The sequence below is a fragment of the Triticum urartu genome, chromosome 2A, assembly GCF_056163025.1.
Source record: "Triticum urartu cultivar PI428250 chromosome 2A, HENAU_Tu73, whole genome shotgun sequence".
Lineage (NCBI taxonomy): Eukaryota > Viridiplantae > Streptophyta > Magnoliopsida > Poales > Poaceae > Triticum > Triticum urartu.
The window spans coordinates 685,963,273-686,034,598 of NC_141874.1; the positions used below are offsets into that span (position 1 = coordinate 685,963,273).

The following is a 71,326-nucleotide window of genomic DNA, read 5'->3' on the forward strand; positions in this document are numbered from 1 at the left end:
CTGGTCGGGGCTGTTAACGGGTTATCGGATCCAAAACCCGACCCGATAGCTTAACGGCGTTCCGTTACGGTGGATGTCACGTGTCAGTCACCCTTGACGAAAGCACTTCTGTGACGCGCGATTTATCGTCATGGAAGTGGACACTTCCATGATGATAATTTTGGTAATGTCATGGAACACTTCTACGACAGCACAGGTATGACTATCTTGATTCTGTCATAAATTTGTCATGGATGTACATGCATGACAGAAAACGCGACCTACTGTGACAAACACGTATCATCACGGAAGTGTATTTTTTTTGTAGTGTCCCTCATACGCGGGCGAGAAAGAGTAGCACATGGGAAGCCATTGTGGTGTTGGTCTCATGAAGGCCACTCTTCCCTGCCCGCTGAAGGCTTCACTTTCCGGGCTTCATGCTTGACTGGTGAGCTTGACGGACATTGTGAAGACATATTGTGGGAAACGAACCACACCGCAGCTAGCGATCATTTAGACTATGTTAAGAAAGCCTAGTCCAGCTATTGTTTAAGTTGTAATATGTAAAAAAAACTATAGTGAATTTGGTACGCTTTAGATGAAAATTATCTAATTTGTATGAAATTCATCTGTTTAACTTTCTTTTGAAATGTATGTGGGAACACACCGTGTCCATTTTGTGGGTCAGTGTTGGAGATGCTCTAAGGAAGTAAATGGTGTTTTTTTTCTACCATTAGCAATTTTGTGGAATTAGGAGGTATTTTGATCACCTTTAAGGAGCCACCTTTCACGAGACATTCATAGCGAGTAGATCCGCCTGCGATTATTTAAACTTGGTTAAAAACCCTAGTCCGGCTATTGTTTAGTTGAAATATGTTTAAAATTGCAATGAATTTGGTACGGTTTAGATGAAAATCCTCCGATTTGCATGAAATTCATCTGTTTAGTTCGATTTTTCTTTGAAATTTATGCGGGCAGATACTGTCTCCGTTCTCGGGGTCGGCGTTAGAGATGCTCTAAGGGAGTAAATGGTGTTCTGTTTTCTACCATTAGCAATTTTGTGGAATTAAGAGGTATTTTGATCACCTTTAAGAAGACACCTTTCACAAGACATTTATAGCGAGTAGATCGGCCTGCGATTATTTAGACTAGGTTAAAAAAAACATAGTCTGGCCATTGTTTAGTTGAAATATGTTTTAAAATGTAATGAATTTGGTATGGTTTAGATGAAAATCCTTCGATTTGCATGAAATTCGTTTGTTTAGTTTGATTTTGCTTTGAAATTTATGCAGGCAGATACCATCTCCATCTTGGGGGTCGGCGTTGGAGATGCCTTAAGGGATTAAATGTTTTTTTTCTACCATCAGCAATTTTGCGGAATTAGGAGGTATTTTGATCACCTTTAAGGAGCCACCTTTCACGAGACATTTATAGCGAGATCAGCCCGTGGTTATTTAGACTAGGTTAAAAAAACCTAGTTCGGCTATTGTTTAGTTGAAATGTGTTTAAAAAACGTAATGAATTTGGTCGGTTTAGATGAAAATCCTTCAATTTGCATGAAATTCATCTGTTTAGTTCGATTTTGCTTTGTAATTTATGCGGGCAGATACCGACTCCGTTTTGGGGGTCGGCGTTGCAGATGTTGTAAGGGAGTAAATGGTGTTCTGTTTTCTACCATAAGCAATTTTGTGGAATTAGGAGGTCTTAGGATCTTGTTTAGTTCCACATTGATTTCCATTTTTAACGATGAGCAGATGCCTGTCATTTTGTACCAAACGCACACTTGTATCAAACACACGAAAAAAGCGAACCAGCGAAGCAACTCTGTGATTAAATGGTTAGAAGGATAGTGATATTCCCAGTTCAAATCCTAGACTTACACTGGTACTCATTATTTTCTGGGTGGAAGGAGACTTTTCTGTCAACTATAAAGACGTTCAAGATAATATGCTGGCTTAGTCTCTCATAGGTGCCCATAGAGATGGGATGTGCGTGCGTGCGTGAGTGTGCGTTCATGGGATGAGTGTATGAGCCTTTGAAACAAGGTACACATTTTCTTTTAACGAGGCCATATATATGCCCCTACGGAAAATGGACTATTTGCAGACGATTTGATATATATCTTGCCTCCAATTCCTAGTTCTCTGACCACAGTATTTTCCTCTACATCCTCTCACGCGGTCTCTTTTGGGACGAGGGTCAGAACCAACCCACGGTGGCAGCTCGGCATCAGAACAAGGCTGTCATAGTCGCAATTGGGGTATTTCCGTTTATAGTTACAGGTTTGCTATTTCACATCTAGATGTGAAATAGTTATCTCATATCTAATTTTCTAACCACACAATTACATCAAGATTCGTATTCTTTTGTCCTTTTTTTTGTTTCTTTAGCATTTTTTTTCTTTTGGTGTTGTTTGCACACGCGTTGCTCACGTGAGGAGACCCCGTAGTGGCATGTAGGCCGTTTTTTGTTTTTTCCTTGCCTTGTGGTCGTGGATTGCCTCGGCGTGGGCTGCAGCCACGAGTAATTTTTTATTTCCTTTTTTGTTTCTTTTTCTCTTTCCCTTTTTCTGTTTTAATTTTTTATTTATTTTGTTTCAAATTTGTAAACATTTAAATTCTGTAATTTTGTTATTTTTTTTTCACTTCAATTTTTTCTTTTCTATTTTTTTAAAATTCATGAATTTTTTCATTGTTGTTAGTTGACTGTCCATCACCAAACAGAGGTGTTGTCAATTTTTTTGTCTCGGTTGCAAGACCACACTTGACTCGCTACTGTGGTTCGAGATTTTTTTTTATCCTTGTTGCAATACCATCCTTGACTTGCAACTAGCCTTTAACATTTTTTGTCTCAGTTGCAAGTTCACCCTCGATTCGCAACTGAGGCGCGGCCTTTTTTTGTTCTAGTTGCTAGTCCACCATCGACTCGCAACTAGAGCCCGGTCTTTTTTTTAGTTGATAGTCCAACTTCAACTCACTAGGGTTAACTTTTTTGTCCTAGTTGCAAGTCTATCATCGACCCGTAACTGGTCCCAACCTTTTTTGTACCAGTTGCAAGTCCACCCTTGACTCGCAACTGGGGCCTGACCTTTTTTGTGTCAGTTGGAACTCCACTCTCTGACTCGCAACGGGGTCCAACACTTATTTTGTCCTAGTTGAAGTTCACCCTTGACTCGCAACCGGGCTCCGACCTTTTTTTGTCCCAATTGCAAGTCCACCCTCAACTTGCAACTAGGCCCATAGTTTGTTGTTGTCTCAGTTGCAAATCCGCCCTTATCTCGCAATTTAGAATTCTTTTGTTTTCCATATCAGTTGCAAGTTCACCCTCAACTTGCAACTCGTATCATTGTTTTATATAATTCTCTTAGTTGCAAGTCCACCCTCGACTCGCAACTAGGGCGCGACATTTTTTTTTGTTCCAGTTACAAGTCCACCTTTGACTCGCAACTGGGCTCTGACCTTTTTTTTATCCCAGTTACAAGTCCACCGTCAACTCGCAACTGGGCTCTGACCTTTTCTTTTTGTCCCAGTTGCAAGTCCACTGTCAACTCGCAACTAGGCCCATAGTTTGTTGTTCCCAGTTATAATTCTACCCTCGACTCGTAATTAGGCACGTAATTTGTTTTATCCCAATTGTAATTAGGCACGTAATTTGTGTTCAAAAAATATTCAACAATTCAAAATTGTTCATAATTTGCAAAAAGGGTTTCAATTAATTTAAAAAATGTCTTCTAATCTAAACCCTGTACTGTGTTCTTAAACATTTCCCGTTTCATTAAATTGGCAGCATGTAATGGTTGGAGTGGTAGAAGAAGTTGTTCCCAAGATTGAGGTCTTCAGTTCCAATCGGCCAGATTCCTGTGTTAGGTAGCGTGTCACTTGTAATTCTTTTTAGCGCTCCAATCGGCCAGCCCGATGAAAGAAAGAAAAAACAAATAAGAGAACAAAGCGGTGGGCTGGACCAGAACTTAGATGTGAGATATTGATAATATCTCACATCTAGATGTAATATAAACAAACCCTTATAGTTATATTTATACCCATACATCTTAACCCCAACTTCCTGATCCCCGATCGTGACGATGCTGCCCTGTTTGTAATCGTTCAGCTTGCATACAAACCGATCCGATCTCCTCTGCAGTGATTTATGTGAAGCTCTGTAGGCGCCGCCGAACTCCCCCACCTTTTCGTTCCACAAAGCATCGTAAGTCCAACGGCCGGAAGGCGATGCGTCAGCCCAGCCGTCGGGGAGAGGGAACGGCAGGTCCGTGTCGTCGTTCCAGCACATGTCGCCACCGAACACGACGTTCTCCGCACTGCTCAGCGCCGTGACGGCGTGCTCAGCCTGCGTGTAGCGCTCCATGCAGTGCATCGGTTCCGGCGGGCAGGGGCACTCGAGCTGCGTCGTGGCTATGCGGATCGGCTTCATCGTCGTCGACCCCGGGCACAGGTTGATGTCGGCCTCCAGGTAGCTTTTTCCTGTCGCCGTAGTGGTGAACTTCCAGCACGCGTAGTTCTCCAGACGAAACTTGCTCAGCTGTGAGAAGTACAATACAGATATAATTTTTGCATTAGACATTAGCATGTGATTTTTCCAGAGGAATCATCGCCGCCGTACCATCATGCAGAAGTTCTTCTCTTTCTGTTGTTCCTGGGAGATGGGTGAAGAATGGTACTCTTTCCACCACGAGAAGCTCTGGAAAATCTTGAGAATGTATGGCGTCATTTCCTGGACAAGTCCAACAACGGTTAGATAAGTGAAGAATTTAAGCGGGTGAACCAACAAACGTTACTGGTCTTGCTGTTACCTGGAAGAAAATTACATCCGGTGAATGCTGATAGACGAGACGGCTGATGGCCTGCATCCTTTTATACACGACGACATCCTCGCGGGACCAGACGTTGTAACTCATGAACTTGATCTCCTTCTTGGGATCCTTCAAATGAATTTCAAATAACACAAAGTGAGGTGCAACAGCTCAAAGCTCCTCTGAAGGCCTATATAGCTAATAATAATCGGAGGCAGCAGAGGACACAAATAAGCAAATTTCACAAACCTTATTTTGAATTGGATCAACAACTCAAGATATCGACAAACGAAACTTGTCATACAAAACTAGTGCTTATAAATGTGGTGAATGATGGATCGTGTTACCATTTCTCCCAGTCGGATGGTTTGGAGGCGATGCACCTGAATCTTTGCCTTTGAATGATGATCCTAGCTTGATATAAACCGACCATTAGACCAAAGATCGTATATATAGAGGAGTACTAGTTGGGGAAACAAGTACAACCAGTCCGGTTTTAAATACGTACTTCCTCCTTCCATCTATATAGGGCCTAATGCGTTTTTTAAGGCTAACTTCGAACAAATATTAGAGCAATAATATATGACATACAACTTACACAAAGCACATCGTTAAATTCATGTGTGAAAGAAGCTTTTAATGATATAATTTTCACATTGTGCATGTTATGTACTATTAATCTTGTCAATAGTCAAATGCGGTGTTAAAAAACGTATTAGGCCCTGTATAGATGGAAGGAGGGAGTACGTGAAAACGAAGAGGCACCTCGTAGTACTGATTACTGGACTTCTCGTTATCGAAACGAAGGGTCCTGCGGAATGTAAGTGGTCATATCTGAAGAGTCTGAGCATGGACGTGCGCGGCTGCATGTAATTATGCATATACGGAATCCTAAGAGCTAGCCGAGTAGTAACAGTTCAAAGCTAACTATAACGAGAGATGATATATTCATACTGTGTATGGATCCACCTTCCATCGTTGAATTAAAATTTGTGCTAGGTTTGCTGCTTTTTGTCAAAGTTTGCCATGCTTCAGAGTCATACAGTACATCGGAGTAGGGTCTTCTCTTACTTTGTTGTGTAGCAGCAAATCCACTTTGAAACAAGTGCATTTTTTGTATGCATTTGTTGGACATAAAACTATTGAAAGGCCTACAAAAAAATGTATAGCATAAATTGAAAGGTTATACTCCCTCCGTCCCGTAATATAAGAGCGTTTTTTACACTAGTGTAGCGTCAAAAACGCTCTTATATTATGGGACGGAGAAAGTAATATTATACAAGTTTGGATCCAGTGCGGTCAAAATCATGGTTAATTGGGTTGTATAGGAATAAGACTTGGAGAAATATCAATAAAACAGGTATTGATTTTTTTAAAATATCTGGTCTGTAAAAGATCAATACATTGTAGCAAAACAGATAAAATCTGATGGAACATTCGCAAAAAAAAGGTGGGAGGGGGGATAAAATCCGATGGAAGCAACATGAACATATATATGGCATGTAGCAAAAATACATTGTTCAATTTTTTGTGAGTGATTATGTTGAATTTATCACGTCCAATGCATTCGACATAGATTATTTAAATGGCTTTTTGCGAATGCAGTAGTTTGATTGTGTTATGGATATCAAATATGTTTCCAGATGGGCTATGGTTTATATTACTTAGGAATAATCGTTTGCATTACAATTGCCAAAGAGTGAGTATGACACGGCATAACTTATTACGAGCCATGCTAGGGAGGATGAGATTTAACTAACTCTTATTTGATTTTATAAACATGTATTTAGAAAACCAAAAACATCGATGTTGGACAAAAGATCATCTTGTACAAAACATGTAATTTCGCCTCCATTGACTGAGAGTTAACTAATTATCGGTAGGTTTTACAAATATTTTCGTGCATATCAAAAAAAATGTTTGCTCTGGTGTAACGCCCTCGATGCGACTATAGCTCCCACGTGTCGAGGCACGACTTAGAGGCATAATCGCATTGAAGGCATATGTCGCAAGTTAGGCAATCTTCACAACATCCCATTTAATATAAATAACAATAAAGGGGAGATAACATAGTTGGCTTACACTCGCCACGTCAATCAAGTACATAAATAACATTACATCATCCAAACACTCATGGCCCAACTACGGCGCCAAAATAAAATAGAACCCAACAAGCGACCCGGTCCCAATCACCCCCAACTGGGCACCACTACTGATCATCGGGAAAGGAAACATAGTAATGTTGAGAGTCTTCGTCGAACTCCCACTTAAGCTCAAGTGCGTCTCCTGGAGCGGAATCATCAGGCCCTGCATCTGGTGTAATAGTAAACTGTGAGCCACAGGGACTCAGCAATCTCGCACCCTCGCGATCAAGACTATTTAAGCTTATAGGTAAGACAAGGTAAATATGTGGAGCTGCAGCAGGCGTCTAGCAGATATGGTGGCTAACTTATTTGCAAAAGAGAGCGAGAAGAGGAGGCAAAGCGCGAGCGAGAAACTAGAGAGCAACCTGCGCAAACATTACTCCAACACCGTGTCCATTTCCCGGACTCCGCCGAGAAGAGGCCATCACGGTAACACACTCAGTTGATTCATTTTAATTAATTAAGGTTCAAGTTATCTACAACCGGACATTAACAAATTCCCATCTGCCCATAACCGCGGGCACGGCTTTCGAAAGTTCAAAATCCCTACAGGGGAGTCCCAACTTAGCCCACGACAAGCTCTCACGGTCAACGAAGGAATAGACCTCCTCCCAAGACGTTCCGATCAGACTCGGTATCTCGGTTCTTAGAGACACTTCGACAGGTTAAAACAAGACCAGTAACACCGCCCGAATGTGTCGACAAATCCTGATAGGAGCTGCACATATCTCGTTCTCAGGGCACACTCAGATAGGTCAAGCTACGAGTAAAACCAACCCTCAAGTTTCCCCGAGGTGGCCCTGCAGGCTGCCCGGTTCGGACCAACACTCAGAGGGAGCACTGGCCCGGGGGGGTTTAAAATAAGATGACCCTCGGGCTCCGGAAACCCAAGGGAAAAAGAGGCTAGGTGGCGAATGGTAAAACTAAGGTTGGGCATTGCTGGAAAAGCTTTAATCAAGGCGAACTATCAAGGGGTTCCCATTATAACCCAACCGCGTAAGGAACGCAAAATCCGGGAACATAACACCGATATGACGGAAACTAGGGCGGCAAGAGTGGAACAAAACACTAGGCGAGAGGCCGAGCCTTCCACCCTTTACCAAGTATATAGATGCATTAAGATAATAAGATAATATAATGATATCCCAACAAGTAAATAAATGTTCCAACAAGGAACGGCCTCCAATCTTCACCTGCAACTAGCAACGCTATAAGAGGGGCTGAGCAAAGCGGTAGCATAGCCAATCAACGGTTTGCTAGGACATGGTGGGTTAGAGATTTGACATGGCAATTTGGGAGGCTTGAAAGCAAGTGGTAGGCATCATAGCATTGGCATAGCAAAAGAGCGAGCAAACTAGCATAGCAAAGATAGAAGTGATTTCGAGGGTATGATCATCTTGCCTGCACAGTTGTCAGAGTTGATTGGATCCTCGAAAGCAAACTCAACGGGCTCCTCGTTAGCGAACTCATCTCCCGGCTCTACCCAAACAAGATAAACAGCAACAAGGATACAATCAACCACGTGCAAACTCAAACAACGCAATGCAAAGATGGTAATGCTATGCGGGATGCGATGCGGGATGCAAAATGCAAGATATGACAGGAAATGCATGAACCTGGCCTCAACTTGGAATTCCAAGTGTGCCACTGAAAAGATGAGATGAAATCGCTTGAAAACGATATAAAGAACACCGGAATCGGAGTTACGGTTTGGAAATGGCAAGCGATTCAAAAATGACACCAGTCTGCGATTTATAGCAAGTAGCCATCTAAATGCAATGAGATGAACATGCTACAGCACCAAACATGACAACCAAATACATGCCAGGGATGCATACAAGATGCTTAACAAAAGTCTAGCACTGAGCTACGGCCAATTCATCCATTAACAGGTTCAAACAAGCATGGCAAAAATGCATATGACAAACAGATCTCAGACTTAGTGAAATTAACACTTGTCTGGAATTTCAGACCAGGTAGCCCTCTTCGGAGCCACAAAACTACATGCTACAGGACCTGAACATGGCAAGGTAAAGCATGGCATGGAGCTACTCAAAGAGCTTAACAAAAGTCCCTTAGTGACCTTGAGCCAAAAGGGATCAGAAAATACAATTGCAAGCATGTGAACGTAGCAAAAACATAATCACTTTTCAGACTTAGTGAAAAACTGACACATGCTAAAATATAACTCAAGTAGGCATGTTTACGAGCTCGATGCACTCACTACGGTGCAAGTCATGGCAAGACAAGCATACACCCATCAAGAAGGCACAAAATGCAAGCTAGACATGGCAAGAACAATAGCATAGCATGCATGAATCAACTACAACATCAACGGCAAAATTGCAAACAAGTTGACAATCTGCCCAGATTCACAAAGTAGCAAAAGTAGAGCTCGATTGACTCAAGCTAGGGTGCTCCATAATTGCAAACAAAGACATGGATGGATAGAGCACTACAAGATTAACAAAACATCCTTACTGATCATCCTCAAAAGAGGCACGAATCACTAGGGAACAACGTGAACATATGGCATCATGAGATAAACAGATCAAGGACTTAGTGGAATTGCTAAGTCCCTGAAAACAGAATTAGCAAGTGCACCACTTTACAAGCTTGCACTAGTCACCACACACATCACAAAAATACATGGGTTGTACCTCTGGAAAGATGACAAAACCCCTAACAAAACATATGTAGAGCATCAGGGCATAACATGCACACATTAATCATGGCAAAAATGACAAAAACCTAAAAGGAGTAGCAGATTTGATAATTAACTCAAGTAGCCCTCTTCTAACAGCATTTCGGGCATCAAGATGAGCTCAAATGAAAATGATGCAATGGAATGAAATGATGTACTCTCTGAGATGAACATTTTGATATGCTATATGCATGAATCGGAACTAAGGATGCAAAGTTACGGAGTTACGAACAAGAGCACCTGAACTGAAAATATCTAGGACTTAGACGAATTTGACCTTGGGTTTTTTGGATCTAGATCTCGCGCACGGAAATCGAGGAACTCCGGCGAGGAACTGTAGCTGCCGGAGAGGAGGAGGTTGCCGGCGACGAGGGGGAGGCCGGACGGCGGCGGCCGGCGGGCACGGACGCCGAGGTTAGCCGCGGGCGGCGCCTCGTGCGGCCGACGGCGAGGGGCGGTGCCGCGGCGCGGAGGAGCGGCGAGGCGCTGGTGCGGCGGAGCGGCGACCGGGACGGCGAGTGGCGGCGGCGGGCCGGCGGCGCTGCGGCAGCGGCGGAGGAGAGGGCGGCGCGGGCGAGCCGGTGGAGGCGGGTGCGGCGTGGGCCTCGGGGCCGGCCACGGGCCTCCCAGGCCGCGGCGGCGGGGTTGAACGGCGGCGCCACGTGGCGGCGCGTGACTGGGCGGTGGTGGCGGCGCGGACGCGTCCGGTCCGTCCGGACGTGTCCGGCGGCGGCGGAGGAGAAATTTAGGGTTCTGGGGGGAGAAGGAGATCCGAAAATCGGGGGGTGTTTAAATAGGCGTAGAGGGAGCTAGGAGATTCCAAATGAGGTGCGGTTTTCGGCCACGCGATCGTGATCGAACGCTCTAGATGATGGAGCAGAGTTAGGTGGGTTTTGGGCCAAATTGGAGGGGTGTTGGGTTGCAACACACACGAGGCCTTTTCGGCCCCTCGGTTAACCGTTGGAGTATCAAACGAAGTCCAAATGATACGAAACTTGAAAGGCGGTTTACCGGTAATAAACCAAGGCCGCTTGGCAAGTCTCGGTCCAATCCGAAAATGTTTAATCCCCACAAACGAAAGAAATCTAGAAATGACCACCGGAGGAGAACGAAACGCCGGAATGCAAAACGGACAACGGGGAAGATGCTCGAACGCATGAGAGGAACACGTATGAAAATGCAATGCACATGATGACATGATAAGAGATGCATGACAACAACAACAACACACGGAGACAAAGACCCGAACCCGAGGAAATAAATTAACTTAACGTCGGAAACGGCAAGAGTTGGAGTACAAATTGGGAAAGTAACATCCGGGGTGTTACATCTGGTCTAACAGTTTGTTCATTTAGTGAAAAAATTATAGTGTTTGTTTTTAGAGTTAAGATAATACTCCCTCCGATCCAAATTAATTGGCACGGCCTTTACAATGTACAAAACTTACATGGACATCAACATTAGATTGCAGAACCCCGACGTTGACTGAGAACTCAAATCTTCTCATGACAGGGATAAATGGCTAAAGCATCATGAATGCAGTGGTCGAATATCAGTACCCGCTATTTTAAACCTTGCATTGGGCTAGCTTGGTCCCCCCTCGCCCAATTGTATTTGTCACGGCGATGGAGAATTGGCAAAATTTAGAAGACTATCATCTCTTCCAGGAACCCTTTTCACTTCCAAGTTTAGAAAACTCGAGCTGCTCACATAGGATATCATGTATGAATTCTAAACTCACATTTGGTGAGACTACTTAACGCATATTCAGCTTACCACTTCCTTCTTCCGTTCTCATCATCATCTTTTATGTACACACCACAACCTTGTGACCCTTCCTTAACGGTTTTGTCTTCTTTACTTCTAGTGGTTTGGCGTTGTGAAAATGCATCTGCTCAGTGTCACACCTTCTTTCTTCGATACCCATAGTCACTCCTACCTAGCCAGGACGCCTCGATGGCTCGATCATGCCCTAGTGGAGACTGTGTTTCCAAATATAGGTCTTGGAAAATGGATGCAAAATGGTGGTTGAAAATTGGGTAGACATTGTGTTGGAAGGTGGAGTTTTTTTAAAAAAAAAAATCTAGAATATTACTTGAAAGTTTGACTTAAGATAAAAGAAAAAGAACTGGGTTGAAAAAAAATATGGGAACAGCTGGAGCGCCTATTCAGCGCTTAAGGCGCACCTGAATGGCGCTGGCCCTCACGCGGAACTCTCGCGGCCATGGACCATAGAGCAGTTTGCATGCTGGCTACTGCTCGCTCACGTCCTTTTTTTTATCTCTCACTCACTTCGTTTTTTTTCTGGCTCGCCTGCTGGTTCATGGAAAAAACCCTACGGTTTTCTTATAGATTTGAAAAAATACACTAATTTTAAAGAATTTACAAGGCTTTAGAAAGTACATGAATATAAAAGTATTTCATAATTGATTTTCTTTACTGGATTTGAAAAGTGTACAAATTTTTTATAGTACATGAAACTGAAAATATGGCGAGCACAAAAATATTCCTGACTTAAAAAATGTTCAAGAATTTGAAAATTATTCGTGGGCATAAAAAAATTATTCTCGAACTACAAAAATCTTCAGAATTTTTTAAAAAATGTTAATGAATTCACAATTGTTTGCAATATTAGAAACTATTCTCAAATTGAAAAATTTCATGAACATAAAAACCTTCACTTTTTAAAAAATATTTTATTTCAAAATTTTAAGCTCTCAAAAAATGAAAATGAAAACTGCGAGAAACCAAATGAAAGAGAAAAATCCGTAGGACAGAGGTCGTTGGCCAACGCCAAATAGCGAATTCCGGAGTAGCGTTCTCTACTTGGGTTAGCTATGTCACCGACCCGGCGATCTTTTCTTCGTCCTTGTATGACGACGTAATGAGAGCTCCTCTTCGGCGCCTTGTGCACAGTTGGTATTGCTGACGCTCGGACGTGAAGCGTAGCGGCCCGGCCTAGCAAACGCGAAGTTGGTTGCTCATTCCGCTCCCTCGCTCATATTGTCTAAAAAAACTTGCTCTCTCGTTCCAGATGCTCACTCCGGAAATCTTGCTAGTTGACTCATTGGCGGTTGAGTGCTGATGTTTGGAAAAAGTTATAAATTTACAAAAACGTAAATTTGATAAAAGTTCGAAAATGGAAAAAAGACAAAAGTTCATGAATTTGAAACATTCATAAAAAATGAAAAAATAACATGAACTCGAAAAAGAAGATCACACATCCGGAAAAAAATCATGGTTTCAAAACAAGTTCAGAAAATAAAAAAAATCACGAGTTCAAAAAAATGTTCGCGGGTTAAAAAAACGTTCATAAATTTGAAAAAGTTCATAGGGCCAAAAAAAGTTCGCGGATTTGAAAAAAGTTCGTGAACTCGAAAAATTCCACGAGTTCAGAAAAAGTTCGCAGATTTAAAAAATGATGAATTTGAAAAATGTCCTGGGTTAAAAATTAGAAAAGGGAAGAATTCTCGCAATTTTCAAAAAAATCACAAGTTCAAAGAAATGTTCAAGAACCAAAAAAAGTTGTGACTTGAAAAAAGTTTGCGGCTTCAAAAGAATGTTGGAGAATTTGGAAAAGGTCATGAATTTGAAAAAAGTTTGCGAATTTAAAATATAGTTCATGTATTCAAAAAAAGTTTGTGAATTTAAGAAATTTCACGAATTTGAAAACTGTTTGTGAATTAAGAAAAAAGATGGCAAAAATGGAGAAGTGAAAAAGGAAGGAAGGAAGGAAAAATGAAAAGAAAGAACAGCCAAACTAAAAAATAGAAAAGAAACCTAGATGGGGAAGCATCTAGAAGCTTCTTAAAAGCAAACAATGAATGTAAAAATCTGGCACGCTTGCGGAACCCTAGCGATGAGTGGGTGCACAGAAAAGCATTAGCCGGCTTAGCCCACGAGTGAGAGGGGTGTGCGCCGGTTTGCAAACCTATAACTGATGTTGAGGGTGTCGAATAGGATTTGGGCTAATATAGCTATGCGAGTTTGCTAAAAAAGGGCCAACGCTAGGCGTAGGCGGATGTAGATTGAAAATGATTAACCGCTTTCAACGTCGTTCGATGCATCAGCTCGTAACCATGTGATTCTCTATATTCTGCTTTTGCTTCTCGATGCTCATGGCCCTCCTCGCCGGTCACTGTCTGTGGAAGCGTCCGGGTGTGTCCACGGGCATTTGATGGGTCAGATTTGTCAAGTCCAGTTATAGATACTCTTACATAGGCAACGTCCTGAGATACGTGGTTTAATCCAACTGTACTTTGCCTTTGCACGCTTGATTTCCCTTTTGTTTGGCCAAACACGTATGCAGTTAATTAAATTGTATTTGATCATTATCAATTCCGTGTTTTAACCTATAGTGTCTACCATCCCATACATATTACTACCTGAGATGTGTTAGCCTCCCCAACTCAGTCAGAATGGCTTAACTAACTCTGTCATGATCTGCATTTCCTCTCTTTTCTATCTGATCAGGTGGCTGATCAAGCTTATCAAGATCGAGGTGAGGCTACTGGCAAACGATGCCATCGTGGAGAAAGCGCATCCCGGTAGCCACTAGCCAGACGCCCATGCTGGTCGGGGACCGAAAGGCTGCCCGCGATATTCCCTCTTCAATTCTGTAGTGTATTTGCTTTACTGTACGATAAGGTAAATGCCTCGCACAAGTAATTTTCTTTCCCATATGCTGCAGATGATACTCCTACTACGTACGTGCTACTGCTGTCTCATTCTTTGTCAGGCGCAGCGCTTTCCGGGCATCAAAGGAAGCGCCGGGTGCCAGGCCGGAAGCATGCCTCCAAAGAAGGCCAAGAACTGGGAGTTGCAGTGGACTCGACTGTGATTGCGTACTAGGATTGTACCACTCCGGTGGTAGTGCTAGCTTTCTTTCTAGCGAATCTGCTGCTCTGCAATCCTGGTTCAGGTTTTGCGTCACCGACAGGTAATGGACGTCGACAGCGCCACTGCGCCAGATGCACGGCATATCCCCCGACGAACTGAAACGTAGCAAGGGCATCTTTAACGGAAATCCACACATTTCCTACCGCATCCGTTGCGGACAGAAAGGACCAGTCCGTAGATACTGATGTGTGAGGGCGCCGTTCAACGCTGGCCCTATATTTTCACAACAACTCGAATCAACAAAGCGAAATTTGATATAAGCATGACATATTTCATTGAAACCAGGATAATTTGTACATAATATCGTCCGATGAACTAAAAATCTTAAAATAAAACACTAAACCAGCATATACTTCGCGGTGACCTCATAGGTCATGCCAGGAGGGCTGGCGGCTCCTCCACCATCATCGGCGCCCGATCCGGCGTCATCGTCGGGCTTCGGGCGACGGAAGGTGGCAACATCGCGGCAGGGCTCCCGGCGGCCGCCTGACGCTCGCGGATGATCCTCTCCGCTTCCTCTCGGGTCGTGCGCGGTGCGGCCGCGGCCACCAAAGACGTGGGCTGGGGGAGAGGGAGCCGATCGTTAGACGAGGCGTTGCTGGCGGCGTCGATCTCGACGAGGGACCATTCCTCTCTGTACCTGGCCATCTTCGACGTCATTACCGAGCGGTCCAGGGCCCAGGCGTACACCAGGTTCGGGTCCGCCGCGATCTGTGGTGGGGGGACGTCCGAGTCCGCGAACTTGAACCGGCACGCGGTGTCGCGGCTGTCCCGCCAGCACTGTTCCCGGTCGGCGTACTCCCGCGTTGTCATGCGCTCCAGGAGGACGAAAAGCTGCCGCTGTCGAGGTAGTGGAGAAGGCAACCACACGCCTTGGGCAGGGGTGGCGGCGCTCCTCCTTGACGGCGCGCTCGGGCGGCGGTAAGCGGCGCTCCTCCTTGACGAAGGGCCGAGGCGGTGGCGAGCGGCGCTCCTCCTTCACGACGCGTCGGGGCGGCCGCGAGAGCCTCTCCTCCTTTACGCGGCGTCTGATTTGGACGTGACGGCGAAGAGTGTGGAGGGGATGCCCGCTCCTACTTCACGAGGAAGAGCTCCCCCGGCGTTGGAGCCGGGCCGTTGATGTGGACGACAGAACGACCGAGTATCAGCTCCATCTGTTCTTCGTACTCCACGTTGGTGGCGGCGTAGACCTGGCCCGACACCGCCGGCGCGGGCGGCGGCTAGTCCTCCTGTTCGCCGGAGGAGATGACAATATCTGCCCGCGTCGAGTGGCCGCCAGCCGATGAGGACGAGGCCTCGGAGTTGGAGGGCAGCATCGCGACGATCCCGTCTTGGAACCACATGCCAGCGCTGACGCCCTGGACTTGCCCATCGCCGGAGATGTGGAGGAAGATTGGCGGGAAGGGGAGAAGGAGGAGGATGCGATGTGGACGCCCCCGGAGCGCGGTGTAAATAGCCGCGGCCAGGCCATGAGAAGGGCCAGTCGTCCGCTTCAATGCGGCGCAGTGTGGCCGGAGTCGGTTCCTCGAGAACCTGCGCTCGCATTGACGCGGCGGCTGCTGCCGAGAGGTCGCTTCAGCCAGCGCCGCCCCTCCCTCACTCTGGTCACATCGCGGCATCAACTGCGGGCGCGTCACGTGCGGTGGACCGGCATGAATGCGGCGTGGTAAGCGGCGCGTGCATCGGAAGAAAAGCGCGGGAGAGGACGACGAGGGGTTTGTGGGTTAGGGCGCACTAGTAGAAAACAGGGCTTTGGTCCTGGCTGGGTCAGCCCATTAGTCCCGGTTCAGTCTAGAACCGGGACCAATGTGGGCATTGGTCCCGGTTCGTGAGCCCAGGGGGCCGGCCGGGCCACGTGGGCCATTGGTCCCGGTTGGTGGAATGAACCGGGACCAATGGGCCTCGCTCCTGGCCCACCACCATTGGTCCCGGTTGGTGGCTTGAACCGGGACCAAAGGCTCCCCTTTAGTCCCGGCTCATGTCACCAACCGGGACCAATGAGGTGCCTATATATACCCCTCGCTCGCGAGCAGAGCACCCCAGTGCTCTGTTTTTCTCTGGCCGAGGGGGAGAGGGCTTTGTGGTGCTCTAGCTCACCTCCTATGCACATGAGGTGTTCGATGGAATGCCCGAGCCACACTACTTAAGCTTTCTCCACTCGAAGCTCGACCTCCAAACTCCATTTTCCTCGAGATTTGTCTAGATTTAGCGGTCCGTCACGCCCCGTCCCTGTCTTCACCGCCGTCGATCACCCGCGCCGATTTCATCACCGACACCACCGTGGTGAGCCTCTTGTTCTTATCTTCTTTTTGAAAGGAAAAATATTCTTACTTGTATGTTTAGATAGATACTTGTATCATTTTCTTACATTTATTATTGCATCTTATATAGTGCGATGGTTTTGGTATCCGCCCCCGTCGGCCCTCGTCCTGTCTATGATTCAGATGTGGTATGTATATTATCTTTATAACTATTGGTTCATTTATTGTTTATGAAAATTATGCCGACCAACGTGACATAGATTTTATTTATCTGGGATGTATGTGAATCGGAAATGCCAACCGACCCTATTGTCGAGAGGTTAAATTTAGTTGAAGAAGAAAACAATTTGTTGAAGGAAAAAATAAAAAAATTGAGGAGGAGAAGATGATATTGGAGTTGCATGTTGCGGATGTCGTCGATGATCACAAGATCAAGATGGATGCAATGCGCTTGAAGATTAGAAAGATTAGAAAATATGCCATTCATACCGAGGCTTGGTATCATTATGCCGTTGGATCAATTGTTACCTTGGTTGCGATTATGATCGCATTTGTTTTCGCATTGAAATGTTTTACATAGTTTTAATGTATGGTTTAATTAATTAGATGCTCTGGAGAGCTATATGTTGTTAGATGAGAACTATGTATGCACTTTGGTTTTAATGTGATGATGAACTTCTATTAATTTGGACACTTAATTATATATAATGCACGCAGATGAACTGGCAATGGATGTACGGTGACAGACACACCCACGAGTACATTAAGGGCGTGCATGAGTTTCTCGATGCGGCTGAGGCAAACAAGCAGAATGGTTTTATGTGTTGTCCATGCACTGAATGTGGGAATACGAGGTCTTACTTTAACCGTAAAATCCTTCACTCCCACCTGCTTTACAAGGGTTTCATGCCACACTATAATGTTTGGACGAGGCACGGAGAAATAGGGGTTATGATGGAAGACGGTGAAGAAGAAGACTACGATGACAACTATGTGCCCCCTGAATACGGTGATGCTGCAACGGGGGGAGCTGGTGAAGATCAAGAGGAACCAGACGATGTGCCCAATGATGCTGCAACGGGTGAAGCTGCTGAAGATCAAGAGGAACCAGACGATGTGCCCGATGATGATGATCTCCGCCGGGCCATTATCGATGCAAGGACGCAATGCATTAGTCAAAAGAAGAAGCTGAAGTTCGATCGCATGTTAGAGGATCACGAAAAAGGGTTATACCCCAATTGCGAAGATGGTAACACAAAGCTCGGTACCGTACTGGAATTGCTGCAGTGGAAGGCAAAGAATGCTGTCGCTGACAAAGGATTTGAGAAGCTACTGAAAATATTGAAGAAGAAGCTTCCAAAGGATAACGAATTGCCCGACAGTACATACGCAGCAAAGAAGGTCGTATGCCCTCTAGGATTGGAGGTGGAGAAGATACATGCATGCCCTAATGACTGCATCCTCTACCGCGGTGCATACAAGGATCTGAACGCATGCCCGGTATGCGGTGCATTGCGGTATAAGATCAGGCCAGATGACCCTGGTGATGTTGATGGCGAGCCCCCCAGGAAGAGGGTTCCTGCGAAGGTGATGTGGTATGCTCCTATAATACCACGGTTGAAACGTCTGTTCAAAAACGAAGAGCATGCCAAGTTGATGCGATGGCACAGTGAGAACCGAAAGAAAGATGGAAAGTTGAGAGCACCCGCTGACGGGTCATAGTGGAGAAAAATCGAGAGAAAGTACTGGGATGAGTTTGCAAAGGATCCAAGGAATGTATGGTTTGCTTTAAGCGCGGATGGCATTAATCCTTTCGGGGAGCAGAGCAGCAATCACAGCACCTGGCCCGTGATTCTATGTATGTATAACCTTCCTCCTTGGATGTGCATGAAGCGGAAGTTCATTATGATGCCAGTTCTCATCCAAGGCCCTAAGCAACCCGGCAACGAAATTGATGTGTACCTAAGGCCATTAGTTGAAGAACTTTTACAGTTGTGGAATGAAAACGGTGTATGTACGTGGGATGAGCACAGACAGGAGGAATTTAACCTAAAGCCGTTGCTGTTCGTGACCATCAACGATTGGCCCGCTCTCAGTAACCTTTCGGGACAGACAAACAAATGATACCACGCATGCACGCACTGTTTAGATGACACTGAAAGTATATACCTGGACAAATGCAGGAAGAATGTGTACCTGGGCCATCGTCGATTTCTTCCGACCAACCATCAATGTCGAAAGAAAGGCAAGCATTTCAAAGGCGAGGCAGATCACCGGAAGAAGCCCGCCATGCGCACCGGTGATCACGTGCTTGCTATGGTCAATGATTTACACTACGTAATCTTTGGAAAGGGTCCCGGTGGACTAGCTGTTTCAAATGACGCTGAGGGACACGCACCCATGTGGAAGAAGAAATCTATATTTTGGGACCTACCCTACTGGAAAGACCTAGAGGTCCGCTCCTCAATCGACGTGATGCACGTGACGAAGAACCTTTGCGTGAACCTGCTAGGCTTCTTGGGCGTGTATGGGAAGACAAAAGATACACCTGAGGCACGGGAGGACCTGCAACGTTTGCACGAAAAAGACGGCATGCCTCTGAAGCAGTATAAAGGTCCTGCCAGCTACGCTCTTACGAAAGAAGAGAAAGAAATCTTCTTTGAATGCCTGATCAGTATGAAGGTCACGACTGGCTTCTCGTCGAATATAAATGGAATAATAAATATGCCAGAGAAAAAGTTTCAGAACCTAAAGTCTCATGACTGCCACGTGATTATGACGCAACTGCTTCCGGTTGCATTGAGGGGGCTTCTACCGGAAAACGTCCGATTAGCCATTGTGAAGCTATGTGCATTCCTCAATGCAATCTCTCAGAAGGTGATCGATCCAGAAATCGTACCAAGGCTAAGGAGTGATGTGGCGCAATGTCTTGTCAGTTTCGAGCTGGTGTTCCCACCATCCTTCTTCAATATCATGACGCACGTCCTAGTTCATCTAGTCGACGAGATTGTCATCCTGGGGCCCGTATTTCTACACAATATGTTCCCCTTTGAGAGGTTCATGGAAGTCCTAAAGAAATATGTCCGTAATCGCGCTAGGCCAGAAGGAAGCATCTCCATGGGCCATCAAACAGAGGATGTTATCGGGTTTTGTGTTGACTTCATTCCTGGCCTTAACAAGATAGGTCTCCCTAAATCGCGGTATGAGGGGAGACTGACTGGAAAAGGCACTCTTGGAAGAGACTCAATAATATGCAGGGACGAATATTCTTGGTCTCAAGCACACTACACAGTTCTACAGAACTCTACCTTGGTGACCCCGTATGTCTCCAAACACCCGGAGCAGTGTGACGATTGGACTACATGTGAACACATCAGGACTTTCAGCAGTTGGTTGGAAATATGTCTCAGAGGTGACAACACTGTTTGTGATGAGTTGTACTTGTTGTCCAGGGGACCATCTTTGACTGTATTGACTTACAAAGGATATGAGATAAATGGGAATACATTTTACATGATCGCCCAAGATCAAAAGAGCACCAACCAAAACAGCGGTGTCCGCTTTGATGCAGCAACCGAGAGCAAAAAGGATACATATTATGGTTACATAGTGGACATATGGGAACTTGACTAGGGACCTGATTTTAAGGTCCCTTTGTTTAAGTGCAAATGGGTCAATCTGTTAGGCGGCGGGGTACAGGTAGACCCACAGTACGGAATGACAACAGTGGATCTGAAAAATCTTGGGTACACCGACGAACCGTTCGTCCTAGCCAATGATGTGGCACAGATTATCTATGTGAAGGACATGTCTACCAAACCGAGAAAAAGAAAAGATAAGGAAGCGAATACATCATACGATGAGCCAAAGCGCCACATAGTTCTTTCAGGAAAAAGGGACATCCTGGGAGTGGACGGCAAGACAGACATGTCTGAAAATTATGAAAAGTTTCATGAAATTCCTCCCTTCAATGTCAAGGCTGACCCAAGCATCCTGATAAACAATGAAGATTATCCATGGTTACGGCACAATAAGCAAATGACACAAGCGAAGAAAAAGTGAAGACTTTCTCCCGCAACTTTGTAACACACAAACATGCTACCATTGTCCGTTTTGTACATGCACATGCTATGTGGGTGAAATTATGATACCATCCCAACTTTCAACTTTTTCAGAGTTCATTTGAAATGCTTTCATGTCTTATGGTTCGTCCCTCGTAATACCATGACCATTAGTCCCTGGCCCATGCCAACTTTCAAACCGGGACTAAAGGGTTGGTCCTCATTGCGGGCCGAGTTTAGTCCCACCTCGCCAACCGAAGGAGGCTCACACCGGTTTATAAGCCCTTCCCTCTCTGCCTTGTTGAGCTCCTCTCAAAGTGAAAATAGATACCCTAATAGAGAAAAGTTTAACCTAAATTCATAGTGAATTTCTCTGAAATTCATAGAAATTTACTAGGAATTTAGGTTGAATTTTCTCTATAAGTGCATCTATTCTCATTTTTTTAGTAAGTTAATCACAAACTTGTGATTCAAACAATTTTCAAAGAATTCAAATTTTAACTATTCAAATTTGAAAACTAATGGCACTAACAGAAAGTTTATAATTTTTCTAAAACTAATGGCACTAACAGAAAGTTTATAATTTTGCTAACCTAAAAGCAAACAGAATTAAAAATTAAAGCAAAAAACAAAAGAAAATAAATAATGCAAAAAACAAATAAAAAAAACAAGAAAAAACTATTTTTATAGTAAAGTTAATCACAAAATAAAATAAATAAAGCAACAAAGAAAACAAAAAAACTAAAAAATTGTTTTCAAATTTGAAAACTAATGGCACTAACAGAAAGTTTATAATTTTTCTAAAACTAATGGCACTAACAGAAAGTTTATAATTTTGCTAACCTAAAAGCAAACAGAATTAAAAATTAAAGCAAAAAACAAAAGAAAATTAATAATGCAAAAAACAAATCAAAAAACAGGGAAAACTATTTTTATAGTAAAGTTAATCACAAAATAAAATAAAAAAAAGCAACAAAGAAAACAAAAAAACTAAAAAATTATTTTCAAATTTGAAAACTAATGGCATTAACAAAATTTTATAATTTTTCTAAAACTAAAAGCATAAAGAATTTAAAAATAAAGCAAAAAACAAAAGAAAATAAATAAAGCAACAAAAAAACAAAAAAAATGCCACCTACTGGGCCACCACGGCCTGAATACGACTAGAAACCCTACCATGGGCCAGGATTCAGGCCCGCAGCAGGCCCAGTAGGCCCACAGGCATTGCAGTGACAGATTAGGCCCGAAAGCCTGCAGTTGAGAGGAGCTCGGGAGGGTGGGCGCAGCAGCGCTTATAAACCACTCCCGAGCCCTCTCAACTAGCGAGGTGGGACTAAACTTTTGGGCGCGGGGCACCACAAGGCCATTGGTCCCGGTTGGTGGGAAGAACCGGGACCAAAAGGGGGCATTGGTTCCGGTTCGTCGCACCAACCGGGACCAATGGACCCCTTTGGTGGCCGCCGCTTCCGCCCTTTGGGCTGCTGAAAAGAGGCCTTTGGTCCCGGTTGGTGGCACCAACCGGGACTAAAGGGGGGCATTGGTCCCGGGTGGAGCCACGAACCGGGACCAATGTTGGGGAACGTAGCAGAAATTCAAAATTTTCCTACGTGTCACCAAGATCTATCTATGGAGAGACTAGCAACGAGGGGAAGGAGAGTGCATCTACATACCCTTGTAGATCGCTAAGCGGAAGCGTTCAAGAGAACGGGGTTTATGGAGTCGTACTCGTTGTGATCCAAATCACCGATGATCCTAGTGCCGAACGGACGGCACCTCCGCGTTCAACACACGTACAACCCGGTGACGTCTCCCATGCCTTGATCCAGCAAGGAGAGAGGGAGAGGTTGAGGAAGACTCCGTCCAGCAGCAGCACAATGGTGTGGTGGTGATGGAGGAGCGTGGCAATCCTGCAGGGCTTCGCCAAGCACCACGGGAGAGGAGGAGAAAGAGAGGGAGGACTGCACCAATAGGCAGAGATCAGATCACGTGTTATGGGCAGCCCCAGGCCTCAATATATATAGGGGAGAGGGAGGAGGGTGCGCCCCCTCTAGGGTTCCCACCCCTAGAGGGGCGGCAGCTCTAAATGGGCCTTGGGGTGGCGGCCAAGGGAGGATTCCCTCCCCCCCAAGGCACCTAGGAGGTGCCTTCCCCTCCTAGGACTCTTCCTTTTAGGGTTTCCCCACTCCAGGCGCATGGGCCCTAGGGGGAAGTGGTGCCCCAGCCCACTTTGGGCTGGATCCCTTCCCACTTCAGCCCATGGGACCCTCCGGGATAGGTGGCCCCACCCGGTGGACCCCCGGGACCCTTCCGGTGGTCCCGGTACAATACCGATGACCCCGAAACTTGTCCCGATGGCCGAAATAGGACTTCCTATATATAAATCTTTACCTCCGGACCATTCCGAAACTCCTCGTGACGTCCGGGATCTCATCCGGGACTCCGAACAACATTCAGTAACCACATACAAACTTCCTTTATAACCCTAGCGTCATCGAACCTTAAGTGTGTAGACCCTACGGGTTCGGGAGACATGCAGACATGACCGAGACGTTCTCCGGTCAATAACCAACAGCGGGATCTGGATACCCATGTTGGCTCCCACATGTTCCACGATGATCTCATCGGATGAACCACGATGTCAAGGACTTAATCAATCCCGTATACAATTCCCTTTGTCTATCGGTATGATACTTGCCCGAGATTCGATCGTCGGTATCCCGATACCTTGTTCAATCTCGTTACCGGCAAGTCTCTTTTCTCGCTCTGTAACACATCATCCCGTGATCAACTCCTTGATCACATTGTGCACATTATGATGATGTCCTACCGAGTGGGCCCAGAGATACCTCTCCGCTTACACGGAGTGACAAATCCCAGTCTCGATTCGCGCCAACCCAACAGACACTTTCGGAGATACCTGTAGTGCACATTTATAGTCACCCAGTTACGTTGTGACGTTTGGTACACCCAAAGCACTCCTACGGTATCCGGGAGTTGCACAATCTCATGGTTCAAGGAAATGATACTTGACATTAGAAAAGCTTTAGCATACGAACTACACGATCTAGTGCTATGCTTAGGATTGGGTCTTGTCCATCACATCATTCTCCTAATGATGTGATCCCATTATCAATGACATCCAATGTCCATGGTCAGGAAACCGTAACCATCTATTGATCAACGAGCTAGTCAACTAGAGGCTTACTAGGGACATGGTGTTGTCTATGTATCCACACGTATCTGAGTTTCCTATCAATACAATTATAGCATGGATAATAAACGATTATCATGAACAAGGAAATATAATAATAATCAATTTATTATTGCCTCTAGGGCATATTTCCAACAACCAATACCTTTCCTATATAACCAAACACTTAGGAAATTTCCCCCACCCGCCATTCTTCTCTCCAAACGCCGCCAGGCTGCTGCGCTGCTCCTCGACGCCGGCTGCCCCGACGTCGACGTCGCCTCCCCTAGCCGCCCGAGGTCGCCGTCGCCGCCCGCTCGCTGTCGCCCGTGCCCTCGCCCGACGCCGTCGCCGATCACCGCCCTGCCCCGATGCGCGTCGCGCGCCCCGGCCCACCCGTCGCCGTCGCCCTGCCCCGCCCGTCGCCGTCGCCCCTGCCCCGCCCGTCGTCGTCGCCCCGCCCCGCCCGTCGCCGTCGCCCCGCCCCGCCCGTCGCCGTCGCCCCGGCCCGCCCGTTGCCGTCGCCCTGCCCGTTGGTCCGGCCGGCGCCCTCCCCTGTTTTTATATATATTATATATGCTTGTGTATATTGCCTCTTTGTGTATATTATGTATATATGTCAGTATATGTATTGTGTATATTGCTTTTTTCAGATTTTTTTCATATATATGTTTGTATTTTGTATTTTTCTTTTTTATAAAAATGTATATATGTTTTTATGTTCTCTGTGTATATATGTTCATATATGCAGAAGTTAGGTTTAAATATTTAGAAAAGGATTATCTATGTATGTTCTCTAATTTAGTACATTTTAGGTTACTTTCATTTTTAGAAAAGTTTTATATATTTAGGAGAGGAAAAAGGAAAATAAGAAGAGGAAAAAGGAGAAGAAGAGGAGAGGAAGAAAAGGAAGAGGAGAAGAAGAAAGGAATAGAGGAGAAGAAGAAAAAATAGAAAAAAAATTCTTCTTTTTTCTTCTTCTCCTCTATTCCTTTCTTCTTCTCCTCTTTTTTTCTTCTTTTTTTTCCTCGATCTTCTCCTCTATTCCTTTCTTCTTCTCCTCTTTTTATTTCTTCTTCGTTTTCTTCAACACGAGGGGGGGGGGGCGATATAACCCCCTCCCGATAGGAAAGTTTTATATAGAAACTTACAATTTTAGAAAAGTTTTATATATGCAAAAGTTACAATTTTAGAAAAAGAAGGATAGGAAAGAAGAAAATAAGAAGAGGAAAGAAAGAAGAAGAGGAGAGGAAAACAAGAGGAGAAATAAATAATTAAGAAGAAGAAAAAAGAAGAAAAAGAAGAGGAGAAGAAGAAAGCAATAGTGGAGAGGAAGAGAAAATAGAATATTCTATTTTCTCTTCTTCTCCACTATTCCTTTCTTCTTCTCCTCTTTTTTTTTCTTCTTTTTTTCTTCGATCTTCTCCTCTAGCTATTCCTTTCTTCTTCTTCTTCTTCTTCTTCTTCTTCTTCTTCTTCTTCTTCTTAATTTTTATCGGGAATGAGGGTGTCGAGGATCGCCGAGGGGTCGAGGGTCGGGAACTAGGGTAGAGGGTCGAGGGTCGTTAAGGGGTCAAGGGTCGAGGGTTTCAGGGTCGAGGGTTCGAGGGTTCTATAGGGTCTAGGGATCGAGGGTCGAGGGTTCCAGGGTCGTCTAGGGGTCGAGGGTTCCAGGGTCGTCGAGGGTTCGAGGGGTCGAGGATCGCCGAGGGGTCGAGAGAGGTTTCCTAGTGTCAAAGTATTGAAGAAATCCATGGCTTCATCATTAGCCGGAAGTAACCAGGGCATGACGAAGTCCTCCAAAGTTATTTTGGAATGGTGTCCCGGATAGGATAGTTTGCCTTTTTGTATGAATTTCAGCAAAGGCCTTCCAAATAACAATATTTGGAAGGTGTTGCTGAACTTTGTACCAAAAAGCGAATTATCTTATCTGGGACTCCGTTCCAAAATAACTTTGGAGAGCTTCGTACCATCATGCACATGTTACTTTCGCCTAATGATGAAGACATGGTTTTGTTGAATCCTTTGACACTAGGCAACCTTCCGACCCCTCGACGATCCTCTCGAACATGAGAGGAAGAACAGGAAAAAAAGAAGAGGAAGAAAAAAAAGGAGAAGAAAGAATAGAGGAGTTCTTCTCCTCTATTCTTTCTTCTCCTCTTTTTTTTTCTTCTTCTTCCTCTTTTTTTATCGGGAACGAGGGTCGTCGAGGGACATATAGATGTAGTGTCGTCGTTGTCAATATATACCCCCTCCCGATAACTTCAACACGTGGGGGGGGGGTCGAGGCCACTAATTAATATATATGATTCCTTACTATGATTAGGTAGCTAGTTCTACGTTTGGCACTAATGTATCCATCTATCATGTTTGAATAATAATTGCCATGTTGTAAATATTTGTAGAAACTATGGACACCGCCCTAGACGAAGCAAAAGAAGCGTTGTTGAGGGACATAATCGCAGAAGGAAGTGATGCCGTCTCGTTGTTTCTCAACGACACCGATGGTCTGGAAGGAGAGGGTGAACAAGCTGGCTACGGTGACCTAATGCTGGTGCAAGAAGAACATGAGGACAGATCCGGTGACCCAATGCCGGTGCAAGAAGGAGACCGTGATGACGGCTCTGGTGACCGAACCGAGTCCGGCCAGGTATATATATTAGTTAAGCCTGTGCTGACTAGCTGATTGATGCATTCATTGTTTTGGTATGTACACATATTAATTAAGTCTTTGTTCTTTTTTCTAGCCCTCCGGATCGAGCACAACTTCGGTAAAGAGACGAGGCCCGAAGAAAAAGTTGAGTTCGGATGAAAAGTTTGAGATCATAGCAATCGCGCCCGATGGCCAACCGATTGAACCCCTCCGGACAAAGAGCGCATTTGTTGCTCAGTGCGGGGTTCTGGTTAGGGACAAGATCCCGATAAGCATCCAGCAATGGTTTAAGCCGGCTACAGAAGACCCTGAGGTGTCTTATGTCAATGATATGCAGAAAAATGATCTTTGGACTGAGCTGAAGTCAAATTTCACCCTACCGCCAGAGGATAATCCAGAGAACCCAGTTAAAGAGCAATTAATCAAGTCTTTTGCTCTTAAGAGGATGGCAGAACTATTCAGGAGGTGGAAGAAAGAGCTGAATAAGTTTGTCGAAAATAATGAGACACCAGAATTCAAGGGCAGATATGAGAAGATCAGAGATCACTGGCCCGCATTTGTGGCCCATAAGACATCGGAAAAGAGTAAGAAGATGTCGGCGACAAATAAGCAAAATGCTGCTAAGAAGATGCTTCACCATCGCACGGGGTCAGGTGGCTACCTCGTAGCCCGGCCTAAGTGGGCCAAGACTGAGAATGATCTGGTTGATAAAGGGATCGAACCAGAGACAATTAGCTGGCCAGACCGTTGCCGGATTTGGTTCTTCGGGGCTGGCGGAACCTTGGACCCTGTAACAGGGAAGTGCATTTGGACGAACAATCAAATGGACATACCAGTCAGGAAGCTTAAGCAGTATATCGAAGCAGCGCAGCAAGGGAAGTTCTTTCCAGACAGAGAGAACGACGAGCTCACAATGGCCCTCGGGAATCCTGAGCACCCTGGACGGACACGAGGCATGCCAGGCTCCATTCCGTGGAAGGTTGGGTTTCCGGACGCAGGCGGTTACAAATCCCATGAGAGGGGGAAAAAAGTGCAGCAGACCCAAATGCAGGCGCTGCAAGCAAGGGTAGACGCGATAGAGGAACGAGAAGCAAATCGCAGCAAAGTACTGCCGAAGCCTCCCCCGAAGCTACTCCGCCATCTCAGCACAGAAGCAGCGTGGCTTCCACCGAGCTGCTTCAGCCGGAGCATGCCTTGATGGCTCCTGCCAGCTATCCCGTGGATGCTATCACTGAATCTCAAAATTGCCACCTTATGACGCAATGGATGAATTTGAAGGTCAAGGCGGCTGTTGGCTCTGTTTATCCTACTGAACCCGGCACAACTTTTCACTGCCGGCCGATTCCAGAAGGATATGCTAGGGTGATGGTGGATGAAATAACGGAGGGATTTGAGGACCTCCAGCTTGACCACCCTACCGGTGAAGGGGAGACTCGGCTGGGGTCTGCTCTGAAGACTCCATGCCTATGGCGGAAGGAGCTCATCAACCTTCCGAACTGGACGCCTCCGCCTCCTCCTCCTCCTCCGGCGAGTCAGGGCACTCCGCCTCCTCCACCGCCTCCTCCTCCGGCGAATGACGATCAGGGCCCTCGGCCGGCTCCTTCTACGGCACGTGGCGGCACTCCGCCTCCTTCTCCGCCTGCGCCGACGCGCCCGAGCAGCCAACCTCCTCCTTCTCTGCCTCGTCAGCAAGGGCGGAAGAGACCTGCCGCCGCTCCAGCTGCTCCGGCGCGTCGTAGTCCTTCTCCTCCGCCTCGTAAGCAAGTAAAGAAGACAACCGCTCCGTCTGCTCGGTCGACGTCTAGCAGTACAACCAGAGGCGGGAGGACATACAGATTCGGTCCTTCTCTTAAGACTCCAGAGAAGTTACCATATGAGAGGACCTCGGAGGAGAACGCCGAGATCGCGTGAACCGAAGTGGATGACTGGTTTCAAGGGTTGAGAGCAAACAGACATCCACCTCCGGAGGAGAAGGTAGATCCGGTGAAAGTGAAGCGCACTCTGGCTACCCTGGCAAAACCACTCAAGTCTCCGCCGAAAGGCAACTATGAGCGCATTATTGCAAAGACATGGGCCGAAGCGGAGCGGTCGGGAAGTACAGTTAGTGATCAAAGGCTGAAAGAACGACGAGCAGCTGGGAAACAAATTGCCCAGCTCAGCGAACAAGCGAAGCAATCGTGCCCCCCCTCAAGGTGCCTAGTGACATCGTCAATCAGAGGATGGTGCCCGGTTATGGCAATGTTGACGATTACCTGTCCGACGATGTACATTATGATCCCATGGAGGTGCAGATACACAGATACGAGTACGGGAAGCCTCTCGTCAAAGATGAAAAATCTTTAACAACGATGATGCGGAGATTACATGATTGGTACTTGAAAATATGTAGAGAGTCTGGGGGAGGAGTACTTTGTATGCGAGAGTTAAACCGGAGTATGACCTCGTTGGAATTGAACTGTTGCCTATTCCATTTGAAGAGTTCTACCAGTTTTTCAATCAATTGGCCCTCGATAAAACAACGATCACCTGCTACTGTCTGTAAGTACTACTACTTCTGTCATTAAGTCTCTCTATATAGCTCATCTCTTTCATTGCATGTATTTATAATTATCCTCACTATATTATGCAGAATGAAGATCGCCGAATTGAAGAAAAGACAAATCGGTGATATTGGGTTCGTTAACACATATCTCATAGATGCAACTGAGGTTGAACATCGTCCCGGAGATACCGAGGCCAACTTGCTACGATCATTCAAAAAAATGAAAACAAAGATATAATACTCTTTCCTTACAACTTCAAGTGAGTGTTACTGTCTTGTGCATATTCGGTTTCCCTTATATATTAGTCCAGGTTATAATAATGTAATTGATGAGTTATGCATGCGTGTGCAGTTTCCACTATATTCTCCTAGAGATTAGGCTTGAGCAGGGAGTAGTAACCGTCTTGGACTCTAAACGAAAAGATCCCCAAGAGTATGCGGACATGACTGAAATCCTCAAGAAGTAAGTTAAATCGATCATTATCCACCATATCAGCAACTTTGTTCATTTCCTGATATCAAGTAATTGTTTTCTTTGTCCGGCAGGGTTTGGAGAAAATTCACCAGAAAAGTTCCGGGACTGCCGAAGGAGCTGGAATTTAGACACCCGAAAGTAAGTACTATAGTAGCATGTTCCGCGCATCTCCTAGTGATTCAAGCGCTAGTTTCATCAATACCATTTAGCATTCTTGCTTATCAGTTTGATTGACCTCTATTTCTTGTAAAGTGGTTGTGGTAGGAAAAAGGGAATGATTTCTGTGGATACTACGTCTGCGAGTCCATCCGCCACACGACCTGTGAGCGGGGCGGGTACTCTGATGAACAATATGAAGTACGTAAATAACAACATTCATAATTTTATTTTATTACCATCATTTGTATTGAGTTTCATTCATTCATATATATATATATGTATTGACCCCCTTCTTCAAATTAGATGTTTCGGAAGCGGGATGAACTCCTAGCACCAGCTCGCATGCGAGCAATTCAAGAGGAATTGGCGGCATTCTTTCTTGACCAAGTGATCGCTGAAGATGGAGAATACTATGTGGACCATGAGTCCGTATGATTATATTTGTAAGAGATAATTATTGTATATATGTAGCCGGTAGTGTCGGATAGATATACGAGAACTTGTTGTTCGACCAATCTCTCGGAGAAGGAGAGGTGGTCGATATCACTTCTCTCTGTATGCATATATGTTCATGACGATCTTCTGTTTCCTTCGTTTGCTTACTAGCTAACTAGCGTGTCCAGTCCTCTCTATACGTATGTATAGTACGTAGCGTCGACCAAGCACGGACATAAGAGAGGACACTTCTCTCTATTAATTATAGCTAGCTAACACAATATATGAAACACCTAAATTAACCCCCCAAAACCCCCAAACCCCCCCCCTTTAAAAAAAAACAAAACCCCCAGCCACAGAAATGCTGACGCGTGGATGCCTATTGGTCCCGGTTGATGCAACCAACCGGGACCAAAGGGTCTCCTGCCTGGGCTCCGCGCACAGGCCACGTGGAGGCCCATCAGTCCCGGTTCTGGATTGAACCGGGACTAAAGGTACAGGGCATTAGTACCGACACTTTAGTCCCGGTTCAGGAACCGGGACTAAAGGCCCTTACGAACCGGGACAACAGGCCCTTTTTCTACCAGTGGCGGTGAGAAGCGGGTTTGGGGGCGGTCAAGACTCCCGCAAACCTTCTCACGTTTGTCTATGATTGCGGAAGAAATCGCGTTTGGATTGCTCCACAAACGTTGGATGAGTTCCGCAGTCCAAACAACGCTGTCCAAACGGTTGCGAAGATTTGAGGATCAACGTTGGAGACGTTCTAATGCAAATCTGCATCAAGTTAAGCTGAAATTACAACTATTACAGCCTGTCTGACACATGTGATGTAGTAACTTTTTTGCTAATCCAACCGTACTTTGCCCTTGCACGCTCTACCAACTGCAGAGCGACCAGTTCTTGTGCCACATTAAACATTATTAAACTGCCGTTTAGGTTGGTTATAATGATAGTATCATAGCTAGTATCATGCATACCAACTAGGCAATTTTGATGATGTGTCATAGCATTAAATGAAGAAAGAGAGGGCGTAGTATCATATTATGATACCGTATCATATTAAATGCTATGCTACTTTGTGTCATGCATGACAATAAATAGAGTATTAAATGATACTAATATATGATACTATGCATTAAAAAGGTAGTATCATATACTGGTATCATATGCATGATACTAGTATATGATACTCCCCATTACAACTAGCCTTATGACCACGGACACTTCAATCCGGGACAGCCTTTAACCGTCCACACCAAGCTTGACAAACTTCGGTGGGACTACCGGTAAACCACTCACAGACAGCTTCAAGCAGAAGCATGTACCAGCAGCGTGATTGGTAGATCCAGCCGCGGAGGCGGAGACATGTGTCCGTCCGTGAGTCCGTCCGTCCGTCCGAGCGGTACTCCGCAACTCCTCCATTACCAAGGCACGCCAGCCAGCCAGCCAGCCCGTGCACAAAATCGAAGCAAAAAAATACACCCGTTGTGCATGAAATCTGTGCATGCATGCATGAATACGCCACTGTGTCGTATTCGCACCGCCACACCGACCGACCGTGGCTCTGCGCATACGCCGCACAGCAGTTATTATCGGCGGCATGGTACTACCGTAGAAAAAACCGCGGATACTGTAGATGTATAGGCTGGCTCCCTTAATAATGGTATATACAGTACGTAGCTGAGCAAACGAACGCGCGCGGAATCTTTGCTTGCTTGCGTGCTGCTAAACAAACGAAGGAGGGGGGCGCCGGGTTGGCACCAGATCCATTTCTCCTCCCTCCCGATCCCTCCAGGCCTCTACAGTTGGTGTACCGGATTGCATTATAGATGGATCGATCGATAGATCTCGCGGCGGGTCGTTGGAAATCAAATCAAATCTATCTAACATGGCGCAGATCTATCTATCTATGTATCTATGAAAGAAATCTATCTATCGGTCCATCCGGCCGGCGAGGCTAAAAGCTGCTGAAAGCCCTCCTGGGCTGATAAATAAAGCTCCGGGTGGTGGACGCACGCTGGCTGATTGCCGTCAGCGCAAAAGGCGGCCCATTATTCCATTCCCCCCTTGGCTATGACAGTGAGAGGAAACCAAGATAAGAAAATGCCCAGCTAACGGTCTCGCACCATCGCAGATAACGTAGTAGTAGCTTTGGCGTGTGAACCAACCACCATGTTGTAGGGGCGCTCTCACCATTTATTCGTGGCGAGGTGAGGGGGAGCCGTGTTGGGGTTCATGTGGCCGCGGGATCGCAAAGCCCCCGAGGAGGAGACGAAGACGGGGCCCCGTGGCCCGTGGGGAGGTGGATGGGGCCGTGAATAATTAAGGGGCGGCACTGGCAGGGGTCACATGGGGCGGGATTAACATGGAACCACCACCACCACCACCACCACCGTCGAGCGCATCTGCAGCCGAGTTAAGGCCACGCCACCGCCCGTTTTTCCTTTCTCGTGCTCTCGCCTCCTCCTTTCCTGCCTGGCCGCTTCAATTCACCTCCTTTGTCCGCTCCTCCGCCCCCCGCCAACGCCCTCCTCTCTTCTCTCCTCTCCTCTCCTCTCTCTCCTATGATCGATGGATGGGTCACGCGTGGACACTGTTCCACCACGTTGCGAGCCCGTGCGTCCCTCGTTGCGACCCGTATATCTCGCTGATTACCTTCGTGCATGCTGGACAACGATCCACGCCCTCCCACACTGAACTTTTTCTTTTCTGAGGAAACGTCACGCTGAACATGATGCATGAATGAATAGACGAAGGATGCTCATGTCATTCCAGTTTTTTTACAGATCAATATGAACTCTCCATTTCTCGTCGTTTGCGAGGTCTCTTTACAGGGAGAGTGAGAGCATTTGGCAGTGTACCGCGCCAGCTTTCTTCTCCCCGAAAGAAAAGAAAAGAAAAGCTAAGGGGAAAAACGAGTAGGGGAAGAGAGGAGGGATACACAAGGAAGGAAGGAAGGAAGGAGGCGGGACAAAAGATGGGCGCTGCGGGGGGTGGCCCACGGCAACGGAAGAAAAAGAGGCACAGCTGGGTTGGTGGATCTATCAGGAACAGGGAAGGAGGGGGGGCGCCCCACCACACCACCACCGCTGTCACCGCCACCCATCAAGCCAGCCACTCTGGTGAGTGTGAGGGGCGTTGGTTAGCAGTGCACAGATGCATGTGAGGATCATGTGAGCAGAGTAGAGCGGCAAGCGAGCGAGCGCATTTCCATCCCGTTCCGGAGCCCTTTTTCCACTTGCGGTAGGTTAGGTTAGGGGGAGTACCACCACCACCACCACCACCATCACTACTGCCCTGTAGCAGTAAAAAGCAAGCACTAATTAGCACGCTTTGCCCCGTCCTGCAAAGTGCAAAGCCAATATGTCAGAGCGAGACGAGATGTGGGGGGTTTAACTTCCTGCTCAAAGAAAAGATAGTAGTAGAATAGCATCATCTCCAAAAAGATTAGTCGTCCATGCATACCATGCCATGCCATGCAATGCACCTACTACCTAGTCCCTAAAAAGACTGTTAGGTGCGCACCTAATAATCAACCCCCCACTGGCCACTGCATTTCACCTCTCCCGGTCGATCGCTGTCTTCTCAGCACCACCTTTCTCCCGTCCAGTGGATTATGCTCGAAAGAGCGTGGCAGCGTAGCTTAGGCTAGGCGCATTCTACAGCTACTACCAGTAGCAGCTCCTGGAAGGAAAGGAAAGGAAAATTAGCAGCGCAAGTCCCAAACGTGGTTACAGTGGGCTAGCTAGCTATATGCGCATGGCCTGCGCTAGGCTTTAAACCCCCATTATGGCGCGCCACATGCCACAGTGGCGCTGCTAACTGTGCCGCCTGTCTTCCAGATGATTCCCCTCCGCCCTTTCCGTCCGTCTCCATCCATTCATTTCATTTTCCTGCACGGAAACGGATACGTACCCGCCAAGTCTCCTGCCAGCCCGGCCCAGCCCAGTCATCGGCTTTACTGTGGCATGATGGAGATCTACGGAGAGGGTCGACGGAACGAAAAGGTTCGTTGGGTTCGATCGGCCGATCGATCCGTCGAGCGCGACGCCCACTGTTGCCGGCAACAGGAGCAACGTGACGCACTGTGCGGTGGCCGGCGGCGGCGGGCCGGCCAGAGTGGCAGAGCGTCTCCTCCACCGTCAGCTGCGGGTGGCGAGCCAGATCTGGCCGCGCGTCTCCTCGATCGCAACAGTGGCCGCTGTACAGGGGCGCGCGTAGCCCCCGCCCCGGCCGTGCAAGGTGTTTGCGGTTGCGTTGTCCCGGTCATGCATGGATCGGGGAGGAGAAAGAAAGGAAAGGACTCTCCGGCGCCTGCGCCTGTCGATCGATCGATGGACGCCGATGGGATGTTTCCGTCGGGCCGGGGCTTGGCTGATTATTGCTGCTGCACGAACGTAGCACGTACGTACTACTGTACGTACCAGCTCACGCAGAATGCAGTCCGTCGAGCTAGACAGACACGGCTACAACTGCACGGGCCGAGCTCGCTTAATCTCGTGATGAAATTATGCCCGTGATGTTTCATGTTTTAACGGCGTCAATGGTCCGGGTAATGCAGTATCTGTGTAGTACTAGTACTTGGCACATTATCTGTCTGTGCGCGCCATGACGTCATCAAAAGGCAGCCCACTGTAACTCTGCCCGGCGGCCTTTGCGAAACGACGGGGCAAAAATCCTGGGGAGGGGTCAGGTCAAGCGGAGCTGCAGTAACTCTGCCCGGCGGTCAAACGCGATTGGCCTAATTAATTAAAAAAATTACCTTATCTACCGAAAGGGGGCGTGGCCACTTGCGGGCAGGCACTGTGTTTGACGAGGCCGCCAATGGCGGGCGCGTAACTTTCCCGTTTACCGGTGAGGAGGTGACTTTACTTACCCTCGCCGCCCCCTCTGCCGCGCGAGAGGACAGCCATCCTTATCCGGGCCGCACAGCCTGGCGGGCCGGCCGGCGGCCGAGTAAAATACGCGCCAGTTGCCGCCCTCGCTCGCTCATAAAAAATACTCCCACATTTCCTTATCTGCACACTGCTGAGCGCCACCATTTCTGGTGCCAGCGCGGCGCAGCGCTTAAAAAATACAGGCACTTTTCCGAAGCAACGGAAAAATTAGGTTGATGGGATGCCGTCCTGGTGGCGGCGTGCGTCACGTATTTTGTCGCCCAACGGTAACAAGAGGTCCGATTGGCCCTGGGCTTTGATCTTTTTCCGTAGTGGGCTGACACGGAGAAATGATGAGAAATATACTAACAAGCAGGGGAGGGGATGGATAATGCGGCGTCCTTTTCACCCTGTCGCCCGCTGCGCTGGGTTCAACGTGCGTGAAAACCGGTCGTGCCGTGCGTGGCCTACCCTACCTGGGGGTGAGGGTAGGGGCGGGGGCGGGGGTGGGTAGCTTTCGGGCCTCGAGATTCTTTTCACCGTGGACGTCGACCCGTCCGTCCATCCGTCTATCCCTTCCTCGCCCTGAACCCGAGAGAGGCAAGTACACTGTGCCGAAAACATTCCATAATAGCAAAAGGGCGAGCCGCAGGCAGGCAGAAAAAGAGCGAGCGAGCGAGCCAGAGCGCGCGCCCCGCCCGAGCCCGAGGGCGGCCGGGCGGATCAGACCAGATCTGCAGAGCGGTGCCGGTACTTGCTGCGCGCAGGGCTGGCTCGCCATGCGTGCGCCTCTGAGCGTGGTGACCGCGTCCACATCCCCCCCCGCCCGCCTCCGGATCTCGATTGGCCATTATCGACAAAATCTGCCATGTGGTAAAATCTTGCCCTAAGTTTTTTTTACTTTTGATTTCTGATTGGTGTGTGGGGGTGTGGGTGTGATGCGACGGGGAAGGCCGGTGGGGGGAGGGATTTTTTTTAGCCATCTTTGGGCGGTTTCGAGATAGTGGTAACAGTACGGTGGGATTAAGGCGTGGCGACCGAGGGCGGTAAAGGTTAAAAAAAAAGAGTAGGAGGAGGGGGTACACCGCACCCGCCGCGTGACAGATGGCGGCCAAAGTGAAAAAACAAAGCTCGCAATTAATCCATTGGCACTTCGGCCTTGGGCACGGCACATCACATGGGCGTATATATATCGCCTTTCCCCCGGCCACACCCCCTTCCAAATCTCTTGGCTCCCCATGCTCTCCCCGTCCCACTGACGGTGGTCCCCACCGCCCCCCGCCCCGCCCATATCTCGTCGGCGACCCGCGCCCCCTCCCCGCCCCACCCCACACGTCTCCGGCGGCGAGGGCACCCGGCCGTCTCCGGTGAGCCTCTCCCCACTCCTCCTCCTCCCCCCGTTTCCTGGCCGCGGCGCGCTCCGGGAGTGCGGGCTCGTTTGGTCGGCGGTGCCGGCCGCAGTCAGCCGCAGAGTCGTAACCGCTTTCGCCTCGTGCCCGTGCTCGCAGGTTTTCTGGGGCCGCTCGTGGCTGGCGCCGGGATGGAGCCGGTCGGGGCGCGCCGGTCGCCCGGATCTCGCCGTCGGGGCGCCGTCTCCCTCAGGTGAGGACTTCCCCTGCCCCGTCTCTCCCGTCTTCCCATCCTCTGTTTGCGCTGCGAAGGAAGGTGGGCGGAGTGATCTGCTTTTTTTCCCTCTTCTTCTTCTTCCTTTTGGGGTGGGTGACTTTACCAACTGAAGCCGGCCACGACTCGTCGAGTGATGAGTGACATTGTACCCAAGCAACTTAAATTCCGTTTTGTCTGACGGTGACAGTGGCTGCTGAATTGGTTGGGGAAACGTCTTTGTCACCTTTCCTGTTAGTGATGTGCGACGGTTCCGGGCGACAGAATGTGTGGTTTCTACATCGTTTTCATGGCTTCAGCGGCCACCGGACGTGTGTTCTCTTTTACTGGCGCGTCGATTGGTTTGCGGTGGGCATAGGAAGGTGTTTTAGCCGGGTTTATCCTCTAAATCTGGGATTATCTTGTAGTTTCAGTATTTTCTTCTTGTTCTTTCGGCGAAGCTGTAAGAATCCAGTTTACGTGTTCCATGTGAATCTGTTGTAAAATCGGACCGTTAATTTTGGACTGTTTCTCATGTTCTTGGATCTAGAACTGACGGATGGTAGGTCTAATGTGCTACCAGGTTGTGTGCTACGACGATTTTGTTGTGCAGCTTGTTGAGATTTGATATTTCGTGGCCTTTGTCTTCGTGCATTGAAGGATGTTAGTACAATGTTTACGGCATTCATTTATTGAAGCAAATAGTAACTAATTGTCATGGGCTTTTTTTATTGTGGAGCTCCATGAGCTTTTTTGGTCGATTGGCTGTCCAGGTTCCTGAAGAACAAATCATATAGCCATTGTCTTGTTGATTGATGCAGTTTCTCACCTTTTTGCTGCTGATGTTTAGTTCCCTGCTTGATTCTCGATACTGTTAAGTCGAAATAAAATGATTTCCCATTGAAGTAAATAATGTAAATATTTTCTGTGCAAATAGTCAGCTACAAGAGTGAACGTTCCTGTATGAATCTGATGTTGAACTCTGTACCGGTTGCTATGGTGAAAGTATATATACTGTCTGCTGTTTTTCTTTTTGATCGAGAATATTTGTGAAACGTTTCAAATAACCTTGTGCTTGTTTTGATCTTCATCTCAATATATTTTCCAGGGGCAGCCTTTGAACCTCTGAACTTCTGTGTCCTTGGGTCTGCGGTGATAAGTCAGGGAAAACAATGGAAGATTTACAAGATTGCAACTCCAAAAGCCTTGTTGCTGTTCCTGGTTCTCTAGTTCTGCACCTCTTCAGGCTGTTAGGTCAGCAGGATAATTCCTGGCAGAAGTACGCCTTGGCTTACTTTCTCTTGGTCAGGAATGAGTACTTCCCGAGGGAGCCAAGGAAAAGCTCTGCTGTGAATGGGCAACTTGTTCCCTGCTGTGATAGTTCAGATTTGGGGAGTAATGAACTGGAAGTGGAGAAGCAGAATGCTGTTGTCAAGAGCCAATCAGGAGGTGATTCCAGTTCCAATGGATCAAATGATTGTTTCCTTCCAGGCCTTCATGATGATCTGGCTCAAGACTGCCTTGCCTGGACAAGCAGATCAGACTACCCTTCACTCTCTTGTCTGAACAAGAAATTCAATACGTTGGTTAACGGTGGATATCTGTACAAGCTGCGGAGGAAATATGGCATTGTTGAGCATTGGGTGTATCTGGCCTGTAGCGCTATGCCCTGGGAAGCATTCGATCCGTCGCGAAACCGGTGGATGAGGCTCCCGAGAATGCCATGTGATGACTGCTTCTCCTGTGCAGACAAGGAGTCACTTGCTGTTGGGACACAGCTGCTTGTCTTTGGCCGAGAATATACAGGCCTTGCTATTTGGATGTACAATCTACTGACACGCCATTGGTCTCGCTGCACTCCGATGAATCTTCCTCGCTGCCTGTTTGCCTCGGGAAGCTCTGGTGAGATTGCCATTGTTGCTGGTGGGTGTGATAGGGACGGGCAGGTGCTGAGATCTGTGGAGCTGTACAATTCAGAGGCTGGGCAGTGGGAGACCTTGCCAGACATGAACTTGCCGCGGAGACTCTCCTCAGGTTTCTTCATGGATGGCAAGTTCTATGTCATCGGAGGTGTGACAAGTGAGAGGCATTCTCTGACTTGTGGAGAGGAATTCGATCTCGACACCAGGACATGGAGAAGAATACATAATATGTACCCCGGAGGCACCAGCGCCTCCCAGTCGCCTCCGCTCATCGCCGTTGTAAATAACCAGCTCTACGCGGCTGACCAGTCCACAAACGTGGTGAAGAAGTACGACAAGGCAAGCAACACATGGAACATAGTGAAGCCCTTGCCCGTCAGAGCGGACTCTTCCAACGGCTGGGGCCTGGCTTTCAAGGGATGCGGCGACAGGCTGCTGGTCATCGGCGGCCACAGGGGACCTCGCGGCGAGGTGATACTGCTGCATTCCTGGTGCCCCGAAGATGGGAACGGCGCCGGCGCCGCCACCGACTGGGAGGTGCTCTCGGTGAAGGAGCGGGCCGGCGTCTTCGTCTACAACTGTGCAATAATGGGGTGCTGAGTTAGCAGCACCCTGGCTTCAGTACATGCCGCCACTTGTTTAGCAAAAACCACCGATTCGTTGCTGCCATTCTAGCTGCTGCCACTTCGTATAATGACTTGTAATTCAGATATGACACCCCCTTTCCGCGGAGCTGTCGATTAAAATGTCGGGTCGAGAGCATAGAGAGCATTCAGTTCAGTTCACCTGGAACTTCTCTTTTAACACTCTTCATTCAAAAGTCCTTATTCTTGTTGTCTGGCATGAATTTTTTTCCACGCAGTATTCTTTGTTCACTCGTTATTCTGCTGGGCCGAGTCGAATCGCATCTTTCAGTTGCATATATTGTCTCTGTCCCATACGTATAGATCGGTAGATTCTGTTCTACGTACATACTAAAGAGTATGTGTGTGTGTGTGTGTGTGTCTGTTGTTCAGGGTCGGGCAGTAAACATTTTGCACTTTGCTGGTCCATGCAAAGTGTCGGTGGTACGCAGGCTCAAGGGACGGGAAGGGACCAAATCAATTAGAGAAAAGGGGACCAAATAATTGTAATCGCCAGATGCTCGCACTGTTGTGCGCTGCCGCCCCTGCTCCAACTTGCCCCGCTGCTGTGTTTCCCTGCGCCGTACCCGCCAATTCCCTCTCGGCCTCACACATTTCTTTCGCGGTACAGCTTGACAGATACGGGTGGTGGTGGCGGCGGCAAAAAGGCTGTCTGTCTGCCGCCGCATCTCGATGATCACTTTCTGAGGTGAGGTGAGGATCCTGGGGGAAAATATGCGGCGGTAGGAGGAGGGAGTACAATCTCCCCAGCTTCCTCGCGTACTTGGCGTACCTCCGGTTGCGCGACGCGCCCGGGTTTCATTTGTCAGCGATACAGTTTGGCCCGGGGCCTTTTCTGCCTCGCCTTTTTTTGTTTGAATTTTCTGCCTCGCTTTTGTTGATTCTAAGGCTCGGTCTTGTCAACCGGGTCAAAATGGACGAAACTTCAACACAAAATTACCTCAATAGGGCGCGATGCTATTGATGCCTCGGGCTAGATAGCATGATGCCTCGGGCTAGGGCGCGATGCTATTTGACATGACGTCTTAGCCTGAGACGCCATGCTACACGTCGCTACCATGGCGCCCTAGTGCCATGCTATCTAGCCCCAGACGTCATGCAAAAAATGGCAGTTTATGATTTTTTTTTTTGCAAATTGGGGTCATTTTATGTTGAAGTTTCAGAAAAGGATCAATTTGGTCCATTTTGGCGTCAACCGGGTTTACTTCGCCCGTGGTTTTGCAGGACGTTTCACCGGCGCGGTGTCCGGCGTACGGCCGGTGTGGATGTGTGTGAGAATCACCGGCTTGTGCATTGGTTCGATCACTCGCTGTCTCTCACTGTCTCTCCGAGTTGACGGTGCAATCCGTTCCATCGCTCGCTGTCTCACACTTTAACGAGTTGACGACGACTGGGGCCGTTCAACGGGCCCAACTGGGAGTATGGTTTGACATGTTCACGCCGCGACGATTTCGCCGGCTACGACTTACGGCTGGTTGACAATTGACATGGTGATTTCTGGAAGTTTTTGATCCGTTCTCCACTTCTTTCTCGGCTGCACTGCACACGCTCGCTCAGCCCGTCGCCGTCTCCCGAGCCAGACGTGGAGCTCGCTGGCTTGACCGTATCCCCGTAAGAGCATGGCGCGTGATTTGCACGGAGCCAGTTCTCTCTGATGCCGACACCGCCGTGGCGTGGCGTGGGTGTTCCGTCAGGCGTGGCTCAGAACCGCAGCCCGTTTCAAGGTGAGACTGGAGATGAATTTGGTCAAGGTGTGTCCATTCCAAATTGTTCAGAACACACCATGCCTCCTCGACATCATGCTTGGATTAGAGATCCATCCAGACCAGCAGGCCGACCCATGTTAGTCATCATCACAGTGAACACTGAAGTCTGACGGCAATGCGAGGAGCTCTCTCCAACACAGTGGTGGTTCAGAGATGTGAAGCATACAAAGCAAGAGATGTGAATCGTACTATCTTGATCATCTCCATCTCCAGATATTTACATCGTACACAACAAGCAAGCGACAGGTTGCCCCATTAACCCAACCCCTCCTCATGGAGAAAAAAAAAATAAAGCAAAAAAAACAAAGCAATATATCCTCCAAAAATTGCAGGCATATCTATCACCGAGGCAATGTACAAATCAAACGAAGCTAATTTCCTGTCCAACTCTTCATACAGATGTCTGCGTGTGGTTCTCCGACGACGTGAAGGGCTCCGATATCTCCGTGGTGGAGAAGGATCTCGACGTGTTGGACCGCGCCTGGTTCGCTCCGTGCGGTTTGGTGCTGACCTTGAGCTCCGCAAAGTCAGTGATCATGGCTGGCCTGGTGATCTTCTCCATGGAGATGCTCTTGCTTCCCGTGAGCATCCTCACGACGGTGGGCATGTGGGGGCGGCGCGCCATTGCGTCCTGTGTGCATAGCAGGCCGATCTTCAGGAACCGGCATGCCTCCTCGATGTCCAGGTCTTCGTCTATGTCGGCATCTATGATCTCTTCTAGACGCTCTTGCTCATAGAATGCCCATGTCTGTACAAAAGATGCAGCAGGTTTTGTCAAATTCAGCATTGTTCTTTGAACGTTTGCTCAGTCAACTTATGGTGTAGTTGCTTAGGTATGCAACTGACACCATTTTGTATTCAGGTTGTCAATAAACGCTATTTGCAAATAAGTAGAGCTTACCTTCTCAAGGAGGAATTGATCTTCACAAGGCAATCTTGTGTTGGTGTTACATCTGCCACTGACGATTTCCAAGAGAAGAACCCCATAACTATAGATGTCAGACTTCTTCGTCACTTGACCTCGGATAGCATATTCAGGAGCCAAGTATCCTCTGAAAAGAAGAAAAATTACTAGTCAGAACAGAAAATACAGTCTAAGAAAGAAGGCTGTAAAAACAGGGGTTGAGTTATGCTTACAATGTGCCTGCCACTCGGGTGCTAACATGAGTTGCATTGGCAGGAAGGAGCCTCGCCAATCCAAAATCAGAAATTTTCGGGGTGAGGTCCTTGTCGAGAAGAATGTTGCTCGCTTTTATGTCGCGGTGGATAATGTGAGGACGGATTTCCTCATGAAGAAATGCAAGTCCGCGGGCAACGCCCACGGCAATTTTGACACGAGCCCTCCAGTTGAACTGGATGCTGCTGTAGCCAGACCCTGCAATAGCACATGCAGAACATCTGTAAGTATGACAACCAATGAAGGAATCGACGAACAGCAGAAATGCTCGGCAGGACAAAGTGTTAGTACCTAGCAATGTCTGTGAAAGGCTGTTTTTCTCAAGATAGTTGTAAACGAGGATCCTATGGGACCCTTCAGCGCAGCAACCAACAAGTGTGACGAGGTTTTCATGCTTGATGTCTGAAATTGCTGTAAGTTCAGTTAAGAACTCTCGGACACCTTGCCTTGAAGTGGCCGACAGAACCTTCACTGCGATTAGTGTGCCGTCTTTGAGCATTCCCTGGTGAAGCAAAATGAAATGTTAGCAAAAGGTGTTTGATAATGTTGACCTTCAGGCAGTGACGAAGCGGTCAGTAACCTGTGCATAATTACCCTGAATACGGAACCAAAACCACCCTCTCCAATCTTGTTTGCCCCACTGAAATCTTGAGTTGCCTTTCTCAACTCGTTGTAAGAAAAGACCTTCACACTATGTTCACCTGAGACAAAGAAACAACCACAGAAGAAAGCGTATAAGAACGGAGAATTGTTTGAGCATGGAAGGGACCAGGCAAATATGTGCAAAGGATGCTCACCATCATCGCCTTCAACAGCATGTTGAGATCTCCGTCCGAACATAAAGCAGCAATCCATGTTGATATCAAACTAGAAGGAATTTCTGCAAGAAATATATGTAGCAGGCTGTCAGTCAGATAAGAATTATAAATATACCTGTAATGCAACAATAGATGAATCCAAAACAGAGGCCTATAAGCAACACACTAACTTAGTGATTGTTGACTCAAATATCAATTATTGGTGTGAACAGCAAGACACAGATTTTAAAACACAAACTGGACAACAGTTATGCTTTTAAATTACTGGAATCCAAACTGCATAACAGAAAGAAAGCTGAAGCTGAACTACCCTTTTGTTTAACGACCTAGCCATATTATCCTAACTCACTAGGTTATGATTATCCCGTACTGCACGTGCAAGATAATATGGAAATTTTGAAGCAATCAAGGCTTTAGTAGAAGCCATCCCTCCCATTTGCTGATCATTTTAAAGAAATGGAACATTTGGTTGTCACAAGTAAACGCGGCCCTATCTCTCTGAAAGAAACAAGCACCTAACACAACCGCTGGACCAGCTAATCACAAAGTTGAAGCTCAGCAATATCGTAATAATCCAACCCATTCGGAAATGAGGATTTGGACACAGAGCAAAGGGAACTGATTGTTATAGCTGTCGAATTGCACCCGAAATAATGGTTCGAGAAAAATTGCACCCGAAATCGGAAAAACTTCACCAATCAAAGCCTGGATTTGGCTACAGAAACTGATGGCAATACAAAGAAAAAAGGGAGAGACAACTATGAAAACCTCTCCCCGTCCTCCCCTAAGATAAGATCCCGGAAAGAAGCAAAGACGGCCATGAGAAGAGTCCCGATCTAAGACGGCGTCTCAAAGACGGCCAATCCACCGAACCAAACCCATCCAGACCACTAGCTGAATCCGGAGCTGGAAGAAAGAAGAGAGAGCGAGAGCGCAAGAATCACCTTGCAGATAGATAGATAGATAGCGGCGCCGAGGAGGATCGATCGAGCCTGCCTCGCTCCCTGTGCTAGCGGCCGGCTGATAAACAACGACGACCAGTGGGTGCGGACGAGAGGAGGCGGTGGCGTACAAGGCGGCGGTGGCGGGCGCAGTTAAGAGCAGAGGAGGGGGAGGGTGGAGGGGGAGGAGTAGGCGGAGAAGGACAAGGATATGAAGAGGGAGAAGGCGGTGAGAAGGATCTCGGGAGCACCACGAGGCTTTGACTTTCTCCTCCCTCCCGTTCCTCTTCTTCCTACTCCTGCCGCTGCTGCTGCCGCTCGCCTCACCCCACCCCACACCCAGCCTCTGCGTGCGTCCAAGTCTCCTGCCCTGCTTGTATTAAAAGTCGTTGGGTGGTAGGGAGGGGCGCGACGGGTTTATTCGTGTCTCCTTTTGCTTTGGCTTTGTGAAGTTTGGCGGTTGCGACCGGGAAGAACGAACGAGGAGGTGTGGATCGATCGAGTTGGTTAAAATGTCGTTGGGTGGGAGGGAGGGGCGCGACGGGTTTTTCCCCGCGTGCGCGTTCGGCTGGCCTCGTGGGCACGTCCGCCGGGGGCAGCAACGCGGAAGCGGCCGCGACCGGCTCCCTCCCTCCCTCCCGGTCAGCACTCTGCGGCGCCCGTTGGCGTTGCCCCCACGTCCCTGCCGCCGATGTGGCGCGTTCCTGTGAGGCGATGGGACCGGTGTGCTGTAGACGAGACTTGTGCACGCACGGCCACGGCGAAAACATGTCGTCCACGCCACGGGCCTACGGTATGGGTACTGTACCTGTGCGTTGTAGGAGCGCGTTGGCGCAGCGGGTTCTACGTGACGAAGGACGTGTCCGGACCGCTGCAAAGCCCCTGTTTGCAGAAAAAAAAGCGTATAGACGACTAGACCGCTCCACGGATAAGTGCGGGACTATGTTGGATGATAAAACACGTTCGTATCACGCGGTTCAAGCGAATGCGGTGGCTTGAGGGTCCACGTTGAAGATGTTGTTAGGCCATCTTTAACATGAACTCCCGCATACGTCCGAACGTACTTGTCCGGACACAGTTTGCCATGTTTAGGTGGTGTATTTTATAATTTAACGATGATGATATTAGACGGTGTTCCAGCTCGAGATAGGGAATCGTCTAGATCGGGCGCTTTGTCGAGACCTCATGGAAGGGCAGGGTACCCTCATGAGGGCTCGTCAGGACTTCATCAACAGAGCCGTCCATACATACTATCCAGCGCATATCAGCGGCTGGACAGCTAATCGTCTCAGTGTCGTGCACACATCCATTGTCTACATAGTAGTTTCGCTTCACCAAAGGCTATTATTACATTGAATACTTAAATATAGTCTGCCCTGTGTTTTTTTGCGAACCACGATGCAGGCACAAACCCTCACACACATACATATACTAACCCTATTTCTATGAGCACCTTCAAAAGACTAAGCCGACAAGTCCTGAGATTGAGGAAGTTACCACAAAGGCCTTGCTTAAAATGGCGATGGGCCTCGAAACCCGCATCCCCCTTGGGTTTTTACCCTATTAGGGGGGCGGTGATGGGCATGTTTCATCCCCACGAGGCTGCTCTTGGGTAAAATTTAAAACATGTAAGTTTTGCGAGTGCAAACCTGTTCTAGCACTACCTACACCCGGAACCGGCCTAACCCATGAAACATGTGCCTCGGTGTCCCCATAATAGATATCTCGCCTCTCTCTACCTGAAAATTTTACTTCTAGTTGCCATCCCACAACACTCCCTCGTCTAAACTCTAGGCCTAGCCCCAATAATCCCAGATCCATGCACCCATCTGCTCACCATGTGGTGCCGCTTCCGAAATCCCGATGTGGTACCTTCCACCGCCATGTCAAAACACTGAAACCCATCTCTCAGCCGGCAATTGCCTCTGTGTTGCCTCCCCGCCTGCTCACATCCCTCTGGTCATTGCCGCTGCCTGGAGCACATGCCCATCTCGCAGCTTCCTCCATTTGTTCCTCCTGTCGTTGATCGTCCGCACCTCCCGTCGTGACTGTCTACTCTGGGGCAGCTCCTCCCTAGTTCCTCGACCAAGCGTTTGAGGCTCCGAGCAGCACACACGCTGAAGGAAATATGCTCTAGAGGCAATAATAAAGTTATTATTTATTTCCTTATATCATGATAAATGTTTATTATTCATGCTAGAATTGTATTAACCGGAAACATGATACATGTGTGAATACATAGACAAACAGAGTGTCACTAGTATGCCTCTACTTGACTAGCTCGTTGATCAAAGATGGTTATGTTTCCTAGCCATAGACAAAGAGTTGTCATTTGATTAATGGGATCACATCATTAGGAGAATGATGTGATTGACTTGACCCATTCCGTTAGCTATGCACTTGATCGTTCAGTTTTTTGCTATTGCTTTCTTCATGACTTATACATGTTCCTATGACTATGAGATTATGCAACTCCCGTTTACCGGAGGAACACTTTGTGTGCTACCAAACGTCACAACGTAACTGGGTGATTATAAAGGTGCTCTACAGGTGTCTCCGAAGGTACTTGTTGGGTTGGCGTATTTCGAGATTAGGATTTGTCACTCCGATTGTCGGAGAGGTATCTCTGGGCCTGAGGGAGTCCTGGATTAGGGGGTGTTCGGGTAGCCGGACTATACCTTCGGCCGCACTCCTGGACTATGAAGATACAAGATTGAAGACTTCGTCCCGTGTCCGGATGGGACTTTCCTTGGCGTGGAAGGCAAGCTTGGCGATGCGGATATTAAAGATCTCCTACCATTGTAACCGACTCTGTGTAACCCTAACCCTATCCGGTGTCTATATAAACCGGAGGGTTGTAGTCCGTAGGCGATCAACTCCATACACAATCATACTATAGGCTAGCTTCTAGGGTTTAGCCTCCTTGATCTCGTGGTAGATCTACTCTTGCACTACCCATATCTTCAATATTAATCAAGCAGGAGTAGGGTTTTACCTCCATCGAGAGGGCCCGAACCTGGGTAAAACAAAGTGTCCCCAGTCTCCTGTTACCATCCGGCCTAGACGCACAGTTCGGGACCCCCTACCCGAGATCCGCCGGTTTTGACACCGACATTGGTGCTTTCATTGAGGGTTCCTCTGTGTCATCACCTTTAGGCCCGATGGCTCCTCCGATCATCAACAACAATGCAGTCCAGGGTGAGACTTTTCTCCCCGGACAGATCTTCGTCTTCGGCGGCTTCGCACTGCGGGCCAATTCGCTTGGCCACCTTGAGCAGATCGAAAGCTACGCCCCTGGCCATCAGGTCAGGTTTGGAAGCCTAAACTACACGGCTGATATCCGCGGGGACTTGATCTTCGACGGATTCGAGCCACAGCCAAGCGCGCCGCACTGTCTCGATGGGCATGATATAGCTCTGCCACCGAACAGCGCCTTGGAGGCCGCACACGCATCGGTTCCGACCATTGATTCGGAGCCTATTGCACCGATCGAGGATCAGTAGTTGGACGCTGCCTCAGGGGCTGTGATCTCAGAGGCGATCGAGCCGAACTCCAGCCCTGCACTCCGCATGGCCCATGACTCCGAGGAGCCGGATTCCTCTCCGAACTCCGAGCCTCCCGCACACCTGCCGATCGAATCCGGTTGGGCGCCGATCAAGGAGTTCACCGCCGCGGACATCTTTCAGCACTCGCCCTTCGGCGACATCCTGAATTCCCTAAAGTCTCTCTCTTTATCAGGAGAGCCCTGGCCGGATTACGGTCAGCGAGGATGGGATACGGACGACGAAGAAATTCAAAACCCACCCACCACCCACTTGGTAGCCATTGTCGACAATTTAAACGACGTGCTCAACTTCGACTCCGGAGACATCGACATCATGGATGACGATGCAGGAGATACCGACGAACCAACGCCCATAGGGCATTGGACAACCACCTCATCTCACGATGTGTTCATGGTGGACACCCCTAAAGGAAGCGACAACGAGGAAAAAGGGGATGGGATGAGAGATCGACCCCCCGAAAAGCAATCAACGCGTCGGCGTAAACGCCGACCCAAGCTCCGCCTCGACAAAAACCCAGCCGTAGAGCAGGACGAGCCGGTGAACGACGAGAAGGCCTTAGAGCAACCGTCCGAACAAAGAAACACGGATAGAGAAACCGAACATCCCTCCTCCGGCGAAAACGGCGACCTCACGCCGAATAAACCTACGGAGCAGAAGAATCTCCACGAGAGGCTCGTTGCAACTGCACGAAGCCTAAAGAAGCAGAAGCGGAAGCTAAAAACAGCGGAAGACGCACTTCGAATCAGATGGAGTAAAGTAATCAATACCACAGATAAGTACGGCGACAGTCGCCGCACTAAAAGCTATCCGAAAAGAAAGCTACTGCCTGAATTCGACGAAGAGGCCCTAGAGCCCTCGCATTCAAAAAAATGAAAAAGCCACACGGTCGGATAGATGACCCCATAAAGCGGCAAGCGGCGCCGCACCTAAATCGGCATGCGACCCTCTTAAGGATTCGCATCATGGCCCAGTCAGGTCCATTTACGGGCCAAGAAAGCAAGCTCTCGTAAGCAACGCTATGAAGCCATCATCAGAATCCGGCACACCCAGATACAGGGGCGCCGCACACCCTCTATGTTTCACCGATGAGGTCCTGGACTATGAATTCCCAGAGGGATTCAAACCCGTAAACATAGAGGCATATGATGGAACAACAGACCCTGGAGTCTGGATCGAGGATTATATCCTCCACATACACATGGCTAGAGGAGACGATCTCCACGCATAAAATATCTACCCCTTAAGCTTAAAGGGCCAGCCCGGCATTGGCTTAAAAGCCTTCCAGAAAACACAATTGGAAGCTGGGAAGAGCTCGAGGATGCTTTCCGAGCAAACTTTCAAGGGACCTATGTCCGTCCCCCGGATGCAGATGATCTTAGTCACATAACTTAACAACCTGGAGAATCAGCTCGGCAGTTCTGGAATAGATTCCTCACTAAAAAGAATCAGATAGTCGACTGTCCGGACGCCGAAGCCTTAGCAGCTTTCAGGCATAATGTCCGAGACGAATGGCTCGCCAGACACCTCGGCCAAGAGAAGCCAAGAACAATGGCCGCACTAACAAGCCTCATGACCCGCTTTTGTGCAGGGGAGGACAGCTGGTTGGCAAGGTGCAGTCCCAGCAATCCAAGTACATCCGAAACTAGGGATGGAAACGGAAAACCGCGACGCAACAAGGACCGTCGCTGGACTAAGGACAAAAATCCGAAGAGCACGGCAGTCAATGCCGGATTCAAAGGCTCACGACAAAATCAGGAAAAATCGCCCCCCCAGGATAACAGGGATGATCCATCCAACCTAAATAAAATCCTGGACAGGATATGTCAGATACACAGTACTCCACGGAAGCCTGCTAACCATACCCACAGGGACTGTTGGGTTTTCAAACAATCCAGCAGACTCAATGCCGAACACAAGGGGCTAGACACGCCAAGAGAAGACGAGGACGAACCCCAAAAGCAGAGCGCCAGGAAACAAAAGAACTTCCCACAAGAAGTAAAAACAGTGAACTCACTTCACATAACAAAACGTGCGGCGCCCGTAAAGGTATGCACCACATGGCCCAAAGGGTCCTGCCACTGGTTGTCAAAACCGATCATCTTCGATCAGCAAGATTATTCTAGGAATATCAAGAATGTAGGCTGGACTGCCTTGATACTCGATCCAATAATTGGCGGACTCAAGTTTTCAAATGTCCTTATGGACAGTGGCAGTGGACTAAACCTGATATATCAGGATACAATCCAACACATGGGGATAAACCCAGCAAGAATCCGCCGCAGTAAAACCTCCTTTCAAGGGGTAATACCTGGTCCGGACACCCATTGTACGGGTTTTCTCCGGCTCACAGTCACATTCGGCTCTGCCGATAACCTCCGCTGCAAAAAGCTGACCTTCCATATCGTCCCGTTCTCAAGTCTCTATCAAGCACTACCGGGACGCGAAGCTTTCGCTCGCTTTAACGCAATACCGCATTATGCATCTCTTACGCTCAAGATGCCTGGTCCACGAGGAATCATCTCTTTGAAGGGGAAGCACTAAAGTGTGCCTCCCCAAGCGGAGGACTGTGCGGCCGCTTTAACAACCCCACGGCAAAATGGCCTCACCGGCCAATAAACTTCGAAATAGGTCATTCAAGACCACGAACACGGACAGACGAGTTCGGTGCAAAATCATCATTGATGCAGGCCTAGAAGCCATATACCCCCGCACTAGGGGCTCCACGCATATACAATAAGAGACAATAAAGCTCAATCTCATATATCTTACTTTATACTTTGCTTATTTTAAGCTTTTCCGGCGCGACCCGTTTTAAATCCAGTTCCTCTCTTTTACAGATGAACGTCGTGCGACGCCCGTCCAGGATATGGCACAACGGAGACACAGGCGCAGACGTGCAGTAGGGACCCGTCCTAAAGGATTCTTTTTAGATTAAGACCCTGCGTAAACCTTTTTTACTGTCTCTCGTTGCTACACATCCCCTGGTTTTTTCCTTTCTGTTATAACCAAGGAGAAGGCTGGCGTCTTGGCATGTGGCCACGTCAGAATTTTTGCACGTACCTGGACACTAGGGGCTTTTTTAATAAAGAGTGTTTTTTCGCCCGCACTCATAAAGACCGAACACCTTAGGGAGTGTTCGGCGTCGCGAGTTTTGGCATTATATGCATCAGCTCCGAATCATGTCTTTGGTCAAATGTTGGGTTGCCCGGCTTCTGAGTTTGGCTACCTTACGTTCCGCTCTATCGGCTAAGGTAGCACCAGGAGAACTACTGTGATTGTGCCCCCGGTTCGGCCAAGGCGAGCACCTCAGTAGAGAAAGCCGAAAAATGACTGTCATGATGTAGCGTGAGACTGGTCAGCCACTCGATGACCTATCGGAATCTATCGGATTCCTCCGCTTTAACGAAGGACCGCTTCCCGGTCAGGCACATACGCGCCCCGAATTCGAATGAGCGCAGTTGCCACAAAGGAGCTACCTAAAGAGTCTCATTGTCAAACCCCTAAGGCTAAGTGAAAGTGTTAAAGCATTATAGTCCGGTTGCCTGGCCCGCTGCGCTATCACCTCCTTTGTAGGACCAAGACGTTGGGTTAAGTGTGAAAATGCGTCTTCTGCGAGCACCCCCGCACTATGTGCGTGGGGGCTGAAGCCAACGACTGCCATCTTTCAGATTCTGTATATATATATATATATATCTATATATATCTTAAAACGGCCGCATAGAAGGTGTTCACAATACTTGAAGGCACAAGTATAAAAAAGGCCACTACAGTTTATCAAAATACTACTTTTCAATTGCATATGCTATCATAACATAGCATCTTTCGAGCACTGCGTCTCTATTACACGAGCGCCTTCAAGGACTTCCTGAAAATAGTGCTCGGAAGGTACTCGGCTTTTGTCCGAATCTCGGGACGCAACAACGATGGTCTCCATTCCTGCCCAGTATGTCTTAACACGGGCAAGAGCCATCCTTGCGCCCTCTATGCATGCTGACCTCTTCATTGCATTAATACGCGGCACTGCGTCAAGGAATTGCTGCACCAAGCTGAAATAACTCTTCGGCTCCGATCTCCCAGGCCACAGATGACCCATGACGTACTTCATGGCGAGTCCGGACAATCTATTCAACTCGGCCCATTGAGCCAGGCGATTGTCCACTGACAGTGGACGCTCTGGATTATGGAACTATGACCAGAAAAGCTTTTCCACTTCGCGGTCTTCCAGATCTCGAAAGTGTTCGGCCGCATCAGCGGCACTTGCTGCCAAATCCAGATAGGTGTCCTCCACACTCCACATCCGGTCCAACGGAGCAAACTTCGGATCAAACCTTCCTCCGCAGCATAAAGGGCTTTCCAGCCGCAATCTGTTCGGCCTGACGCAACTCCTCTTTCGCAGCTCTCATCGCAGAGCGAGCGTCCTTGGCATCGGCAACGGCCTTCTCTAAGTCCGTCTGTCTCGCCCGATCGTCTTTCTCAAGAAGTTGGCAACGGTCTGCAGTGCTCTTTAACTTCTTGGCCATCTCTTCTCTGCTTCGGCAGTGAGCAGCCTGTTCGGCTCTCAGCTCTTCAAGGGCCTTCTTGGCAGCCGCATCGCTTTTTCTGGCTTGCTCCTTCGCTCGGGCAAGTTCTGCCCTAAGATTTTCCACGGCGGCCGTACCATCTGCGTCAAGCACACACATTGTAAGACACTGGCATGAAGCTCCTCTTACCTGATGCCGCCCGAAGAATTACATACCTTGAGCCTCATCAAGCCGCTTGTTGACAAGCGCGATGTCGGCATCTGCCACGTCTAGTTGCCGCTTTAGTTCGGCAACATCATCAGTTCAGTTTGATTCCGGACACCTCGCCACCTACATTCAAAGGCGACATCTTAGACCTGGGATTATGATCCTCTACGTGCCGTCATTTCTTGACAACACGCAGAGTCTCAGGGGCTACTATCTACACAGGGCGCATCTTATTTATGCGCAACTGACAAAAGTGTACATTATCTAACGTACCTCAAAACCCGTCAGTAAACTTTTGACGGCCTCATGCAATCTGCTTTCTGCGGATGAAATCCTTTCAATCACCATGCCCATCAAGGCACGGTGCTCTTCTGAGATAGAAGCTCGCCCCAGCAGAATCTTTAGTTCTTCCGGCCGAGCACCAGACGGTGCCGGACTTGTCCTATGGCCTCGACTGGACGCGGAGGACTTCGGGGGGCCGCACTGCCACCTCCCATCCCTGCCGGATTCGGAGAAACCCTCCGCGACGACACCTCAGGGTCGCCCGCCTCGCTGGGCGGCACGGCAGAGGGAGGCGTTCCGCTCTCCATCATTTCCGGAAGAAGGTCCCCCGAAGACGAGCTCTGCTGCAAAGGACTAAGGTCCGATCTACAAGGAAACATTTCGGTTAATCTTCTCAGATATAAAATCAAGGATTTCTCTCATCCCTCAAAAGGAAAATCTTTTCTCCACTTACGGCTCGCTGGAGGGCTGATCCCCTTGAGGGCGTAGTCCGGCCAAGGAACTCCCTGGCGTCGGACCCTCTGACGAGGATTTTCTCCCCCGTTTTGAGGCCATGGTTTCCGGGTCGTCAGAGGCGGCTCTCTTCTTCCCCTTAGGGGAGGAATTGTCGGTTCCTCCCTTCGGAGCAGCCTCCTTCGAGGAGGCCATAGCTTCCTTGTCCTCCCCCTCCAAAGGCATTATCTCCAGCATCCTGAACAACACGGAATCCGGCCTGGTTTCAGGAAGGGGAGCCGGACACCTGATCAGCTTCGCCTTCACTATCCACTCCTGTTTAAAAGGACGGCTCTTTTAGGGGCAAGTTTATGACAATTATACGGATAGAAGGTCCGGACACAGGGTTGCTTACTTGAGTATCCGGGCGATGGTAGCTTAGGCCTGCGTCCTCGGTTGAATCCGGACACATCTCTTGTGATCCGAAGAACATTCTATACATCTCCGCGGGCATTGCGCCCATAAAATTCTCGAGAACTCGCGGTCCCTCTGGATTAAACTTCCACAGGCGAAGGGGGCGACGTTTGCCGGGCAATATTCGGCGAATCAGCATAACCTGCATCACCTTGACCAAACTGAGGTCTCCTTCCAAAAGATCCTTAATTCGTCCCTGTAACAGGGGCACGTCTCTGGGAAAACCCCAATCTAATCCTTTGTTGACCCATGACGCTAGCCGCGGCGGGGGACCCGAGCGAAAGGCAGGAGGCGCCACCCACTTGTCACTCCTGGGAGCGGTGATATAGAACCTCTCGTTGCCACAAGCCGAGCTCCTCTTGAAAGGAGCCCTCGGGCCATGGAGCATCGGCATTCTTACTGATGACGGCACCTCCGCACTCTGCGTGCCGTCCCTCGATCATCTTCGGCTCCACTCCAAAAGTCTTGAGCCATAAACCGAAGTGAGGAGTAACGCGGAGGAACGCTTCGCACACAATGATGAATGAGGAAATGTGGAGGATGGACTCTGGAGCTAAGTCATGAAATTCCAGCCCGTAGTAAAACAGCAGCCCCCTCACGAAGGGATCCATCGGGAAGCCTAACCCCCGAAGGAAGTGAGACATGAACACTACGCTCTCACCGGGCTGGGGACTGGGAATAGCCTGCCCTTGAGCAGGCAACCTATGCGGAATTTCGGCGGTCAAGAACTTAGCCTCTCTCAACTTTAGCACGTCCTCCTCTGTGACGGAGGAAGGCATCCATCGGCCTTGAAGGTCGGAACCGGACATTGTCGAAAATCCGAAGCGCCTGGAATCTGAAGCCTAGGGTGATGGAACTCGAGGCGACGGGCGAACTCGTTTTGAGATTGAAAAAAGGGTAAGGCCTTGGTCTCTTTATAAGAGGTCGAATACCAGGAGCCCTCCCCATAACCGATTAGGACTCGCCTTTAATCGAGAAAACATGCTAACGGGCACGATTGGGTTACCCACGTCCGTATTGATGAGAATCCCGTAAGTAAAGGGGACACGATCTCTGCTTTAACAAGACGTGCCAAGGAAACCGCCTCGCAAAACATGCTGAGGTGGAAAAGTAAAAACGATTCGAGTAAAAGACTTGGCTGTAGAGTGATGGCGCACTGCAGAATACGTCGGCAGATTTGATTTGTGTTAATATTATTCTCTCTATGGCAATATGTGGAAACTTATTTTACAGAGTCGGACACTACTCTTAGTGTTTACAATCTTCTACGAAGGACTTGGAGGAGGAACCCGCCTTGCAATGCCGAAGACAATTTGCGCGCCGGACTCGTCGTCATTGAAGCCTGGTTCAGGGGCTACTGAGGGAGTCCTGGATTAGGGGGTGTTCGGGTAGCCGGACTATACCTTCGGCCGGACTCCTGGACTATGAAGATACAAGATTGAAGACTTCGTCCCGTGTCCGGATGGGACTTTCCTTGGCGTGGAAGGCAAGCTTGGCGATGCGGATATTCAAGATCTCCTACCACCGACTCTGTGTAACCCTAACCCTATCCGGTGTCTATATAAACCGGAGGGTTGTAGTCCGTAGGCGATCAACTCCATACACAATCATACCATAGGCTAGCTTCTAGGGTTTAGCCTCCTTGATCTCGTGGTAGATCTACTCTTGTACTACCCATATCTTCAATATTAATCAAGCAGGAGTAGGGTTTTACCTCCATCGAGAGGGCCCGAACCTGGGTAAAACAAAGTGTCCCCAGTCTCCTGTTACCATCCGGCCTAGACGCATAGTTCGGGACCCCCTACCCGAGATCCGCCGGTTTTGACACCGACAGGGCCCACTTGGTAATACACATCACTTAAGCCTTGCTAGCATTGCAACTAATGAGTTAGTTGCGGGATGATGTATTACGGAACGAGTAAAGAGACTTGCCGGTAACGAGATTGAACTAGGTATTGAGGTACCAACGATCGAATCTCGAGCAAGTAACATACCGATGACAAAGGGAACAACGTATGTTGTTATGCGGTTTGACCGATAAAGATCTTCATAGAATATGTAGGAGCCAATATGAGCATCCAGGTTCCGCTATTGGTTATTGACCGGAGACGTGTCTTGGTCATTTCTACATAGTTCTCGAACCCGTAGGGTCCGCACGCTTAAAGTTCGATGACGGTTATATTATGAGTTTATGTGTTTTGATGTACAGAAGGTAGTTCGGAGTCCCAGATGAGATCGGGGACATGACGAGAAGTCTCGAAATGGTCGAGACGTAAAGATCGATATATTGGACGACTATATTCGGACATCGGAAAGGTTCCGAGTGGTTCGGGTATTTTTCAGAGTACCGGGGAGTTACGGGAATACGGGGAAAGAAGTATATGGGCCTTATTGGGCTTTAGGGGAGAGAGAGAGGCAGGCCGCGCGCCCCCCAATGACTAGTCCGAATTGGACTAGGGGGAGGGGCGGCGCCCCCTCCTTCCTTCTCTTCCCTCTTCCCCTTCCTTGTCTCCTACTCCTATTACTTGGAAGGGGAGGAATCCTACTCCCGGTGGGAGTAGGACTCCTCCAGGGCACGCCATAGGGGCCGGCCCTCTCCCCCTCCTCCACTCCTTTATATACGTGGCCAGGGGCACCCCATAGACACAAAAATTGATCTCTTAGATCTTTTAGCCGTGTGCGGTGCCCCTCTCCACCATAGTCCACCTCAATAATATCATAGTGGTGCTTAGGCGAAGCCCTGCGATGGTAGAACATCAACATAGTCACCACGTCGTCGTGTTGACGGAACTCTCCCTCAAAGCTCGGCTGGATCGGAGTTCGAGGGACGTCATCGAGTTGAACGTGTGCTGAACTCATAGGTGCCGCGCGTTCGGTACTTGGATCGGTCGGATCATGAAGACGTACGACTACATCAACCATGTTGTGCTAACGCTTCCGCTTATAGTCTACGAGGGTACGTGGACGATACTCTTCCCTCTCGTTACTATGCATCACCATGATCTTGCGTGTGCATAGGATTTTTTTTGAAATTACTATGTTCCCCAACAGTGGCATCCGAGCAAGGTTTTATGCGTTGATGTTATATGCATGAGTAGAACACAAGTGAGTTGTGGGCGATACAAGTCATACTGCTTACCAGCATGTCATACTTTGGTTCGGCGGTATTGTTGGATGAAGCGGCCCGGACCGACATTACGCGTACGCTTACGCGAGACTGGTTCTACCGACGTGCTTTGCACACATGTGGCTGGCGGGTGTCAGTTTCTCCAACTTTACTTGAACAGAGTGTGACTACGCCCGGTCCTTGTTGAAGATTAAAACAACACTAACTTGACGAACTTGTTGGAAATATGCCCTAGAGGCAATAATAAAAGCATTATTATTATATTTCTTTTTCATGATAATTGTCTTTATTCATGCTATAACTGTATTATCCGGAAATCGTAATACACGTGTGAATACATAGACCATAATATGTCCCTAGTAAGCCTCTAGTTGACTAGCTCGTTGATCAACAGATAGTCATGATTTCCTGGCTATGGACATTGGATGTCATTGATAACGGGATCACATCATTAGGAGAATGATGTGATGGACAAGACCCAATCCTAAGCATAGCACAAAGATCGTGTAGTTTGTTTGCTAGAGCTTTTCCAATGTCAAGTATCTTTTCCTTTGACCATGAGATCGTGTAACTCCCGGATACCGTAGGAGTGCCTTGGGTGTATCAAACGTCACAACGTAACTGGGTGACTATAAAGGTGCATTACAGGTATCTCCGAAAGTGTCTGTTGGGTTGACACGGATCGAGACTGGGATTTGTCACTCCATATAACGGAGAGGTATCACTGGGCCCACTCGGTAATGCATCATCATTATGAGCTCAAGGTGACCAAGTGGTTGGTCACGGGATCATGCGTTACGGTACAAGTAAAGTGACTTGCCGGTAACGAGATTGAACAAGGTATTGGGATACCGACGATCGAGTCTCGGGCAAGTAACATACCGATTGACAAAGGGAATTGTATACAGGGTTGATTAATCCTCGACATCGTGGTTCATCCGATGAGATCATCGTGGAGCATGTGGGAGCCATCATGGGTATCCAGATCCCGCTGTTGGTTATTGACCAGAGAGTCGTCTCGGTCATGTCTGCTTGTCTCCCGAACCCGTAGGGTCTACACACTTAAGGTTCGGTGACGCTAGGGTTATGAAGATATGTATATGCAGTAATCCGAATGTTGTTCGGAGTCCCGGATGAGATCCCGGACGTCACGAGGAGTTCTGGAATGGTCCGGAGGTAAAGAATTATATATAGGAAGTGCTGTTTCGGCCATCGGGACAAGTTTCGGGGTTATCGGTATTGTACCGGGACCACCGGAGGGGTCCCGGGGGCCCACCGGGTGGGGCCACCTGTCCCGGGGGGCCACATGGGCTGTAGGGGGTGCGCCTTGGCCTTCATGGGCCAAGGGAACCAGCCCTACTAGGCCCATGCGCCTAGGGTTTCCACCACGGAGGAGTCCAAGTGGTGGAAGGCACCCCGAGGTGCCTTGGGGGGGAGGGAAACCCTCCCCTGGCCGCCGCACCTAGGAGATCAGATCTCCTAGGCTGCGCACCACCCCCCCTTGGCCCTCCTATATATAGTGGGGGAGAGGAGGGATTTCATACCTCAGCCTTTGGTGCTTCCTCCCTCCCCGTTACGTCTCTCTCTCGTAGTATAGGCGAAGCCCTGCTACTGTGACGCCCTGCATCCACCACCACGCCGTCGTGCTGCTGGATCTTCATCAACCTCTCTTCCCCCCTTGCTGGATCAAGAAAGGAGGAGACGTCATCCGTTCCGTACGTGTGTTGAACGCGGAGGCACCGTCCGTTCGATGCTAAGATCATCGGTGATTTGAATCACGTCGTGTTCGACTACATCATCCCCGTTCTTTGAACGCTTCCGCTCGCGATCTACAAGGTACGTAGATGCATCTAATCACTCGTTGCTAGATGAACTCCTAGATGGATCTTGGTGAAACGAGTAGGAAATTTTTTGTTTTCTGCAACGTTCTCCAACAGTGGCATCATGAGCTAGGTCTATGCGTAGTTCTCTTGCACGAGTAGAACACAAAGTAGTTGTGGGCGTTGATTTTGTTCAATATGCTTGCCGTTACTAGTCTTATCTTGATTTGGCGGCATCGTGGGATGAAGCGTCCCGGACCGACCTTACACGTACTCTTACGTGAGACAGGTTCCACCGACTGACATGCACTAGTTGCATAAGGTGGCTAGCGGGTGTCTGTCTCTCCTACTTTAGTCGGATCGGATTCGATGAAAAGGGTCCTTATGAAGGGTAAATAGCAATTGGCATATCACGTTGTGGTCATTGCGTAGGTAAGAAACGTTCTTGCTAGAAATCCATAGCAGCCACGTAAAACATGCAAACAACAATTAGAGGACGTCTAACTTGTTTTTGCAGGGTATGCTATGTGATGTGATATGGCCAAAAGGATGTGATGAATGATATATGTGATGTATGAGATTGATCATGTTCTTCTACAAGGAATCACGACTTACATGTCGATGAGTATGACGGTGACAGGATGATCATGGAGCCCCAAGATGGAGATCAAAGGAGCTATGTGATATTGGCCATATCATGTCACTATTATTATTTGATTACATGTGATGTTTATCATGTTTTGCATCTTGTTTACTTAAAACGACGGTAGTAAATAAGATGATCCCTTACAACAATTTCAAGAAGTGTTCTCCCCTAACTGTGCACCGTTGCTACAGTTCGTCGCTTCGAAGCACCACGTGTTAATCGGGTGTGATAGATCCTTTCGTTCACATACAACGGGTGTAAGAAGTTTTACACATGCAAAAACACTTAGGGTTAACTTGACGAGCCTAAGCATGTGAAGACATGGCCTCGGAACACAGAGACCGAAAGGTCGAACACGAGTCGTATGGAAGATACGATCAACATGGAGATGTTCACTGACGATGACTAGTCCGTCTCACGTGTTAATCGGACACGGATTAGTTGACTTGGATCGTGTAACACTTAGATGACTAGAGGGATGTCTAATCTGAGTGGGAGTTCATTAATAATTTGATTAGATGAACTTGACTATCATGAACTTAGTCTAAAATCTTTACAATATGTCCTGTAGATCAAATGGCCAACGTTGTATTCAATTTCAACGCGTTCCTAGAGAAAACCAAGCTGAAAGACGATGGCAGCAACTATACGGACTGGGTCCGGAACCTGAGGATCATCCTCATAGCTGCCAAGAAAGATTATGTCCTACAAGCACCGCTAGGTGATCCACCCGTCCCACAAAACCAAGACGCTATGAACGCTTGGCAGACACGTACTGATGACTACTCCCTCGTTCAGTGCGGCATGCTTTACAGCTTAGAACCGGGGCTCCAAAAGCGTTTTGAGAGACATGGAGCATATGAGATGTTCGAAGAGCTAAAAATGGTTTTTCAAGCTCATGCCCGGATCGAGAGATATGAAGTCTCCGATAAGTTCTTTAGCTGTAAGATGGAGGAAAATAGTTCTGTCAGTGAGCACATACTCACTATGTCTGGGTTACATAACCGCTTGACTCAGCTGGGAGTTAATCTCCCGGATGACGCGGTCATTGACAGAATCCTCCAGTCGCTTCCACCAAGCTACAAGAGCTTTGTGATGAACTTCAATATGCAGGGGATGGTAAAGACCATTCCTGAAGTATTTGCAATGCTGAAATCAGCAGAGGTAGAAGTCAAGAAGGAACATCAAGTGTTGATGATGAATAAAACCACTAAGTTCAAAAAGGGCAAGGGTAAAAAGAACTTCAAGAAGGACGGCAAGGAAGTTGCTGCGCCCGGCAAGCAAGCTGTCGGGAAGAAGTCAAAGAATGGACCCAAGCCTGAGACAGAGTGCTTTTATTGCAAAGGGAAGGGTCACTGGAAGCGGAACTGCCCCAAATACTTAGCGGATAAGAAGGCCGGCAACACCAAAGGTATATTTGATATACATGTGATTGATGTGTACCTTACCAGTACTCGTAGTAACTCCTGGGTATTTGATACCGGTGCCGTTGCTCATATTTGTAACTCACCGCAGGAGCTGCGGAATAAACGAAAACTGGAAAAGGACGAGGTGACGATGCGCGTCGGGAATGGTTCCAAGGTTGATGTGATCGCCGTCGGCACGCTACCTCTACATTTACCTATGGGATTAGTGATAAACCTCAATAATTGTTATTTAGTGCCCATATTGAGCATGAACATTGTATCAGGATCTCGTTTAATACGAGATGGCTACTCATTTAAATCCGAGAATAATGGTTGTTCTATTTATATGAGAGATATGTTTTATGGTCATGCTCCGATAGTCAATAGTTTATTCTTAATGAATCTCGAGCGTATTACTACACATGTTCATAGTGTGAGTACCAAAAGATGTAAGGTTGATAATGATAGTCCCACATACTTGTGGCACTGCCGCCTTGGTCACATAGGTGTCAAACGCATGAAGAAGCTCCATGCAGATGGACTTTTAGAGTCTCTTGATTATGAATCATTTGACACGTGCGAACCATGCCTCATGGGAAAAATGACCAAGACTCCGTTCTCAGGAACAATGGAGCGAGCAACCAACTTATTGGAAATCATACATACTGATGTGTGCGGTCCAATGAGTGTTGAGGCTCGCGGTGGCTGTCGTTATGTTCTCACCCTCACTGATGACTTGAGTAGATATGGATATGTCTACTTAATGAAACACAAGTCGGAAACCTTTGAAAAGTTCAAGGAATTTCAGAGTGAAGTTGAGAATCAACGTGACAGGAAAATCAAGTTTCTACGATCAGATCGTGGAGGAGAATACTTGAGTCACGAATTTGGCACACACTTAAGAAAATGTGGAATAGTTTCACAACTCACGCCGCCTGGAACACCTCAGCGTAATGGTGTGTCCGAACGTCGTAATCGCACTTTATTAGATATGGTGCGGTCTATGATGTCTCTTACCGATTTACCGCTATCTTTTTGGGGCTATGCTTTAGAGACTGCCGCATTCACTTTAAATAGGGCTCCGTCGAAATCCGTTGAGACGACACCGTATGAATTATGGTTTGGGAAGAAACCTAAGCTGTCGTTTCTAAAAGTTTGGGGATGCGATGCTTATGTCAAGAAACTTCAACCTGAAAAGCTCGAACCCAAGTCGGAAAAATGCGTCTTCATAGGATACCCTAAAGAAACTTATGGGTATACCTTCTACCTCAGATCCGAAGGCAAGATCTTTGTTGCCAGGAATGGATTCTTTCTAGAGAAAGAGTTTCTCTCGAAAGAAATAAGTGGGAGGAAAGTAGAGCTTGATGAAGTATTACCTCTTGAACCGGTAAATGGCGCAACTCAAGAAAATGTTCCTGAGGTGCCTGCACTGACTAGAGAGGAAGTTAATGATGATGATCAAGATACTTCTGATCAAGCTCCTACTGAAATTCGAAGGTCCACAAGGACACGTTCCGCACCAGAGTGGTACGGCAACCCTGTCTTGGAAATCATGTTGTTTGACAACAGTGAACCTTCGAACTATGAAGAAGCGATGGCGGGCCCGGATTCCGACAAATGGCTAGAAGCCATGAAATCCGAGATAGGATCCATGTATGAAAACGAAGTATGGACTTTGACTGACTTGCCCGTTGAACGGCGAGCCATAGAAAATAAATGGATCTTTAAGAAGAAGACAGACGCGGATGGTAATGTGACCATCTATAAAGCTAGGCTTGTCACTAAGGGTTATCGACAAGTTCAAGGGGTTGACTACGATGAGACTTTCTCACCGGTAGCGAAGCTGAAGTCCGTCCGAATCATGTTAGCGATTGCCGCATTCTATGATTATGAGATATGGCAAATGGACGTCAAAACGGCATTCCTTAATGGTTTCCTTATGGAAGAGTTGTATATGATGCAGCCGGAAGGTTTTGTCGATCCTAAGAATGCTAACAAGGTGTGCAAGCTCCAACGCTCGATTTATGGGCTGGTGCAAGCATCTCGGAGTTGGAACATTCGCTTTGATGAGATGATCAAAGCGTTTGGGTTTACACAGACTTATGGAGAAGCCTGCGTTTACAAGAAAGTGAGTGGGAGCTCTGTAGCATTTCTCATACTATATGTAGATGACATACTTTTGATGGGAAATGATATAGAACTCTTGGACAGCATCAAGGCCTACTTGAATAAAAGTTTTTCAATGAAGGACCTTGGAGAAGCTGCTTATATATTAGGCATCAAGATCTACAGAGATAGATCAAGACGCCTCATAGGTCTTTCACAAAGCACATACCTTGATAAGATTTTGAAGAAGTTCAAAATGGATCAGTCCAAGAAAGGGTTCTTACCTGTTTTGCAAGGTATGAAATTGAGCTCAGCTCAATGCCCGGCCATGGCAGAAGAGATAGAAGAGATGAGTATCATCCCCTATGCCTCAGCCATAGGTTCTATTATGTATGCCATGCTGTGTACCAGACCTGATGTAAACCTTGCCGTAAGTTTGGTAGGAAGGTACCAAAGTAATCCCGGCAAGGAACGCTGGACAGCGGTCAAGAATATCCTAAAGTACCTGAAAAGGACAAAGGACATGTTTCTCGTTTATGGAGGTGACGAAGAGCTCGTCGTAAAGGGTTACGTCGACGCTAGCTTCGACACAGATCTGGATGACTCTAAGTCACAAACCGGATACGTGTATATGTTGAATGGTGGAGCAGTGAGCTGGTGCAGCTGCAAACAGAGCGTCGTGGCAGGATCTACATGTGAAGCGGAGTACATGGCAGCCTCGGAGGCAGCACATGAAGCAATATGGGTGAAGGAGTTCATCACCGACCTAGGAGTCATACCCAATGCGTCGGGGCCAATCAAACTCTTTTGTGACAACACTGGAGCTATTGCGCTTGCCAAGGAGCCCAGGTTTCACAAGAAGACAAGGCACATCAAGCGTCGCTTCAACTCCATTCGTGAAAATGTTCAAGATGGAGACATAGAGATTTGTAAAGTACATACGGACCTGAATATAGCAGATCCGTTGACTAAACCTCTCCCTAGGGCAAAACATGATCAACACCAGAATTCCATGGGTGTTCGATTCATCACAATGTAACTAGATTATTGACTCTAGTGCAAGTGGGAGACTGTTGGAAATATGCCCTAGAGGCAATAATAAAAGCATTATTATTATATTTCTTTGTTCATGATAATTGTCTTTATTCATGCTATAACTGTATTATCCGGAAATCGTAATACACGTGTGAATACATAGACCATAATATGTCCCTAGTAAGCCTCTAGTTGACTAGCTCATTGATCAACAGATAGTCATGATTTCCTGGCTATGGACATTGGATGTCATTGATAACGGGATCACATCATTAGGAGAATGATGTGATGGACAAGACCCAATCCTAAGCATAGCACAAAGATCGTGTAGTTCGTTTGCTAGAGCTTTTCCAATGTCAAGTATCTTTTCCTTTGACCATGAGATCGTGTAACTCCCGGATACCATAGGAGTGCCTTGGGTGTATCAAACGTCACAACGTAACTGGGTGACTATAAAGGTGCATTACAGGTATCTCCGAAAGTGTCTGTTGGGTTGACACGGATCGAGACTGGGATTTGTCACTCCATATAACGGAGAGGTATCACTGGGCCCACTCGGTAATGCATCATCATTATGAGCTCAAGGTGACCAAGTGGTTGGTCACGGGATCATGCGTTACGGTACGAGTAAAGTGACTTGCCGGTAACGAGATTGAACAAGGTATTGGGATACCGACGATCGAGTCTCGGGCAAGTAACATACCGATTGACAAAGGGAATTGTATACGGGGTTGATTAATCCTCGACATCGTGGTTCATCCGATGAGATCATCGTGGAGCATGTGGGAGCCATCATGGGTATCCAGATCCCGCTGTTGGTTATTGACCGGAGAGTCGTCTCGGTCATGTCTGCTTGTCTCCCGAACCCGTAGGGTCTACACACTTAAGGCTCGGTGACGCTAGGGTTATGAAGATATGTATATGCAGTAATCCGAATGTTGTTCGGAGTCCCGGATGAGATCCCGGACGTCACGAGGAGTTCCGGAATGGTCCGGAGGTAAAGAATTATATATAGGAAGTGCTGTTTCGGCCATCGGGACAAGTTTCGGGGTTATCGGTATTGTACCGGGACCACCGGAGGGGTCCCGGGGGCCCACCGGGTGGGGCCACCTGTCCCGGGGGGCCACATGGGCTGTAGGGGGTGCGCCTTGGCCTTCATGGGCCAAGGGCACCAGCCCTACTAGGCCCATGCGCCTAGGGTTTCCACCACGGAGGAGTCCAAGTGGTGGAAGGCACCCCGAGGTGCCTTGGGGGGGAGGGAAACCCTCCCCTGGCCGCCGCACCTAGGAGATCAGATCTCCTAGGCTGCGCACCCCCCCCTTGGCCCTCCTATATATAGTGGGGGAGAGGAGGGATTTCATACCTCAGCCTTTGGTGCTTCCTCTCTCCCCGTTACGTCTCTCTCTCGTAGTATAGGCGAAGCCCTGCTACTGTGACGCCCTGCATCCACCACCACGCCGTCGTGCTGCTGGATCTTCATCAACCTCTCTTCCCCCCTTGCTGGATCAAGAAAGGAGGAGACGTCATCCGTTCCGTACGTGTGTTGAACGCGGAGGCACCGTCCGTTCGGTGCTAATATCATCGGTGATTTGAATCACGTCGTGTTCGACTACATCATCCCCGTTCTTTGAACGCTTCCGCTCGCGATCTACAAGGTACGTAGATGCATCTAATCACTCGTTGCTAGATGAACTCCTAGATGGATCTTGGTGAAACGAGTAGGAAAAATTTTGTTTTCTGCAACGTTCTCCAACAGAACTATCATTGTGGTTTTGATGCGTAGGTAAGAACGGTTCTTGCTCAGCCCGTAGCAGCCACGTAAAACTTGCAACAAACAAAGTAGAGGACGTCTAACTTGTTTTTGAAGGAAATATGCCCTAGAGGCAATAATAAAGTTATTATTTATTTCCTTATATCATGATAAATGTTTATAATTCATGCTAGAATTGTATTAACCGGAAACATAATACATGTGTGAATACATAGACAAACAGAGTGTCACTAGTATGCCTCTACTTGACTAGCTCGTTGATCAAAGATGGTTATGTTTCCTAACCATAGACATGAGTTGTCATTTGATTAACGGGATCACATCATTAGGAGAATGATGTGATTGACTTGACCCATTCCGTTAGCTTAGCACTTGATCGTTTCGTTTCTTACTATTGCTTTCTTCATAACTTATACATGTTCCTATGACTATGAGATTATGCAACTCCCGTTTATCAGAGGAACACTTTGTGTGCTACCAAACGTCACAATGTAACTGGGTGATTATAAAGGTGCTCTACAGGTGTCTCCGAAGGTACTTGTTGGGTAGGAGTATTTCAAGATTAGGATTTGTCACTCCGATTGTCGGAGAGGTATCTCTGGGCCCTCTCGGTAATACACATCACTCAAGCCTTGCAAGCATTGCAACTAATAAGTTAGTTGCGGGATGATGTATTACGGAACGAGTAAAGAGACTTGCCGGTAACGAGATTGAACTAAGTATTGAGATACCGACGATCTAATCTCGGGTAAGTAACATACCGATGACAAAGGGAACAACGTATGTTGTTATGCGGTCTGACCGATAAAGATCTTCGTAGAATATGTAGGAACCAATATGAGCATCCAGGTTCTGCTATTGGTTATTGACCGGAGACGTGTCTCGGTCATGTCTACATAGTTCTCGAACCCGTAGGGTCCGCACGCTTAAAGTTCGGTGACGATCGTAATTAGGGTTTTTTGTGTTTTGATGTACCGAAGGTTGTTCAGAGTCCCGAATGTGATCACAGACATGAAGAGGAGTCTTGAAATGGTCGAGACATAAAGATTGATATATTGAAAGCCTATATTTGGATATCGGAATCGTTCCAGGTGAAATCGGGATTTTACCGGAGTATCGGGGGGGTTACCGGAACCCTCCCGGGGGTTAATGGGCCTACATGGGCCCTAAGGGAGAAGAGGAGGGCGGGCCAGGGCAAGCCGCGCACCCCTCCCCCCTAGTCCGAATAGGACAAGGAAGGGGGGGGACGCCCCCTTTCCTCTTTCCCCTTCCCCTTTCCTTTAACAAGGCAAGAGGGGGGAGTCCTACTCCCGGTGGGAGTAGGACTCCTCCAGGCGCACCCCTAGGGGCCGGCCGCACCTACCCCTCCCTCCTTTATATATGGGGGTAGGGGGGCACCCCATGACACACAAGTTGATCTTCGTGATCGTTCCTTAGCCGTGTGCGGTGCCCCCTTCCACCATATTCCACCTCGGTCATATCGTAGCGGTGCTTAGGCGAAGCCCTGCGTCGGTAGAACATCATCACCGTCATCACGCCGTCGTGCTGACGAAACTCTCCCTCAACACTCGGCTGGATCGGAGCTGGAGGGATGTCACCGAGTTGAACGTGTGCAGAACTCGGAGGTGCCGTACGTTCGGTACTTGGATCGGTCGGATCGGGAAGACGTACGACTACTTCCTCTACGTTGTGTCAACGCTTTCATTGCCGGTCTACGAGGGTACGTCGACAACACTCTCCCCTCTCGTTGCTATGCATCACCATGATCTTGCGTGTGCGTAGGAATTTTTTTAAAATTACTACGTTCCCCAACAGTGGCATCCGAGCCAGGTTTTATGCGTTGATGTTGTATGCACGAGTAGAACACAAGTGAGTTGTGGGTGATATAAGTCATACTGCTTACCAGCATGTTATACTTTGGTTCGGCGGTATTGTAGGATGAAGCGGCCCGGACCGACATTACGCGTACGCTTACGCGAGACTGGTTCTACCGACGTGCTTTGCACACAGGTGGCTGGCGGGTGTCAGTTTCTCCAACTTTAGTTGAATCGAGTGTGGCTACGCCCAGTCCTTGCGAAGGTTAAAACAGCACCAACTTGACAAACTATCGTTGTGGTTTTGATGCGTAGGTAATAACGGTTCTTGCTAAGCCCGTAGCAGCCACGTAAAACTTGCAACAACAAAGTAGAGGACGCCTAACTTGTTTTTGCAAGGCATGTTGTGATGTGATATGGTCAAGACATCATGCTAAATTTTATTGTATGAGATGATCATGTTTTGTAACCGAGTTATCGGCAACTGGCAGGAGCCATATGGTTGTCGCTTTATTGTATGCAATGCAATCGCGCTGTAATGCTTTACTTTATCACTAAGCGGTAGCGATAGTCGTGGAAGCATAAGATTGGTGAGACGACAACGATGCTACGATGGAGATCAAGGTGTCGCGCCAGTGACGATGGTGATCATGACGGTACTTCGGAGATGGAGATCACAAGTACAAGATGATGATGGCCATATCATATCACTTATGTTGATTGCATGTGATGTTTAACTTTTATGCATCTTATCTTGCTTTTGTTGGAAATATGCCCTAGAGGCAATAATAAAATGATTATTACATTTCCTTGTTCATGGTAATTGTCTATTATTCATGCTATAATTGTATTATCCGGAAATCGTAATACATGTGTGAATACATAGACCACAATGTGTCCCTATTGAGCCTCTAGTTGACTAGCTCGTTGATCAACATATAGTCATGGTTTCCTGGCTATGGACATGGGGATGTCATTTATAATGGGATCACATCATTAGGAGAATAATGTGATGGACAAGACCCAATCCTAAGCTTAGCTCAAAGATCGTGTAGTTCGTTTTCTGTAGCTTTTCTGAATGTCAAGTATCATTTCCTTAGACCATGAGATTGTGCAACTCCCGGATACCGTAGGAGTGCCTTGGGTGTGTCAAACGTCACAACGTAACTGGGTGACTATAAAGGTACATTACAGGTATCTCCGAAAGTGTCTGTTGGGTTGGCACGAATCGAGACTGGGATTTGTCACTCCGTATGACGGAGAGGTATCTCTGGGCCCACTCGGTAATGCATCATCATAATGAGCTCAATGTGACCAAGGGGTTGGTCACGGGATCATGCATTACGGTACGAGTAAAGTGACTTGCCGATAACGAGATTGAACAAGGTATTGGGATACCGATGATCGAGTCTCGGGCAAGTAACGTACCGATTGACAAAGGGAATTGAATACGGGATTGATTAAGTCCTCGACATCATGGTTCATCTGATGAGATCATCGAGGAGCATGTGGGAGCCAACATGGGTATCCAGATCCCGCTGTTGGTTATTGACCGGAGAGGCATCTCGGTCATGTCTGCGTGTCTCCCGAACCCGTAGGGTCTACACACTTAAGGTTCGGTGATGCTAGGGTTGTAGAGATATTACTATGCAGTAACCCGAAAGTTGTTCGGAGTCCCAGATGAGATCCCGGACGTCACGAGGAGTTCCGGAATGGTCCGGAGGTAAAGATTTATATATAGGAAGTCCAGTTTCGGCCAGCGGGAAGGTTTCGGGGGTTACCGGTATTGTACCGGGACCACCGGAAGGGTCCCGGGGGTCCACCGGATGGGGCCACCTATCCTGGAGGGCCCCATGGGCTGAAGTGGCGTGGGAACCAGCCCCTGATGGGCTGGTGCGCCCCACCCAAGGGCCCAAGGCGCCTAGGGTTGGAAACCCTAGGGGGCCGTTGCCCCCCGAGGGGGCATGCGCCCCCCTGGTTGGAAACCCTAAGGGGGGCGTTGCCCCAGGGGCCGCCGCCCCCCCTTTTAGATGGGATCTCCAAGGGGGCATGCGCCCCCCAGCCCCTATATATAGTGGAAGGGAGGGAGGGCAGCCGTACCTTGCTCTTGGCGCCTCCCTCTCCCTCCGTAACACCTCTCCTCCCCGCTTGTGCTTGGCGAAGCCCTGCCGGGATCCTGCTGCATCCATCACCATGCTGTCGTGCTGCTGGATCTTCATCAACCTCTCCTTCCCCCCTTGCTGGATCAAGAAGGAGGAGACGTCTTCCCAACCGTACGTGTGTTGAACGCGGAGGTGCTGTCCGTTCGGCACTTGGTCATCGGTGATTTGGATCACGGCGAGTACGACTCCATCATCCCCGTTCACTTGAATGCTTCTGCTCGCGATCTACAAGGGTATGTAGATGCACTCCTATTCCCCTCGTTGCTAGAATACTCCATAGATTGATCTTGGTGATGCGTAGAATTTTTTTAATTTCTGCTACGATCCCCAACAGTGGCATCATGAGCTAGGTCTATGCGTAGTTACTATGCACGAGTAGAACACAAAGTAGTTGTGGGCGTCCATATTGTCAATTTGCTTGCCGTTACTAGTCTTATCTTGATTCGGAGGCATCGTGGGATGAAGCGGCCCGGACCAACCTTACACGTACGCTTATGTGAGACCGGTTCCACCGACTGACATGCACTAGTTGCATAAGGTGGCTGGCGGGTGTCTGTCTCTCCCACTTTAGTCGGATCAGATTCGATGAACAGGGTCCTTATGAAGGGTAAATAGAAATTGGCAATTCACGTTGTGGTTTTGGCGTAGGTAAGAAACGTTCTTGCTAGAAACCTATAGCAGCCACGTAAAAACTTGCAACAACAATTAGAGGACGTCTAACTCGTTTTTGCAGCAAGTGTTTTGTGATGTGATATGGCCAAAGGTTGTGATGAATGATGAATGATATATGTGATGTATGAGATTGATCATGTTCTTGTAATAGGAATCACGACTTGCATGTCGATGAGTATGACAATCGACAGGAGCCATAGGCGTTGTCTTTATTTATTTATGACCTGCGTGTCAACATAAACGTCATGTAATTACTTTACTTTATTGCTAAAGAGTTAGCCATAGTAGTAGAAGTAATAGATGATGAGACAACTTCAAGAAGACACGATGATGGAGATCATGGTGTCATGCCGGTGACAACGATGATCATGGAGCCCCGAAGATGGAGATCAAAGGAGCAAATGATATTGGCCATATCATGTCACTATTTGATTACATGTGATGTTTATCATGTTTTACATCTTATTTGCTTAGAACGACGGTAGCTTAAATAAGATGATCCCTCGTAATAATTTCAAGAAAGTGTCCCCCCTAACTGTGCACCGTTGCGAAGGTTCGTTGTTTCGAAGCACCACATGATGATCGGGTGTGATAGATTCTAACGTTCGAATACAACGGGTGTAAGACAAATTTACACACGCAATACACTTAGGTTGACTTGACGAGCCTAGCATGTACAGACATGGCCTCAGAACAAAGAAGACCAAAAGGTCGAGCATGAGTCGTATAGAAGATACGATCAACATGAAGATGTTCACCGATGTTGACTAGTCCGTCTCACGTGATGATCGGACACGGCCTAGTTAACTCGGATCATGTTATACTTAGATGACTGGAGGGATGTCTATCTGAGTGGGAGTTCATTTAATAATTTGATTAGATGAACTTAATTATCATGAACTTAGTCTAAAATCTTTACAATATGTCTTGTAGATTAAATGGCCCACTTTGTCCTCAACTTCAACGCGTTCCTAGAGAAAACCAAGCTGAAAGACGATGGCAGCAACTATACGGACTGGGTCCGGAACCTGAGGATCATCCTCATAGCTGCCAAGAAAGATTATGTCCTAGAAGCACCGCTAGGTGACGCACCCGTCCCATAGAACCAAGACGTTATGAACGCTTGGCAGACACGTGCTGATGATTACTCCCTCGTTCAGTGCGGCATGCTTTACAGCTTAGAACCGGGGCTCCAAAAGAGTTTTGAGAGACACGGAGCATATGAGATGT

General features: G+C 48.0%; 3 protein-coding genes across 6 annotated transcripts; 1 reads left to right on the forward strand and 2 right to left on the reverse strand.

Annotated features, from left to right (window-relative positions):
* Positions 1-2,152: 2,152 nt before the first annotated feature.
* Positions 2,153-11,141, reverse strand: LOC147986728 (uncharacterized). Its single transcript, XM_087542127.1, has 5 exons — positions 11,082-11,141; positions 4,787-4,915; positions 4,597-4,707; positions 4,027-4,515; positions 2,153-2,254 (listed from the first exon to the last, which is right to left on the reverse strand). The coding sequence occupies exons 1-5, from the start codon at positions 11,139-11,141 to the stop codon at positions 2,153-2,155; spliced, it is 891 nt and encodes a 296-aa protein (XP_087398253.1).
* A 24,708-nt stretch (positions 11,142-35,849) lies between these two features.
* Positions 35,850-39,514, forward strand: LOC147986729 (F-box/kelch-repeat protein At5g60570-like). Of its 2 annotated transcripts, XM_087544924.1 has the most exons (3): positions 36,501-36,553; positions 36,695-36,788; positions 37,897-39,514. In XM_087544924.1, the coding sequence occupies exon 3, from the start codon at positions 37,961-37,963 to the stop codon at positions 39,308-39,310; it is 1,350 nt and encodes a 449-aa protein (XP_087401050.1). In that variant the 5' UTR covers positions 36,501-36,553; positions 36,695-36,788; positions 37,897-37,960; the 3' UTR covers positions 39,311-39,514. The 2 variants fall into 2 exon arrangements, with proteins under 2 accessions (XP_087401051.1, XP_087401050.1); XM_087544925.1 differs by lacking the exons at positions 36,501-36,553; positions 36,695-36,788 and adding an exon at positions 35,850-36,059.
* Positions 39,515-41,295: 1,781 nt separating this feature from the next.
* LOC147986730 (cold-responsive protein kinase 1-like) lies at positions 41,296-44,432 on the reverse strand. 3 transcript variants are annotated; one of them, XM_087544927.1, is made up of 7 exons: positions 44,060-44,421; positions 43,095-43,177; positions 42,892-42,998; positions 42,589-42,799; positions 42,258-42,495; positions 42,022-42,172; positions 41,296-41,868 (listed from the first exon to the last, which is right to left on the reverse strand). In XM_087544927.1, the coding sequence occupies exons 2-7, from the start codon at positions 43,150-43,152 to the stop codon at positions 41,512-41,514; spliced, it is 1,122 nt and encodes a 373-aa protein (XP_087401053.1). In that variant the 5' UTR covers positions 43,153-43,177; positions 44,060-44,421; the 3' UTR covers positions 41,296-41,511. The 3 variants fall into 3 exon arrangements, with proteins under 3 accessions (XP_087401053.1, XP_087401052.1, XP_087401054.1); XM_087544926.1 differs by having other exon boundaries at positions 42,258-42,799; positions 44,060-44,432; XM_087544928.1 differs by lacking the exons at positions 43,095-43,177; positions 44,060-44,421 and having other exon boundaries at positions 42,878-42,998.
* Between the last annotated feature and the right edge of the window lie 26,894 nt (positions 44,433-71,326).

Excerpts from the sequence above, each read along its gene's own strand:
- LOC147986728 (XM_087542127.1), bottom strand. The coding sequence starts at position 11,141 with ATGAGAAGATTTGAGTTCTCAGTCAACGTCGGGGTTCTGCAATCTAAT. Across the intron at positions 4,916-11,081 it reads AATCTAATGTTGATGTCCAT|GATCCCAAGAAGGAGATCAA; the intron begins GTAAGTTTTGTA and ends ATTCATTTGAAG. Across the intron at positions 4,516-4,596 it reads AGAAGAACTTCTGCATGATG|CTGAGCAAGTTTCGTCTGGA; the intron begins GTACGGCGGCGA and ends TACTTCTCACAG.
- LOC147986729 (XM_087544925.1), top strand. The coding sequence starts at position 37,961 with ATGGAAGATTTACAAGATTGCAACTCCAAAAGCCTTGTTGCTGTTCCT.
- LOC147986730 (XM_087544926.1), bottom strand. The coding sequence starts at position 43,152 with ATGGATTGCTGCTTTATGTTCGGACGGAGATCTCAACATGCTGTTGAA. Across the intron at positions 42,800-42,891 it reads GTTTTGGTTCCGTATTCAGG|GGAATGCTCAAAGACGGCAC; the intron begins GTAATTATGCAC and ends TTGCTTCACCAG. Across the intron at positions 41,869-42,021 it reads ATCAATTCCTCCTTGAGAAG|ACATGGGCATTCTATGAGCA; the intron begins GTAAGCTCTACT and ends TCTTTTGTACAG.